Source organism: Colius striatus, chromosome 14 (assembly GCF_028858725.1).
Source record: "Colius striatus isolate bColStr4 chromosome 14, bColStr4.1.hap1, whole genome shotgun sequence".
Taxonomy (NCBI): Eukaryota; Metazoa; Chordata; class Aves; order Coliiformes; family Coliidae; genus Colius; species Colius striatus.
The window spans coordinates 19,947,411-20,018,205 of record NC_084772.1 but is presented as its reverse complement, the minus strand read 5'-3'; the positions used below and the strand labels follow the sequence as shown (position 1 = coordinate 20,018,205).

Below are 70,795 nucleotides of genomic sequence, written 5' to 3'. Positions count from 1 at the left end.
CCAGAAAGCCATTTGATTTGCAAGGAACTTGGTGAAAATAGCTTTTCTGTAAAGGCAATTGAGTAATGATCTATCACTCAAGCAGCTGAGAAAGAAGAGCCCTTTACAGCATGTAGGTGAAGAATGGTGCTTTTAATAGCCATGATTTCAGTCCTGTCTTGGACAAAAATTTAAGGCATGTCCAAATACTGCAGCAAATGAATTGTGCAGCCCAGTGAGGGGTTTCAGGTCTTCCATCATCCATACTGTGGATGAGACCATCATCTGCCACAACCTCTTTCAAGCCTCGCTGCCTGCGCTGCATCCAGGAGGAAGGGAAGGGGAGTGAGTGGCCAAATCCTGCACTGATCCACCATACCCACTTAGATAGACTTGGGAACTGGGAGACATTTTTCTCTTCAGATGGAGGACCATCTGGTCCTTATCTAACCATACTCCTCCACCCTTGAGACAGCAACTCAGCCTTGCCTGTGCTGCTGAGGAATCTTGACCCCCTGTTGTCTTCCTCAGAGTCCCACTCTTTGGAAATATCCTGAAGCTGTACTGTGGAATCTTGCTTGGAGAGCAGAAGTTGTTCAAGTATTTCACCTGTTTGAATGCTGGGAAATTTGGTCAAAAATCACATCAGCTGTAATGTCTCTGCTTTGCTGGAAGCACAGAAGTAGTGGGTAGTAGTTACCAAAAGTGACAGTGTACTTTGTCATAGACTATTGTGGAGCATGAGTTTGGCCATAAATGTCAGCTCAACATTTTTACAAGAGCACAGATACTTCCAAGAAAAACCTTTTTTACAACCTGGTAGGAAGCTGGACTTGATGGCAACATGATTGTTCTCCATTCTGATGTCATCTCAATGATTCTCCCCAAAAGTGTGGATCCACACACACAAGAGACATAGCGCTCCTCTGTCTCCCTGATGTGCAGAGTGAGACTCCCCCTTGCATTTACTGACACCACTGCTTTCTTTTCAGATGCAATAGGAGAGAATGAGGAAAAGTCTATTGTGACCTTCTCTGTAAACTGATGGGTGGATTCCTCCTGGGAAAATGGGTGATATGCATTTCACCTTCATCCAGACCAGAAAGATCTCAGACTCACAACTCTCTTTTGTGGCCAAGTGCTGACTCTACTGGGCATAGTACTTGTTTTGTGCTGTTGTGTCTCTTTGGGTTTGTCCTGTACAGTCCTCATGATGTTAGGAGTGGTCTGGGCACAGCCCATGTGGAGGCTTTGGGTGGAAAGTAGGGATTCTGCTTATTCTGATTCTAATTAACAGGACAGTGCTGAGTGCATTTTAATGGAGGCTGCTCTCTCACCCCATGTGGAAACATCTGTACTTTTCTCTAGGATGAAGTGATGGCTGACATTAAGCAGTTTCCAAGTCCCAGGTGCCTAAAGCCCAACTAAGATGGGATTCAAGCCAAATTCAGGTTGCATTCCAGTCTGTGATGAAAGGGATTTTTGAAACATTTTACTTTCCTGCAGAGCAGAAATTCCATTTCCCAATCAGTTCTAAATAATCATGTAAAGATGGACTCTAAATTGAGATTGGTTTAATGTGTCATCTTGGTTTTAATTGCTTGTAATCCTGAGTAAATGTTATCAGACCATCAGAGTCCAAGGCTGAAGCAAGAGCTGGGTAGTGATTCAGATGGGATCCCCTGCTGCCAAAGAGGAAGTCCTGGGACAAGGATGACTCTGTTGCTAAAGACAAGACAGTGAACTCTCTGTTTACAGTGGGCCACTGAAAGAATGGGATAATTGCAATTATCAGAGTGAAGCAGCATTTTAATGACTGCTGCTTTTTAAAAATACATATGTAAATCTCTGAGATGGTGGAGAGGTGCCAATTTGCCCTGGCCAAGCAGTGGACCTATTGTCTCCTTCAAAGAGCTGGCAGCTTGACCCATGGCAGAAGTCAAACGTCAGGGCAGGCTGTGCTCTGCTCAGTTAATGAGTCACAGCACCAGGCATGCATAGACCACACCAGGAATCAGAATAGAGACCCACAGCAAGAGCAAAGAGAGGAATATCTGTTGCTTTCCCTCGTGGTGATATCTGTCAGTGGGAAAGAGGACGTGGAAGTTTTTGTATGATAACCTGTGTTCATCCGTAGGAGTTTGAGCTGGGGGATGCTAGTCTGTGGGTTCTTCTCATCCACTGCAGTGGCTGGTGAATGCTTCTGATCCTACTACTCTCCCCGCTCTCATCCACTTGCCACCCTGTTCTTGCTAATCTACCTGCTTCCCCATTTCAGGCATTTTTCCTTCACCAGAATGCATATGGTCCATCTGCCTTGGGACATCAGTGTTCCCCTATTTCTCAAGTCAGTCCAAGATACTCAACTCTGTGGAAAGCAAAACCTCACTGAGGTGGACTTTGTTATAATCCCTTCCCTCTCAAAGCTACTGATGATGAATTTCTGAAGAAGCCAAAGGAATTAGGAGCCAGCGCTCCCTGGGTTTGATGATTTGGGCCCTTTAAAGACACTTGGATGGATTACCTTTTGTCCAAAATGTAGACAGAGGTATACAAATGATCAACAACATGTTGAGAAATCAAGATGCTTTAAAGGATAAGACCTTTCCATATATGGGTTCTGGCCATATTCAGCCCTGTCCTATGAGTAAGTGAACAGGAGCTGTGCACTTCATGCTGAATTTATTAGTCTCTTTGTTTCAAGGTCTTCAGTAATTACCATCATGTGACTGGGGTTCATGGAGTTAAGAATGTTACACGTCCTGCTATCTGGTGTGGGAGTTCTCATATACACAACCTAAAAATGTGGAGAAACCACAGATTTATGAGATCATGCTTTTTAAGTATGCCCTTGTCCAAAAAAATAGTAGTTTCTAAATCACTCGCACTCTACATTCTTACCCACATATTGAATTTGCTTTTATGAAGTAGGCACTGGTCCATGATATTAATTGCCATATTAGTAAAATATATTTAGAGAGGACTGGAGATTTGCCATGTCACTTTCTAACTCCTTCTCTCTTCTTGACTCGTGGAGGGGAGGAGGGGAACTGCTGCCTGGATGCTTGCCAGGCCAAGAGGATGGCTTGATGCATGTTGGATAGCATGAAAGCTCTCACTGAAATATGTTAAAGACACTTAAAATGGCTGGCTGAGCTCTGGTTTGCTCATTTCATCTATTGTTAAAATCTGCCTCCCTCATTAAAGGTTTTCCCTCTGTTTCTTAGGCACCAAAGCTGATGATGTAGTCTGATGGGTGCCAAAGAGCAAAATCTTCACATAAATTGTCCACAGCTCCTCGGAGTTTTACGTTGTGCAGTAAAAGATACTTGGCTAGGAAAAATAAAGCCCATCCACCTATTAGTCACCACCCCAACTAGAATCCTCTTAACAGGGTTCTTCCTCCACATTTTCTTTCAAAACAAGGCTTCCAAACAGGCAATTTGACAGCAAAGATGAGATAAATGATACAAAAATAGTTTCCATGGAGGCTCCCAGTACCTCTACTCAAAGTACAAATAGTCTGGTACAAAACTTTTGGGAGTGCTGATTGACCACTGCCAGGGGTGCAAAGGGCTCTGTTCTGCTGGTTGCTCCTGGGGCATTCATCTTTAATACAGCATCTACATGCTTGAGACCATTTGTATTCATTAGAATGATTAAGCAACTGAGTGGGACACATGTTTAAAGTTAAGCATGACTTGGTGCTTTTTTGTTGCATTGAGTTTTGTGGGCTATGCTCACGTGGGTGATGTCTACAGCTACTCTCTGTCCTCCCTTGACTTGTGTTATTAATCTGATACCCTTCTCCAGCCCTTGCTGATTCATTCTTTTGCTGTTTCTTCCTTTAGCTTAGTCTGTGGGGAAAAAAACCCCACAACTTTGGCTCACTGACTTTTGCCATCTAGAAGAGGTTTATTCTCGTAAAGGCTTATCCAAAGCATTAAGCATTGAGTTTCTGTATAGAGATAGAGTGGCCTGGATGACATCTGCAGTAATATGCAGCAAAATCAGCAATAATTTCAGTCATGGCAACCTAATGTCACAATGTCTGTGGGTGTAGTGCAATGGTGTAACCTCTGCTGCAGTCGTGCCTCTCCACTCCCCTTGCCATGTTATCTCCATCCCTTCCTTTCTGCTGGCTCTGGGACTTGTCTGACCTGGCTGAACCAGCAGAAACTGCTGTGAGATTTTTGTAGGGCTTAGTTTTCCACTGAATTAGTTCATTTTGGAGTTGGGTGAGCACATAAACTGGTCTTAAGGAAGAGTCACTGGGGGCTGTATACCACCTTATACCACCTTCTCATTACTAAGATTTGGGTATTACATAAACTAAAAAGGTACAGTGGGTCATGCAGTAAATCTTCCTGTTACTGGATGATGTCTTTTGTTTGAGCACATCCAATGGAACTGAGATTTTGCAGCTCTAGTGACTCTGGGCTCACTCAACAGAGCAGAGTGATGAGTGACCCTGAGGTTTTGCAGAGCATCCATGGCAGAGGTGGACACGAGCAGCACTGCCCTGGTAACCAGTTATTACTGCTACAGCAGACTCATCCAACTTCTTTTTTTCTGCTAGAGGAGCTTGCAGAATACTTAAGCTTGAATTAAAAGTGTACAATTGATGATAAATGAGTGTTTTTCAACCAAACACAGGTAAAAGTTGAGTGAGTGCTGAGCAACTGCCTGTTTCCATTTCTTAGTTTGGACTTTTGGTTTTGCAAAACTCCTTCCCAAACTTGCCAGACTTTGGCAAATCTGACGTGAGTTTTCTGTTCAGGTTGAATCACAGTTCTAAAGATCCTGTTTCACCTACCACTGCAAGTTCACTTCCATTTTTAATGCAGCCTTTCAATCCTCAGGAATTGTATCACTCCTCGAGTTCTGTGCCTGAGTGCAGCATGTTAAGTTAAACAGAGCAAGGAATATTGCTGCCCATGCACACATCTTCAGCAGAGAAACTCCCTTTACTCCCTAGAAGAAACCCAGAGCTAATTCCCTCCCGTGTCCCTAGCCAAGACACATTTTCTGCCTATAGGACACCTGTCAAAGAGGAACAGACTTTTTATAAAATAAACAGAAAATCATTTGGTGAGCAAACTCAGGGAAGAGAAAAGAACCAGCCAAGTTCCGGATATCCTGGACAGCAGGTTTCATGCTTCCTTCAGCTGTCTTGAAGAAAAATGTCATCTCTTTCTAGCCAATTCTAGTTTTATTTTCAGCCTAAAGATCAGCCTAGGAATAACTGGATAACATAGATGAAATTTTCTTTCTTGCCTAATGTAATCAAAGGCTTAGTGGACAAGGTAAATGATGGCATGAGTTATAAGGAAATGTTCTAGGGCTGGAGGTATCTAACTGATCTGAATGTCAAGAGCAAGGTGAAAAATGAGCTGAAACGTGCACAACAGATCTGCACAGAGATGTTCCTTCTCTCTGGGATGGATTGGGATTAAAAGGTCACATTCCAGCACCCCTAAAACAGGATAGTGCTCACAGCTTTGGGCTGTGAGAAGTAAAGTTAGGGAAGGACTTTGGGCTCCTCTTCTGGGGACAGGGGGCAACAAGATGAACAGCACTTAGCTTCATGGAGAAGCAAGTGTTGAGACAGAGATGGGCAATTGAGAGATGATTTGTGCTGGGGCTGAGTAAAGCCCTCGATGTCCTCAAGCAGAGCTTTTGTCTCTTTTCTTTATGGCTGGTAGGGTACCAATTAATGAGCTTTGTGAAGAGATACTGTGGTCTTGTTGAACTTGCCTTGCATCACAAACTCAGCTACATGGGTCTAGAAATCTCTCTAATGATTTCTGATACCCAGCATGGACGTTCACACTTCTTCAAAGGCTCCATTTGCGGTCTGTTACGAGGTCCTTGGCCTTTCTGTCTCAAATCCAAACACAAGATGAGATGCAGATGGATGCAGACAGGCAGGATTAATCTGCTGTCTGTTGGGCATACTCTGTCTCCCTATTTAGTTCCTACTTGGCTTTTTCCTTCTCTCTTCACCTTGCTAGACCTCTTTCCCTGCCCTGTGCTCTCCAAATAACACCCTCCCCTAAAACTCCCTCCTAAAAAAAACCCCACCACCCAGATTCACTGTCCCTAATTCAGAATCTCAGCTCAAATCAGGCAAAGAAATTGAAACAAAGACCAGAACAGTTTAGGCAGAACTGAATTGCAGCATGTTTTAATTTACTGCAATTTTCCTGCATGCAGCTTGGGAACCTCTGGGCATTTTGTTTGGTAAAGTGTGAAATTACATTAATGCTGGGAGATGGAGGCCTTTCTATCTTAAGCAGATACTGTGAGACTGTTTATCCACAAGCTAAGAAAATGTTTTTGCAGTTGGCTGATGTTCCATCCCATGAATAATATTTTGCAGGGGAATTTGCTCTCTGATTAGCACAAAATGATCTGTGCATGTCTAGGAACAGCTTTATGGTTATTCTGCTTGAAAGCAGGGCAGGTTTTTTGAAATCCCTCTTGTTCATTGGAATATCTGTGTTTGCCTTGGCATCCAGGCAATGCAGAAAGTAGGAACCCCACAGAGGAGGCTGGATGAACAGAGAAGTTGCTTTACCCTGTGCAGAATGCGAGTGGAACGTGATCTCCGAATCAACTATCTCATTTCTTAGAATAACTGAAAAATATTTAATTACTCATGGCAGGGTGGAGCCAATGCTGCAGTCTGGCTCTTGCATTTGAAACCCAGTGGAGTTCAGCCTTTTTTTTCCCCTCCCTCTCTCTGAAGCTTGTTGCAGTCAAGTTACCTGAGCCTAATCCTGCTTTTATCCTGGGGTAAATCAGCAATCCATCATTCAGTTCAGTGACATTTCCTAGTGTTTTATCAGGATTCAACTTTGGAGGGAGCAAAATCAGATCCTACTTTTCTCACCATTGGTGAAAGGCTTTAGATAGCAATTTTAAGATTGTTTGCTTGTCTTGGACTCTTTAGAAACGGCTCCTGTACATCCAAGAGTCTTCAAGCAACTCAGTGAACATCAGCCAGGTTAAATGCAGGTTTGGGACCATCATAAGATGAAGACTTCCTTGAATTTCCTTGTTTTTTACAAAGGGAAACCTGAGAGTCAACCCAAGCCAACGTTGGATAGTGTCACTTGTATAAAACCTACATAAAGCTGGAGAAGCACATTGGTCAGGCTTCTGTTTCTTGGGGTATTTTATTCATTGCTCTTGAAGGGTAAAATATTTCCAGCTTTTGAAACACAGTAGCTTCTCCCCATCTTTTTTCTGTTTTGAAAGAGATCTTTACTGCAGTTCAGTGAAGCACAAATGCTGCTATGCTATGCTATGCTGAAGCATGGGCTTGTGCTGGGGCTGAGATCATGATATGCTTTGCTAGTGACTTTGTAGCCAGCTCTAGAGACTGAATGAAAACACGTGCTCAGCTTTGGGAAAGCGCAGACTCAGGTTAGAAGTCAGTAAGCACACAGAGCAGGCAACAGCACTGAAGGAAACCTCATGTGTATGTTTTGTGATGTTATCCTTTCATTTTCTTACAGCACTTTCCTGTCTTTCCACTCTTTCAGAAGGAGGAAGCCCTGTCATATGATTTCTCAATCTGATGTCCTTCTAGGATAAAAATGCTGACTTTGCTGTTTCTGCTCAGAGTTAACAACAAACTACACTATTTTCTAGTCTTTTTTAGTTTTCTATATTTCTCATATCTCCCAGTTTACCTTTTAGCTGAGGAAATTGGGCTATTGCAGCCACCAGCCACAGGGATTGAAGAGAGCTGGTAATAGCACAACCAAAGGAGATGTGCACACAAATGTTGTGATCTTCACATTGAGGGAACCTAAAAAATATTAAGACATCTCAGCCTGAAAGACTATTTCGAGCTTTCAGACCATCTTCAGTGTTAATTGCAGTGATGGAGGTCTGGAGCTTATGGTTTAAGAGAATTGAGTCATTTTTTGGAGGGTCATATAGGAACACTGGTAAATCAGCAGATCCAGCACTTACCTACAGCAGCCTAAGTACAAAGCCAATCTAAGCTTTTCAATTATCTGTTTATAAACAGGTTTTCTATAGTCTGCTTAATTTCCCTGTATAAAGTTAAAGGAAGTTGTCTTTGGTAAAATGGAATGACTGAGCCACGGGGAAAAAATGCATTGAAAGGCAGTGACTTGGGGACAAGCTTTATTCCCTCACTTTTTAAGAGACAAACAGTGAAGCCTCCATGCCCTTTTGACCAGATTTCTTTGAATTTTAGCCTGAACAATCCAGAAAGTGGTACACAGAGGGAGATGGTATAACAAATAAAACTCTTCTCACTGTTCTAACATCTGTACTGTGAAGAGCTTCACGACTGAAACAATTAGACATGTTAGGGAGATGCTTACATCCATGGAGCTAATGCACCAATGGAGCATCTCTTTTTACTGACAGAATCAGATTTACCATCTTCTCTCATTCAAGAGGACCAGGACCTCTATATATACATCATTTGGAAAACATACACAGGCTTCATTGTGGAAAGGTATTTTTTCCCCTATGCTTATTGATGTGTTTACGATGCTCCTGCTCCTTACTTCTTCTGTTTTGCAAGCAGCATACAAAGTGTTCCTTGGGAAAAGATTTGCAGAAACTTTGGCAAGAGCAGCCTTAGCTTTGCCCCTGTGCTTCCTGCAGGTCCGTGGGGAACCTGGTCTCCTGAACAATGGGCTCCAGCTATCAGCCCTCAATGGCTTGACCTTTCTGCCTTTGGGCTGCAAATCGCTGTGTGCACACACAACATCAGCTGTACTTTCTCAGCCCCAATTGTTTGAAACTCCCTGAAAACTTCCTATTGAGCAAAAGGATTAAAATGACCACATTGGTTTCTCTCCCCCACCTGCTTGGTATCTACAAAACAACTCAATTAGGACAATCTGTAAGAATTTCTACAATGGTGGTACGTTGTTATTTCCTGCTCACACACCTGATCAGTTTGTACCCCATGCTGACTGAGAAAAAAATATTTTTGAGCTCCTTCAAGCTTGTAATTGGGCTGAAAAGGGAGAGACTTGGGGGTCAGACACAGCCCTGAAACTTAAGATGACAGATAAACAGAAGGGTATGGGTGGGAATGAAAGGAAGGGGATCAGAAGAAGCAGGAAGGGTGCACGAGCACTGGGAGTGCATTGCCTGGGTCTGGCCACCTTAAACTTTGGGACTCCTTTGGGCTGGGGTTACCCTCTGGATGTGCTTTTCTTCCCTGACAGTGAAAGCATCTAGTCAGCTTCACTTAAACAGAAAGCCTGAGCTGTGATATCTGCCTGCTGCACTTTGCCTGGTCCCTATTTTAGCGTTAATCCCCACCAGGGATTTTCAGAGGACATCAGTTCTCCATCCTATGGAGGCACAGAGGTTAACTTGCTCATGGCTGGGGAAAAGGACACTACAGGTTATCACCACAAGACCCACCCCAAACGCTGAGAAATATCCATCTCCCTCCCCAGCAGAGGCACATGTCTGTTAGCTGTTGCTCCACTAGATTAGTTGGTGGCTGATCTTACTTCATGGAGACCAATAGGATAGCAGGAAAATAGAAAAGAGTATAGAAGTGCCTCTGCTCTGTGCAAATCTCCCTTCTTTGAGGCTGGTCCTTTTCTAAGAGCATCCTCAGTGAGCAGTTGTTGCCTTGATATACCTGACCATTCAGTGATGAACCTGGGAAGTGGGTTTTGATTTTGTTCTCCCTCCTGTCGTGGAGGAGTTGCACAGATCCTGATCCCTTCACTTCTCCTGCCTCATGTGTGTGCTTAGCAAACCTTCTAAATTAAGATACCAACAGAGCAACTGGGTGAATGCTTCTTTAAGGAGAGACAGATAGAGGTGTTGGTATATTTGTAGTTTGCAAAGTCTGAGGAAGGCTGTTTGCTCACGACTGGACCTCTTTGGTAGCCTCCTGTGCTTCAGAACATTTTCTGTTTACAGAAAGAAGTGAAAATACACCCCTCCCCTCCAAAATTTCAAGCAGAAGGCTGGAACTGCATGTGAAAAACTGGAAGAAAGCTTTCCCTGGAAATCACAGTTTGTGGTCCTGCACAAAGAGATGCCAACTGCCAGATACAACTAGTCCAGAAGCAGCCAACCTGCAGCTCCTGGTGTTCTCAGGCCAGTTCTCTATCTGCTGTGCAATAAGCCATTAGGAACTCCTGGATCAGGTGTCTCTGGGCCATCTGGGACCCATCTGCATGATCAGCCTGGTCTAATCCTGCCTGAGAGCTCTGGAGAGCTGCTGGCATCCCCCCTGGACTCCCATCTTCTCGGGCTTTCCAAAATGGGAGCTAAATCTTGGTGAAATGAAGTCATGCTTGTGCTCTGCAGTGCTGAGCAGGTTAGTTAATCTCTGTTCCTGCATCCCCAGTTTGCTTCTCATCTCTCCATTTGATTCTGTGGGTCCTGTCCTACCTTGGTAAAACAACCCCCTGCACACGCTTCCAACAGGGATTTTTTTTCTTTGAAGAATACTGGGATTATCAAGGTTTGGATTAGCAAGCAATTTCCTGAGTTTCTCAACATCATAAATGAGGTCAAAAAGGTCTTTTTGAATGGAACCCATTAATCTCCTTGTTGTTAGCAAGGAAACGTTGAAAAGTGCAGGTGTTAACAGTCGCTGTGTTATTTTTGGGAGAATGTGAACTGAAACACTCACAGGAAGCATAGTATTCCCCTGCCAGCATCCTGGAGTATTATTTTAGGCAGCAGAACTAAAGGTTATGTGCAGGATTATGCTTTCATCACACCTTTAGGGCTAGAGCATTTAATGTGTAGGAATTTTGCCCCGAGCGTTTCTTTCCTCTGTCTCTTTTCTTCTGGTTTGAAAATTCAAATAATCACTGTGGTCCCCGTCAAGCAGCAGTGTGATGATGCAGCTCCTGGCTAAAGGAAGGACAGAAGTCAGTCACCATATCACAGAGGGATGCTGTTCTGCTTCAGGGAGATACAGCAAGGCAGAGGCGTTCGTTCCCCTGTGTGCTCTTTGAAAGGCTTCTTCAGCAAAGCCTTTGCACAACTGTACTGCTGGAAGTGAGCCCAGGTAGGAGCTTTTGGAGCTGGATCCAACCTGTTTGCTGACTTCAGGACCAGAATCTGGAATAGGTGAAATGAATGAATGGGAAGGGATCAGGTGTGTGTGGAGGTGAAGTGATAGTGTGAGGGTCACAGAGTGCCTTAGTAAATCTGAATCAAGAAGAGTTTGAGCCAACAGACTGCTGCTGCCTCATGCCACAGACACTTCTCCTAACTGAACTCCCAAGCCCTGTAGCTAAAGCAAGATCCATACCTGTATAACAACAATGCAGGCTTGTATCTCAGGCACACATCTAAATATGGTCACCAGTTGTAAGGTTTCCAAAACATGTAATCATCTCTGTGTGCTACAGACAGAGCTGTAACGTGCTCTGTCAGCAAAGAAATGGGGAGAAGGAATAAAGCAAGGAAAAAAATATTCAAATCAATGTTAAGGGAAATGAGTAGTAAATAAAGCAACTTGGCTGAAGCACAGTTTTCCAAGCACTGATGCTTTAATGTAAGATGGCTGTGGAATTGCTTGTTCTTGCAAAGAATGACCTTATGTGGATGCCTCTGCATAGCTAGACAAAGTTAATAAAGCAACATCATAGGGTAACTGTCAGGCAGTATTGGTGGCTGAGTAAATGTGCTGGCTGGAGAAACTTTCCCCAGTGACATGAGATGGTTATAAAAAGAATCATCTCCACAGAGATTCATAGGGAAGTCATCCAGGATCCCTCAAGAAATTAATGACCCTCAAAGATGAAGGGCTTGGTGTTCTCTTCTGACACTAAAACACTGAGTGAAGGAGCACAGTCACCCCAAACCTTCACATTTATTTGGTTTGGTTTGTCCTTCTTTTTAAAGAGTGGTGACTGCAGTACATCAGCTCTCCAGCCAGTAGAACTGGTAAGGAAGGCCACTATAACCTGAGCTTTTTCCCATCAGTTGATTGAAATCTAAAGTATAACCAAACAAGAATCTCAGTGAATATGTAAGGCATTCCCTTCCCATCTCCACCAACCTGTCTTGCACTACTGCTCTGGCAGGCCAGGCAATTTTCTTCTGAATATCTAGAATTGGAGATGGATTAGTCATCTCCAGGCACTCTTCCAAGCAGCACTTTATCAACTGCAAGTTCTTTTTTAGGGTTTGTGGAGTTCTGACTAACAAAGGAGGTGCAGCTTTTAAATGCTGCAGAAACATTCTTGGCCAAGAAAAGTGTGGACACAAGTCTGCTCCAGTTGTGCATATGGACTCCAAATTGAGTGATGGGATCTCTGAGTGGTTGCTAAACCTGTAAGTACATGGCTAAATGAGTGTTTAGCTTTGTGTTGCCTCAATAATTACCAGATTTGCAATCAGTTACTATAATTACATGACTAATCAGGTGCATAACAGGACTCCCTCAGTTTTAGTGCTGACATCAAAATGTCAGAAAAAGCCAGAGTTTTGGTAATGTCTTTAACAAACAGTAAAGAGGGGACCTAGAAAGCTCCCAAGAATATAATGATGCACTGATCAACATCATCCAAAAGGACCATTTTCCTCAGATAGTAGGCGAGTAACAACATTTCCAACCCTCTCTTTGCTTAGTGTGTTAAGTGTTGCTTCCCAAGGTGATGGGGATTGAAAGGGAGCAGGCTGATAGGCAAGCATTCTAGCCCACCAGCACTGTCATGTTTCTGATAGGGGAACTAGTGATTGCTGGCCACTAAAAGGCAAAAGGGAGGATAACTTCCCAGTAACCAAAGTCATAAATACTCTCTTTCACCTTAAATGGGATTAATAAAGATACTCCCTTCTCTTAAATGCACTCATTTAAAATAATGTACTAACTCCCCAGCACTTCTTTTTTTCCTACCTGACATCTGTTCAAACATCTGCTCAGCAGGACAAGAATGAATCATATTACACTGATTATATTTGCTTAATTCTACCATGTAGTCTTTGATCCACATCAGGTCGACATGCCGAGCCAGATACCGTGAAAACCAAACCTCAATCTGTGTGTTATTGCACTGAACAATTGCAATAAAGGGCCCAGCTCTTCCTCTTGGCTGTATCAACACAGCAAGGAGAAAAGCCATTCCTTGTTCACAGGCTGCTGTTTCCAAATACAGTGTGTGTGTGTGTGTGTGTGTCAAGGGGAAAGATTTTGCATCTTGTTGCTCAAGCTTCTCCTCGTGAAAGATAGTGTGGAAATGATGAAATCTACAGTCTGGATTCTTCTGGATGAGGAAAGTGCTTCCCTGCTCCTGCAATACACAAGATTTTGCTGGACTTATGCACAGAGCCAGTACCCCAAAGGGCATCATTGCCCTAAAGACCACACTGGGCTCCCCAGGAGCTGTTTCTTTAGCAATTGCTCCAAAAAACCTCGTTAAGGCTTTGGAAAGGGAAATCTTCTTTTTTTTTCCTCATGACATCATTCTGAAAGGGATGTTGCAGTAACAGGAGGATCACAAGCAAGTTGATTTTTTTTCCTGTGTGTACCATAACCTTTGGCATTCAGTCTAAGTGAACTCTACACACATTGGTGACAGCTCTCCTCCACTGCTCTGCAGGATTTCCAGCGTGTGCCCTTTCCAAAGTGCTATGTAGAATTATCCCCTAGATACGAGACTCAGAAGACTTCTTTTGATTAAAAAATAAAAGGAGGAGGAGGAAAGAAGAATTCAAAATCACCTAAGCTGAACGATTTTGTTCCACTGTTTTAATTAGGTGGTTGGGAGCACAACAAAATCGAGTTGCCACACATTTGGAAGCATCTCAGGCAGCCGTACAAACTGCTTAGTTAAAACTAAAAGCTTCAGAAATCCCATGGATTATGTGGAGGCCCAACTAAAGCTTTACTGGACAAGACAGAAGAGGAAAAGCTGTTTTTATTTACATTGGTTAAAGTGCTCATTTGAGGCAGGATACACAATGGAGCAAGATGATAGTCCTTCCATAGGTTTTTTTTATTAAATGTGTGTGTATAGATTTTTTTTTTCCCCTAAGATGGCATCAAAACTCTCAAGAGTCTGAGACAGTGAAACAGAGAATTTCAGAACTGGAAAAGAAAGCTGGGGTGACCAAAATGAGCTCTCTCTATCCAGTAGATTGTTTGTTTTCTCCCAAAGTTTCCTGTGATGTGTTGTGACAGACTGGAGAACTTCCCTTGCTGACATTGTTCATGGAAAAGCCATCTCTGCCTTAATTCCATGACAATTCATCAATGAGGTGATTTGTCTGCAGATATACAAGGTTTTTGTGGCTGTCAACAAGGGCTGTTTCCAGCTCCAAAGGTAAAGCAGGACACACAGGTAGGAGGATGTGCAAATGCTTTGGGTTAGGGCATCTTCTTCTGGGTACCAAGTGTGAAGATGAGTGTATAAGCTGGACCTAAAAGCATCTTTTGATGTCAGCTGAGCTTTCTAGGCTTGCTCATAACCACAGGCTTTGTCTTTTAGCCTGTTTTCCTTGCCTGTGTTCTGAGGGATGCTTTCACTCTTTTAAAAAGATCAGCCCCAAACTGGTTAAAAATTAATGTAAAGGATGGAGAAAAGGCAAAGAAAGAGAAATTGTTCTGTAGAAATTATCTGGGCATCCCATTTTCTTTTTCCACCAATAAAAAGGAGGAAAAAAAAAAAGCTCAATAAAAATCCATGCCCAGGGAGAACAAATGACTTCTCCCAAATGTCTTTGGTTAGTCAAAGCCTTGTTGTCTTGGAAAGGGGAAAATGTGTGCCTGAACAGTTTCCAGCTAGTTTTAATTGGGATATCACTCATGTTCCTTAGAGGTTTATGTCAGGGTCACCTACAGTGGGTGGATGAGTAGCCTTTTGTAGCATCAGCACTGAGTCCAAGGTAAATAACAATTCATGTTAATGACACTTTTTGTTTCCAGCCCTGCTGGGAGCCCAGGCTCTCTGAGGAGAGAAGGGGGAGCAGAGGACGGGCTGACGCCTGCTCCAGGCCTTGTACAGTTTCTTCATTTTGACGTGTTTGGGTGTTTTCTTAAGCCAAGTTTCCTTGCTTTTGTCCTGCTCCCCTGCTCCTTTCCTGGTAAAATTCACACACACACACACAAAGAGCTGTTTATAGTGCCTAAGACGCCTGGTAAATAAGCCAAGAGGTCTGTAAGAATTTACTGGAGCCCTGCTGGTACCTGCCAGTCTCCTGTGTTTAGACATGGGTGTCTTTTGAAGGGATTTTTGGTTCCTTTCAGGCTCAGGGGATATTTGGAAGGACCCTAGAAAGTGTTTGGGTGCTGGAGGTTTGGAGCTTGATGCCTTCAGGTTCCTAGAGCCCAGCTAGCTGGTTCCCCTCAGCCTCCCTCTCCCCAGTTTTCTTATTCAAGATTCAGTTGTAAGTCATTTTTCACAACATATTGACTCTCTTGGGCTGGAGCCTTGTAAAATTGGAGCCTGCCTCTGCTCTTTATCATCCTGTGAACATTGACACTCCTGGGCTGAAGCAGTCATGATAGACACAGAATGATCTAGGTTGGAAGGGACTTCTGAAGGTCCAATGATCTGTCATAGCAAGACCAGCTTTAAAATTGCACAAGGTTGCTCAGGTCCATTTAATTTCTCACAGGCAGGCATTGACTTTGGAAAGCCTTCTGCCAGAGCTGGCAGTGAGCAGCTCCTTTCTGGGAGAAAGGCTGAGGACTTTAAGCATCCCAGAAAGCCAGATGGTTTCCTTAATCTTCTGGGAGCAATCTCTCCAGGCTGGGTTGGAGGTAGCTCAGCAGAGAGGCTGGTGGATTGATGCTTTTATCTCTGGTTCCAAAGGCTAACACAACACCTTGCCCTGCTCAGGAGGAGGCAGGAAATAATTAAATATTAATGAAAAGCGAAGATGGATTGGCCAGTTAAACCATCCAAAAGCAAAACAGATGCAAAAGGATGACAGTTCCTTGTTTGTCTCCTGGCCAAGCCTCTTCCTCGGGATTTCAGTTACTAACATCAGCGCCTGGAGATGACAGGAAAGGCTTAAATTGCTGCACACAGAATTGCAGCTCAGATGGAAGGAAATGTGAGTATTCACCTGATGAGAATGGGGTCACAGTGATTTCTCCTCGCTGGGTTCCTCACCAGGAACACACTACAGGGGGACAGATGGGCTCTTGGGCTTCCAGAGAATTCACTTTGAAACCTTTCTCAGCACCTCTGAAAGTAAGAAAAATGTTCCCATTCATTAATGTTCTGGTGCAAGAAGGAGGGAGAGGAGAAGGAAAGTACATGGTCAACTAGAATAAATGCAGCATTGCTGAGATTAAAGGTAGAGAAAAAGCAGGGGGAACCATCATTTCTTTCATGAGGAAAGCAAAGAACTAAACTTTAAAAGGAATAGTTTTGCCAGAGCACAGTGCAGCTTTTTCGGTTTTATTGTTCTAACTGTTGTGAGTTTAAAGTGATCTTTCAAGATTTGTTCTAGTCTGTGGGTTTGGATTCCTAGCTGATAGCTGACCACCTCTGAAACATGAGAAAACCAGACTGGATCAAGCCTCTACCCACATGCCAAGCCAGTCTGTGCAGCTGCCCAAGTGGCTGTAACTTTGACAAGATGGGAGGAATTACATCCCCATCTGTCAGATCTCTTCTCTGCCATGTCTCATCTCTGTCCCTTGAAAAGCTCTTTATTCAGGCTTGAGGAGTAAGTTCCTGCCCAAATAACATTTCTTTTTTAAACTCAATGAGATCAACCAAGTCCTTTTGCTACATTAGTGGATATTCTGCTGGACACGTGTGATGGCTTCAGTTTTTGTCACAGTGGAAAGAAGCAGCTGGCTTTTTCTTGTGTGTGTATGAATAGGTGTGAAGAAGCAACCAGAAAAAGATCCATAGGGTCAGAGATGGGATTTTGGCTGGTGCAGCCTCTGCAGCCTCCTCTGTCCATCACTTCAGCAGGAAAGCCAAGAGATCATCCAATCTCAGACCACGGTTGGCACCAGGCTCAGCCCATCTGCCTGGAAAAGTGCCTGGCAAAACCAGCAGCAAAATTAATTTTCTTAGCTTGCCAGCAAAGAAAACCCATTATTGCATTCTTCATAACCATAATTAAGGCAAGATTAAAAGGGACCATGTGAAGCTGTTGGTGTTGAAATTATATATTAAATGATTAAATGCCTTGCTTCAAATCCCATTTAACCTGCACATGCAGGGAGAGGAAAATTTCTGTGTGCAGAAATCTGATTTATCCTTCATAAGCTGAGCTTGGCATTCATTTTACCATCTGCAAAGGCCTGATTTTATACACAAATATATGTATATGTGGTTTAATATAGTTCTTTAAAACATGCAGAGAAACTTTCCTGTTTTTCTGGGCATTGAAGTTTGCAGGAAATGTATCACCACATGGATTTTTAATATGCTTTTTAAAAACCTTTTCTAGGTCTGCAGTGACTTAGACTCTGATGCTGATCTTTACAAACACATTCCCATCCAGTTTTACTTGTGTTATCCAATGTATGTTATATCACTGGTGGTGGCACGATCTCAGTCACTGAGCAGCTTTGTGCCCTCGTTTTGCTTTCAGGAACCTTATTAATTAATTGTTTAATGAATCAAAGCAGAAATTACCAAGAAAAACAGATTCATCTCTCATGATAAACCCTTATTCTGAGCCCTTATAAGGACCAAGGCACCAAAAAATGGGTTTTCTTTCTAACTTGCAAAGAAAGTCCCAGGGAGATGGTGAACCAACATCTGATCCTGAAATTGTCTTCACTGTATGAGCCACCAGCCAGATGCAATTTTGTCAGCAGCAGTTTTTCCACTAGGTTGTGTCCTACAGGGAAAGTTATACTGACAATAACAGTATACCTTGTGTCTGCATAAATCACCAAACCAAGTCAAAGCCCTGTGTCCATGCATCGCCTGCAGTGACTGGCATCCACCATTCAGAAAGGCAGTGGTTTCTTCATTTAGGATTGGGTGATGTTTAGCTACAGATGTAACAATTGAGGACAGCTTAGTGGGAAAAGGAATGGAGCAAGATCCAACTGGAAAGAAGACAGGTAGAGACAAGACAAACTTGTTTGAGTGTGGGTTCACAGGCTTGTTGGATGGGGTTGGAGAAGATGATAAAATCATAGAATCCCAGAATGGTAGGAGTTGGAGAGGACCTCTAGAGCTCATCCAGTCCAAGCCTGGCTAAAGCAGGTTCCCCTCGCTCAGGGGGCACAGTGAACATGTCCAAGGGAGTTTGGAAACCTCTCAAGGAGGAGCCTCCACATCTTCCTTGGGCAGCCTGGGCCAGGGCTCCCTCACCTCAGCACCAAAGCAGTTTTTCCTCCTGTTCCAGTGGAACTCTTTGTGTCCAGCTGATGTCCATCAGCCCTTGTCCTATCACTGGCCACTATGGAAAAAAGTGTCACCCTGTCCTCCTGATATTCACCCTTTAGGTACTTAAGGTGAGGCAATGGTGAAGATGAGGCTCCTCTCCAAGAGATAGAGCTCAATTTTATACTTACACACATACACGTTGTGCAGTGTGGAAAAATGGATTAGTGGCATCCACATACTTCTCATGGCCCTAATTCCAACCTCTGAAATCAGTGAGAACATTTCCACTGCCCTCAGGAAGACTGGGGGAGGACCCTATGGCCGTGCTGTTGTCAGGGAGATGTTCAGTCCCTGCCTTGACCCGGCATGCAAGCCTCACGCTGGCTGTGTTAATGGGAAGGCAAATGCCCAGGGGGGTCCTTAATGCATCTGTCACCACTGTCTCCTGGCTGTTCCTGCAAGGAGCAGGAAGGGATGCTGCTTTCCAATGGCTTCCCGTGCTCCAGAGGTTGTGTTGCTTAAGGGTGGGATTATCAGAACACTTTATTTGAACTTAATTCTGCTCCAGGTCACGCTGGCAGGAGGTTGCAGGGGTAGCACTAGTGAGTGGGAGAATTAGCCCTGGCTGCATGCTGCAATTTGCTTTCTGCTTAAAAAATCAGCACACTTTTTGTTTTAGTAAGTTGGAACATTGCAAAAAAACATAAAAGCTCAGAAATCAAAGGTTTCCTGTTATAAATAATCTTGGATCCCTTAGGCATTGAAGGGGAAAATATAGCCAAGATTAGATTAAAAGATTTTGGGGGCTTTTTGTGGGGTTTTTCTTTAATTTAAAAAAAAAAATAGATCTAAAAATAACCTGTGGGTGGGAGGTCGAGGTAAATGTTCCTTTGCAGTTGTGTCACAATATGTGTGTGAGTATATAGTGTCAGTTTGTCTTTCTGGCACCAATGATGTTAGCAATATGTATGTCTCCACTTCCAGGGACGCTGAAGCTCATGCAAACAGGGCTCTTTCTTTTTCCAGAGCAAAAAACTTCACACTGCTAAAGATTCAGTAAAAAGCTGCAGCTTTTGGTTTCTTTAAATATCAGTTGCAAAATGTGAGGAACTTTAAATCTGTGGAAATAGAGCTATGTGACCTGATCTAGGTGAACCTGCTCCTGCAGGGGGGTTGGACTAGATGATTTCTAAAGGTCCCTTCCAACCCCCACCATTCTATGATTTAAGTTTCCAGACTCTGAAAAATAAGGAACAATTGTTCCTTATACTCTTTGGCTGCTACTCATAATTAAATGTTTGACAAATCTCCTTCCTCTAGTGTTGCTTTCTCCATTCACAAACTATAACTCAGGCTTTTCTCCAAAAATTTAAGCTGAGTGGCAGTGAATTTCATCTATCATTGTTTTCATTTATTCATACAACAGGATCTTTTTTAGTCCTCTATTAAAGATATTTTCTTCTGGATAGATATTTGATATCAGGAAAATCTGTTGCCTTGCTAATCTGTTGTCTTTAATAAATACTTATGAAAATATCTGCTAGTGTAACCACTATCTCCCTCCCTCCCCTTTCTAGATTCTGCAAGGATGAAGGCATGTGTAACCTGATTTGGGAAACGTGTAGTTACAGCCTGGGAAGGATGAGAGAATGGTGTTGGTTTATGCTTTCTGCCTGGGAAGGATGAGAGAATGGTGTTGGTTTATCCCTTCTGCTCTGGACTGTGGGGTGATGCTTCTGCAGATGGCACAGAAGGAAGAGTTTTGGTAATTAATGAGCTAAACATGTCCACTGCCCCAAGGTTGTGTTATAGCAGCAGCTGTGATGGCGTAATGATGTTGGGTTAATCTCTAATTAATACTAGGAGAGCAAGTGAAATACTTGGAACCTGTCTAAAAATACGTTTTGATGTGGAAACATGTAATCTGTGCAAGAAGAAAGAGGTAATGTTTCCATTTATGAAAAGCCTTTTACAGGGCAGCAGTAAAAACCTGCACAAGTGCCATTAAACCTGACTTTGTTGGAGCACTGGGGCTTTATCGGCTGTGAAGGTCACGGTGTGTGCTGACACTGCACAGGTGGCTCGTGGCAAAGCAGACTCCATGACCTGCTCCCTCTGTGGCATTCTGTTGCACCTCATAGGGTCTGCTGATAGATGATGAGTGTCCATCATGAGGTGAGTAGATAAGTCTCAAGCCTATTGCTCTTCTACAAAGAATAGATGAGAAAACAGCTGCTGAAGCTTCTTAGACTAACGAGAAACTCAGCGATCCCATGGGAGGATGCAAAAGATGCAGGTCCTGGGTGGTCTTGGGCAATTCACTCTGGTTTCTACATGTACCTGTTCTCTGCTCTGGAATAAAATCCTCTTGGGCAAGACCTTGCAGTCCTGCTGTGCTCATCTATGGATTCCTCTAAAGCTTCCAGCTTGTGTGGCTGTACAAACAACATGGTACTGCCGTCTCTCTTGGGAGAGCCATGAGGGTTCACTGGAACATAGATGAAGCTGATAATTAGAAAGGATGATTATGTATATTTCTGCTATGGATAGTTTTGAAGAGCTTTCTCTTTTCCATCTGGATGGCTTGTAGAGATTCTTGATTCACAGTCAAACGCCCTCATGACAGACCTCATGCCAAATACTGATTGCTCTCTGACATCCAAGAGTTATGTATGGGCAGGAGCAAGACACAGAGACTCAGGAGGAGGAAAAGAGGAGGAAAAACTGGATTTAGGCCAAAATTTTCTAAACTGCCAGGATTTTTTCACTGTCACTGTATCCTCAAGTTCTCATGTCCTTCACCCCAGCATCTACATAGGTTTGCAATTTGAAGACACATGTTGCTGAGACCATAGAGGAGTGATTGTGATTGCCTGTGATTTCCATTGGCAGGGATTTTCATTCACTTGTGTTAATGGAAATGAGTTCAGTGATATAGATATCAGAAGAAACAAGTGTCCTTAGACTTTTTCTGGACAACCTCCAAAATGTTTTGGTAGGATTATGTTTCTGTTTTATTTCCAGGTTTTATTGTATTGTAGATAACATAAAGTTAAATAAACTAGTGTCGCTCCTTTGGTCTAAACTTATTTATATCTACCGTTTCCATGAAAATCAAGGAGAAACACACACTTAGGGCCAGAGTCTTGTTCCATATCAAGTTTGCCTGAAGTTAATTGAATTACAGGGAATATCTAAGAATACAGCAAAAGTAACTTCTGGAAAGAGTAACCTGAACGTGTCTTGAGATAAATTTTCAGTGGGTACAAAAAGCAGTACATGTGCATCAGGAGACTATTTACCCTTCAGACTTCACTCTTTTCCTTCTTTCTTTAAGTTCATATATACACAAGGAATGCAGCTTGAAGTAATTTTAGCAAGTTCTTCTCTGGTGAAAATTACCAAACATTAAGGGCATGTGCCAGTTTGTTGGAAGGAATTGTCTTTTGAGAGGAAATCCAAAGAAAGAAATTCTGCTTGGTAAAATGACCTGGTGCAAACATTTTCAGATCTTGCCCGTTAGACTCATAGCCAGCTACGTTCCAATCTGGTTCATTATGACACAGCTGCAATAGCAAGCTATTAATAAAAGGATTGATGGTTAGAATAATAGAAATTCTCAGGAAACCATGTGAATACTGGAACACACAATGTGAAAAAGCAGTCCTAGTATTGTAAAAGGTCTTGCACGCTACATACACATCCATATGCACACATATGGTTTCATAATATATCCTAGATTGCAAAGAACAAATGGAATTTAGGAATGATTTGGTTTACAGTTCCCTTAAGTAACATTATCTTGTTAAAGACATTAACCTCAGGCCTTTACTGTTATATATTTGCTTTTATTGTTTTCATCCTGGGGAGCAACCTGTAGGAGAGACACTCAACAGGAAAAGAAGGTTCAGAGGGCATCAAAACATTGATTTTCAAGATGGCTGAACAGCTGTCTTGGGAGCACTGTGCAATTATGAAAAACAGACATCTCTGTTTAGCCTTCCTTATTATTAAAAATCTTCACCTACCTTTCCAGCACTAATAACTGGGGTAAGATTCAGCTTCGCATCATCGGTTTTGCTCGATGGGCTTCGGCACCCCCACAGAGCAGAGTTTAGCCACATTAAACACATCCTCCTGTAGGCTTTACACAACCAAGGGCTGGCAGAGGGACTGCAAACGAGCCAAACAGACTCTCCCAAGAAAAGATTTTCCCCAATGCAACTGGAGTGATCTACGTGGCATTTTCTCTTTCTGTTTACACCTGGGGCTTTTACACAGTGTTTGTTTGCTGTGGGTTTATGGGTTAAGCACGCGCAAATCTTAGAATAAACTTCAGGAATAACGTTTCCATTTAAGTTGCTCGACAAGTCCACTTTAAAACCCCTCTGGAAGCCTCTGCATATGCTCTCCAGAACTGCTCCTATTCCCTAAAACAGGTGTTCTTCCTTGGTTTCTCTTTTTCCTTCCTGAAGGCCAAAGCAGCTTTTTAAATGTCTTTGGCAAACCTTACCCTGGCTAACAGTGTTATCTGGGGACAAATTATATTGCATGATGAGTTATGTCGTTTCCAGAGCATTTGCCACAGTTTCTCACCTGTGCTTTAAATGAGCTGGGGATGGACTGATGCTGTATGGTCCCGATTGCATCGTCCCCACATAGGCTCAGCTGTGCAAATGCTCTGAGTGGAGAGGTCCTCAGCTGCCTCTGGGTTGACTCAATGTGCTCACACATGCTAACTCCTCAGTTGCCTTCCTTGAGCATGCTGCCCAACCCACAGCACCATACTCACAAGTGGAAGCAGTCTGCATCTCATGGGATGGAAAGGGCTGAGCTGTCCATGGACCTCTTCTCCCAGAGGCAAAGCAAGTAAAATAGAGGTGATGACAAAATAGGCAATACCATGAGAATGGGATATTCTAGGGAAAACCCATCTGCTCCCATGGGAAGGGAAAAGAAAAACTAATCCACAATGTAAAATATATACTCTTTTTGAGTTCCATTACTGAAAGACAACTCAAAGTTCCATTCATTTCTTTCCCAAATAAAATAGCTTCCTCTGGAAAGTCCTTGGTGCACAGATACCCCAGATGCAATGACTTTGAGTTCTTGCCTCAAGGTTTCCAGTCTGGGTCAGCTTTTTCACGGAGTCCATGCTTTTTTTCCATTTGCAGTTGTCCTCTCTTAGTTGAGGCAAAGACCCCGTGAAGTGACATCCATTCAGGAGGCCACAGTTCACAGGGACAAGCAGGCTCTTCAAATCTCAACCAGCTCTCATTTCAGGTTGCTTGCAAACTCAAGCACCAGCCTCTTTAATCAGTTACAGATGAAGGGTTATTTCTTTCCCACGACCACAAGAGATAGAGACTGATTAAGGAAGAAACAAAAGTACATATGCCTGAAACTGTGGGTTCTGGAACAGAAAACAGCAGCTGAGAAGATGTTCTGTCAAATGGTGTTGCTGTTAGTGCCTCCGCTGGTGTGAGTGTTTGGAGCTGGGTCTTCTCTGCTGCTCCCCAAGGATGTAATTTGGATGCAGCGCCATAGGTCTCCATTCATGGAGTTTCCTCGAGGCCAGCAGCTGTCCAAGGGCTTTTTCTTTTGTCTTTTCAATAGCCTAAGGTTTGGGAGTTTAGAGCTATTCTTTACTGTCGTATCAATTTGCTGCAGAAGGAAAACGAACAAATCCTGTAGCAACCAATTGAGGAAAAAAATCACTATTTATTCTACATTGGTTATGAATAAAGACATGTTTTCTAAGGCACAGATGAATAATTGTAGAGTCAGATGCCAGCACTGTATTTACAAGATACTTTCACAGTATTCAAGAGCCTTTTAAAAACATTGAGTTGTGGTTTTGTCGATGAATGGTATTATTCCTCCCTTTTAAAAAAGGAAACTTTCACATTAAGATGGAATACAAAGATCCAGGAATGGTGGATTTCAATGTGTGAAGTCATCAGAATCCCTTTTTCCCTCACTTATCCAGCACGCTCTGATCATTTTTTTCCGACGTGCTTAGAATGAAACTCTAGGATTGCGTTGTTGGAGGCGGACTGGTGGAAAATTGGTTATTTAAATTCCAGGAAATGTCTGATTTTTCAACTACAACTGGTTTCTAATTAGGGAAGAATCCAGCTGTCAGCCAGCAGAGGAATTATGAAATGTTGAAATCACTGGGGGCGATGGAGAACAATTAACATTCTCAGCCGTAGCGTCGTTGTTGTGCTCTCCAAACGCTGGGCTGCTTACCTTGCAAACACTTGTGGTCTGGTTGACTGGGGGATCCTATGGGAGTTGTACATGACAAGAGAACAGTTTATTACTTAAACTCTTCTGGGGTCAGCAAAAAGTCATGGAGGCCCGGAGTTGCTTCTCATTGAAGTCAATAATCAAAGGTTTAGAGCCAAGTGAGTCAGGTGGTGTGTTTCAGCACAGCTCCGTTGGCTTCGCTGGCTTCACTGGGATGTGCAGCCACTGAGGACCTGACACACTGGCCTTGGTGGGACTGGGATTATTGAAAAGTGGTTCAAGATTTCTCATCAGCCTAGGCAAAGCTGCATGTTGTGGTCCAAAGGCTCAGGAACCAAAGCCAAGCTGGGCTCTTGCTGCTGTTGTGCTGGGAGGAGGAATTGGAGGAGGAAGGTGAAGGCAGAGAGACAGAGCCATGAGGTAACAGACAGGGTCATAGTTGGGTTGGCACAAACAAAACAGCTGTAGCTGCTCAACTAGAGCTGGCCCAGACTCATGAGTCTACAGAGTTTCTGGTGGGACCACCTGGGTAAGGACAAATCATCTCTCCTTAATGCTTGAAATTAGGTTACAGTGACTGGTTCCTTGCTTAGATCCTGGAAACTAGTGAAAAACATGGGAGTGTGGAGCTCCATCTAAATGCAGCCAACCTACCCATCAGGAATTTGTAAGGGGCAGTTTGGGGAGATGTTATTTTATTCCAGGCTGTGAACATTATTTTCTTTGCCTGTACCTTCAGTTCAGATTTCTAACAGCCTAGTAATCAAACTGGATGCATTGATGCATTTGGATCACTATTAATTTAAAGCTGCCTTTGTCTTAGTTCATTTGGTGTCATGTGTAGCACTTCAGTGCTGCTGTGTTGTGCCCACATGTCTTGAATGAGAAGGCAGCCTTGTGACATGCAAGATACATGCATCTCTCATCAGCTTGGAGAGGTACTGGCAGGAAGACAAAGCAGCTTGGAAGAAGTTTCGATGTTATCTGAAAAGGCAAAAAAAACCCCCGAGAATGTGTTATAGTTGGAAACAATCAGCAGAGATAATGTTGGACTCCAGGAGGTGGAAAAGAGGCAGCCAAAAGGTGACCTTGAGGGAGTGTGTGTGTATACATAGAGAAAGCACTGAGTGTTGGAAGCGATGGTCGCTGCACAGGACAGCGATGACTCCTTGGACAAGCTGGGAAAGGAGGGAAAGTCACGCCAGTTCTGCTCTGCTGCTCTCATTGCCCAAGTTGGATGTTAATTACAAGAAAGCTCAAGCCAACAAGTTGGATCTGAGCACCCTTGTCCAGATCCAAGTTTCATCTGCTTGATTTTGCTCTTGTTTATGCGGGAATGACTTGGCTTAGGGTCAGCACTTCTTGCAATGTTGCAAAATCAATGAAGTGGGATCAGAATTGGATCTGATCAGGTCTATGGCAAGTCAATCCTACAGCATCACTTTAGAAACTCAAAGCTGAACTTCCTACTGGTCCTGAGATGTTGGATCATAGGACACTCAGTCATTCTCTTGTCCCTTGAGAATCTCCCACAGGACAGAACCTACAAAAGTTGTGCTGGGTTCCCCTTGTCTCACGACTCTGTTGTTTATCCAAGTGAAATCCCCAAGACAAGATGACATTGCTTTTCCACTGTTGTGCAGGGAACAGCATGAAGACCTACAAGGCAAGAGGCAAGCTTTTGGTCCTCTGTTTTAACCATTTTAGAAAACACATGGTGAGCTGAGAACTTGGGCTCTAAACCTGGATGTGAGCCTTGGCTCAGATCTACTGATACCAGTCCTATCTCTCTTTTGGGGAGAAGATAGATATTTAAGAGTGCTCATCTGTGTGTTTTTGTAAGGAATATGTATGGTCTTGGATAAGAAGATGAGTCACTATTATGAGATAGTTCCTGGCTGTTACTGGAACACTGTAAAGCAGCTCTATTAAGACTATATTAAGGAACAAGTTGAATAATGATTTAAAGATGAGAAAAACACATTTCTCTTCAAAGAGAAAATGTTACAAGTTCTGTGACTTACTGACTCCTTTCCAACACAAAAAGTTTCATGGGAAAGGACTGATAACCACCATCCTTCCTAAAAAAAACTAACCCAAGGAGCAGAGCAGAAAGTGTGTCCCATGTGGGGTGCCAGGAAACGAAACTACTGTAATTTTCTTATTAGATACTGCTGTCTTGGTAAATAAGATAGGCAGGAGTTAATTAAGAAGAGACATTTGTGGCCAAGGCTTGATACCTCAGGGTAACAAGTGTCTTGGTGAAACACAGTATTTCATCCCTGTGCATAGACTCTGTAGGCTGTGATGAATAGCAGTGGAGATGGGCAAGACGAATGGCAGGCAACCTCATGCAAAGTTTGTGAGATGGAGTAGGGCCTGGAAAGGCTGAAAAAGGTGGATTTTGGAAGAAGTCATTGTTTCCAAGGATCTACCTCCTTGTTATGGAAAAGGCACAGACGTGAGGCAAGTGAAGAGGTTCACTCTATGATGCACAGAGGATGTGTAAAACCAAGCAGGAGGATCATGCAAAAAGGATTGCTGTGACTTCAGGACAAGTCCAATATAGATGTTGTAGCTGGAAAGAGATGAGACTCTAAAAGCTTACAGATTTACAGTTGAAGTTACAAGGGACCATCTCACAACACTGAGGACACTTTGCCTCATTATTCCCATTGACTCAGACTTGTGTTAGCTGGAAAACAGGACTCAGGGTGACTGTACCGTAGTTTGCAAAAGGACTGGAGGATCTGGCACAACACAGCAGTCCCTGTGCCAATGGGCACCCCTCCAGGAGCACATCTTCTTAAGCATGGAGAGGATTCTTCACAGAGAAAACCCACAGCCACCTAGTATGCATTTTCTACCCTGTAATTCCTCTAATTTTGGACCCAGATGGGTTATGAGTGTTAATTGATTTGGCAGTGTGCATGAAATAGGTATGAAGCAAATTCTTGGGTATTTTTGATGCTGAATGAGTGCAAGAGGCTGCTTTGGGTTGACAGTGAACTGGGTACCAAGTGACCACAGATATTTGCCAGTCTGAAGAACAACTTGATTTTAAAGTACATTTATTATCAGTCATCTGTATCCATCTGTTTGTCAAATTAGGACCAAAAACAGCCCTCTTAACAAACTCTTAAAAATCCAACCACCTTCCTCCTCCTTCCACCAGAGCAATCCTCCATCTAGCCACTGGATTTCTGGAATGTGTCCAGGTGGGTTTGGAAACCTCTTGAGAAGGAGCCTCCACACCCTCCCTGGGCAGCCTGGGCCAGGACTCTCTCACCTCAGCACCAAAGGAGCTTCTCCTTGTGTTTAAGGGGAACTTTTTGTGTTCCAGCTTTTGTCCATTACCCCTTGTCCTGTCACCCCAGAAAAAAATGTCACCTCATCCTCTTGAAATCCAGCTTTCAAATACTTGTAAGTAAAACTTGTGACAGGTTATTCTACAACTTCCCAGTTTGAGGTTTCTTCTTGGAAGTGAGATACTGGAGAATGGAAAAAATGGCTCAAATCCACTTGAGAAATTACCTGGGAACATGCAGACCTAAGCTCCTCGGTTTCAAGAGGTGCAAAGCTCTCCCTTGCTCCTTCACTCACCTCCTCAGCAAAACCCACAGGCGTTTGCTAATGCTTTTCCTTATCACAGCCTTTCTCCCATCAGCAGATCTCCGCTGTGCACTTCAACTTGAACTTGACCACGAGTCAACAGGAGGCCTTGATAGAGAGACAGATAGTGTTTTGCGTGTCTTCTCAAGCCGGTTCCCTTCAACAGGTGTTTGCTGTGTCTGAGGTTTACTTTGTTTATATAATCCTTGTTCCATTTGGAAGGATGAAAAATATCACTCCATTTTATTGTAAACAGACTTGGGTTCTCTTTAAACACTGAAAGGAAAGGTTACAAGATTAGTCATAGGCTTCTCCCCCTCGCTCTGCCCCACCACCACCTTGCTTTGCCCCCCTCCCCAGAAATGCATCGGGCACAGCCATCCTCCCCTCACGCTGATGTCGAGGTGCATGGCAAAGCCTCCCCAGGCTCCAGCTCTGTGTGCTGCACCCTGCTCTGGACCAGGGCTGCTTTGCTACGTGGGGGGTCTTTGCGTGCTGCCTGAGTGCTGGCTATCAGTTTTCAAACACAAGCCTGGATGAGCGTCCAGGTTTTATCTTCCATTTGCTGCCAACAATTCTCAACTTGATTTTCCTTTCCTTTCCTTTCCTTCTTTGCCTTTTTGTTGTTTCTTGACAAGCATCCATGAGTGAAAGCTCCATCATGGAAAGACAATCTTTTGTAATGACAGAAGCAGAGACAGGGATCTGTGTCAAAGGGTTGAGATGCTGCCTTGCTGAGAAAGCAGAGCAAGGGCTGGCCTGAGCTTGGTGCGTGTAGAAGGTGCATTTGGAGAAGAGATAGGAGTGATGGAGCCCGTTAAGATGGGTGGCACACGTAGAAAAAACAGGCTAGCAGCCAGAACTGTGTGATTTTATTGGAGTAACTCTAATCCTGGTGATGATAGAGCTCCCTATACCTTTCTGCAAGAGGCTGCCATATGGCACAGCCATACCCCAACATCAGCTGGTCCAAGGGCTCAGCTTTCCCCTGAGCTCTGCAGAAAGCCCAAGTGATGTGTATAAATGAGCTCTGTGCAAAGTCTGTGCTGATGTCCTCAAACTCGAAAGGGGCATGAGCATCTTGACAGGGCCTCCTAACATAAGGCATGTGTGCGTGAGCCATGCTATGAATCATCGGGGCCTGGAACGGAGCTTTATTTAGGATGCAGAGTCAGAGAAAATTCCACCCTTGCCCTGGGAGTAGGGGAAAGCAGGTGTTTTTTTCCATAAACTGTCCTTAGCCCTAAAGTTAACGGCCATAAATTAAGCAGTGGAGGGGAACAGCAGATGTTCCTCCAGCAGCCCACATGCGTGTGTCTGAAGGTAGAAGCTAAATATAGGGGTCTTTTTCTTTTAAAATCAAAATCCAAAGCAATGTCCATACCTTTTTCCTTTCTGGCTGACAGGTCACATGATTTTGAGCAATGCACCTTTTTAGCTTCCTCCCTGGACTGACTGGTCCTGTGGTGCTGCATGGGTGCCGTGGCTGGGTGGGCTGCAGGCATCCCACTGCCCCTGCTCCCCTCTGGTGCTGGACTCTGCTGCCATATTGCTCCCTAGCACATTGCAAGGGATTTGTTGCAGCCTTTTGGTTGAAAGAAACCTCCTCATATTCTTGATGAGGTCTTTTTCCTCCTTTTTTCCCTAAAATCACCAAATTTTCCTTCTCCCAAGCCCTCTTAGCAAGATCTCAACCAGCTTGAGAGTTGGGCAGAGATGTAACTCATCAGGTTCAACAAGGGAAAGTGCAGAGTCCTACACCTGAGTAAGAGCAACCCCATCACCAGGACAGGCTGGGGGTGATCTGCTGGAGAGCAGCTCCAGGAGAAGGACCTGGGAGTCCTGGTTGATAACAAACTAAACATGAGCCAGCATCGTGTCCTCATGGCAAAGGCAGCCAATGGCATCCTGGGGGGCATCAAGAAGAGTGTGGGCAGCAGGTCAAGGGAAGTTCTCCTCTCCCTCTGCTCTGCCCTGATGAGGCTTCATCTGGAGTCCTGTGTCCAGTTCTGGCCTCCCAGCTCAAGAGGGACAGGGAACTACTGGAGAGAGGCCAGTGCAGGGCCTGATGCTGAGGGGATGGAACATGTGTGTGAGGAGGAAAGGCTGCGGGAACTGGGGCCATTCGGCCTGGAGAAGAGAAGCCTGAGCTCAGGGGAACCTCAGCAACACTGACAAGTACCTAAAGGGTGGGTGTCACAAGGATGAAATTTTTTCTGAAGTGTCCAGAATAGGGGTAATGGGCATCAGCTGGAATATAAAAAGTTCCACTTAAACACAAGGAGAAACTCCTCTGGTGCTGAGGTGAGGGAGCCCTGGCCCAGGCTGCCCAGGGAGGGTGTGGGCTCCTTCTCAGGAGGTTCCCAATACCACCTGGACACGTTCTTGTGCCCCCTGAGTGAGGGGAACCTGCTTTAGCAGGAGCTTGGACTGGATGATCTCTACAGGGCCTTTCCAGCCCCCACCACTCTGGGACTCTGGGAGTGTTTCCTCCATGAATCTGTGGTGAGGCTGCACCAGGAGCCCAGCACCCAGACGCATCCCTGCTATCACTGTCCATATGCCCCCAAAGCCCTTGTGGGGAAGGGCTGGTGGTGACAAGGCCACCTAATTCTGCCTGTCCCCACCCCCCACAGTGTGACAGTCCCATCCCATCCATCCCTTCCTGCCCTGAGCACGGGCTGTGGTGTTGGGACAGCCGCCCAGGACAGACCTCCCCAGCAGCTGGCGTGCCTTTGCCCCCTCTCCCTGCAGCCCCAGCTCCTCACAGCCTCTGTAAACACAGGAAATGTGGTGATTTTCCCCCAAAAGTAAAATAATCAGAACCTGGCTGTTTTGCACGAGGAGCTGTGTCAGGAGGGACAGGGCTGGTGGGGATGAGGGAGGCACAGCCCTGCGCTGCTTCTGCTGAACATTCCCAGGATGGGAGGACACAAAAACCCTGGGGATGCATCTGAAGGCAGGTTGAAGAGGCATTGCTGAGGGGCCAGAATCTAAGTCCTGTCTGGATGGGTGCCAGGCTGCCCAGGGAGCTGGGAGAGTGCCCAGCCCTGGAGGGATCCCAAAGCCGTGGAGCTGAGGTGCTGAGGGCCAGGGGTTAGTACTGGGCTGGGCAGGGTGAGGGGAGGGCTGGGATTCCAACTGAAACAAGGAATAAATGGGGAAACAGAGGCATACTGGAGACACATACAGGAAAAGCAAAATAGCCCCATTTCCCAGTATTCCCCCAACCGCAGCTCTTTGCTAAGCCAGCCGAGTCTTGCAGCCATGAATGCAAGAACCAGGCATCCAGACACTGGGGCAATGGGCTCAATGTGTCCTTCTCTGATGCTGCCCTCTGCCCACACACAAATGTCTCACTGCATGTGAAACAGGTTTAGATTTTTCCAGCTGAGATGCCTTTGTGTCCTGCAAGGGCAAAGGTGGATGCTGCCAGCTCAGAGACAGCACCATTTGGCCTGGGGTTCACGCTCTGTGGTCACCTCGCCCTGGAAGAAGCTGTTCAAAGGAGGTTGCTTCAAACTATGCAATAGGAAGCACCCCAAAACACACTCAGCTTTGTAATTCTGCCTGAATCATTTTAGTTTCTTTATAAATCAGGCCAGGGAGACAGGATCCCTGGGGTCCACTCCTGGAGCTGGGGAGGGGGCATATTCAGCTGCTCCTTCGGATCTCATTCCCAGGGGCTTTGCTGCATTGATCTGCCTCTTTTCTGTGTACTGCAACTCAGGAGGCAGGAGGAAAGGAAGGTGGGAAAAGAAAGAAGAAGAAGAAGGGGGGGAAAAAGGGAAAAAATAAAAGACAGGGAAAAAAGAAAAGCAAAGCCCTGGGGCTAAATTGAAGCCATTAGTAGCCTCCAACTGATGACAGCGCAATAAATTACTAATTAACCTTCAGGGCAAGTTCAACACCTTGGGGATAAGTGTGAAAACACGAAGTAATAAGCCCTGACAAAGTCAGGGAGCAGCAGGTCCCACGGGCCGGGCATGGCATGAGGCACTGCCTTCACTTCAGGGGGGATCTCTGCGGGCAGAGAGCAGCAGAGCGGGGGCTCTGGGGCTGGGATGTTGCCTGGCCTCAGGCTCGAGACCTTCCAAAAAAAAATAACCACATTTCTGCCTTGTTTTTTTGCTAAACTACATCTTACTCAGATGTCTGGTTTAGTGCAGCCACGCTTTAAAAAAATATGCCACCCGCCTGTGGGAAATGTCTTCAATTACTGAGGACAAGGGGGGTCTGGGGGCTTCTGTTGCTGTTGTAACTGCACCAAAAGACAGACTTTTCCAGGGCAGGCGAGTGCCTTGAGCCCCTTAGCCAGCCCTAGGGGAGGTTACTCCTGGATCTGAGTGCAGCCCAGGCCTGGAGGGCTCTGCCACTGGTACTGGGGATGGGGCACTCAGTGCCAAGTCCCCCTTGGCTGAGCTCTGCCTGTGGTTTGAGCACAGAAATCCTCATAGTGAGGAAAGCTGTGCAATGCCAACCTGATTAGGTCAACCCACCTCATTAGGAGAGACAATCATGCACTGCAAAGGGTTTTTTACATGTATATATCTCTCACTGTGTTGCAGAACCATAATTATCCCAACCTGAGCCCAGCCTCTGCAGGTTTTCTGTGGTTGTTGTTTAGGTTTTATGCTCCAGGAAGGAGGGGGAAATGCAATCCTGACCACCCATGAAGCACACGCAGCTCTTGAAACGTGAACGTGTCGAGGATGGGGAGCTGGGATTGCTGGGGACTGTGATGGGGCTGCGGCAAGGGATGATCCCTGCCTCTACCCTGGCTGAAGAAGAAGAAGCGAAGCTGACCTGAGGCAGCAAAGGGTAGCAGGGCTCTTCCCACATCAGAAAAATATCTATGCAAACTGTCAGCTCTTGCCTGCCCTAAGGAGAAGCCCAAAGCCACACAACCAAGAGCACCAAGACAACCCCTCTCTCTTTCTCATTTCCCTCCTGGTGCTGGGGCAAGTATTTGCAAGGTTCATTCTTTGGCATCTTACTGCTGATCAAGCAGGGGGCTTTGCCAACAGTATTGCATCAAGGTCTTTTCAGTTGTAATGGTGTATGACATTTCTGAGACCAGATATGGCTCAACTAATCATATTTTAATAGCCTTTACCTTTTGGGAACGGACTGGCTCGGAGAGGACACACTAATATTTTAATTTCTGAGCTCTGATGAGCATAATTTTGAGCAGGTATTCTGTTTCTGCATGTTATAAATCGTGCTCCCAGATGTTCAATGCCAAGGGGCTATAAAGAGCAACTGCACAAATATAATATTTAATACCAAATGTCAGTTTGGGTGTTCTACTCAATTTCCTGGAAAGATCTTTAAACTCCTCTTATTTAGCTTGAATACCCAATCAGTTCCATACTACAGCCTGAGCTATGTAATTCCACATAACTAAGTTCTCTAATTTCTGAGATGCAAATGTGGAGCAGATGTAAAAGGGGAATGGAGGGAAGGGGGGGGGGATGTTCCTGTGTTTTCAGCAGTGTTGGTTGTCAGTGCCCGTTGGGTGGGAGAGGGGAAGGGCTGTCAGGCTGTGCCAAAAGTGCAGACCCTGCATGCATTGGACCTTGACTGAAGGCTGGTGGGAAGGAGGATGGTTGACCAGGTGGCCCTAGCCCTGAAAAATCACCCTGCTGGAGTGGTCAGTTCATAGTGGGGATAAATGGTGGTCCTGTCCTGCCAGCAAAGTCCCCTCCCACTAACTGAGCTTGAGTTACCACTCAGGCTGGGATTTCAGTGCCCACACAGGAGAACTGGGATTTCAGGGGGATGAGGACAACAGTGAGCTTATGGCTTTCTTGGAAGTGGAATGGGACAGGCATGGTGATGTGATCCTCTGGGACTTCTCCAAGATACACAGACTCACTTTTTGCTGGTTACCCTGTTGTCCCACACCTTCCTTTTCTGTTGGTCTGTGGCCATCCATTGTCCCATCACCCAGGAGTAACTTTGGTCAGCTGAAACATCTGCAGCCACTGCCTGTACAGCTCCTAGCACTGCTAGTGTCATGGAATGATGTGTGATGGGAATCAGTAACAGCAAAAGAAGGAGCCTTTCCTTCCTTGGAGCCCTGGCTCCTGCCAGCCCTCGGCTGTCTCCTGCACAGACATCACAGCTCTGGTCCAGAGGGTTCCTAGGTCAAACACAGTATGCCAAAGAGCCAGTCCATGCAGGTTCAAATCAGGGCTAGAGGAGTCCCAAGGGAATGGGAGCTGGCTGGCCACCCAATCTAAGGGCTAGCTGGTCTGGTAGAGGGCAAGGAGGAGGCACAACCCCCTGTAGCAGCAGCTGTGAGTGCTCTCAGGGCTCGAGGCTTAGCAGCTACCACTCAGCACCATCCATCACCACAGGGTTTCTCAGTGTGGTGAAGTTATTTTTTCTGTTTTAAAAAGAAATACAATAAAGATGCAATTCTGGCTGCAGCTTCTACAGCAGAACTGACCAAACACCATATATAGCATCAACTACGGACAGCCACAGACTTCCTTCCATCTTTTTAAGCCATCCCCCTTCCTACGGCACCATCCAAATTGCATTAATCATGGGCTTCTTCAGAGTAAACGGGATTAATCTCCCCTCTCACCGTTTCCCTGATGTTTTACAGCAAATCTTGGATGCATGTGGGATCCTGTGCACCTCTCAGGCACGGTGCTGAGACGATGCAAAGGAAATGGTAGCTATTTCTATCAGGCCAAGCCTCACGGTGTTTCCTGCTCCTCCGGGCAGATCAGTCCCAGGTGGTCAGAGCCCTGTGCACACTTAGGTCAAAATGTTCACTTTCTCTGTGCTTACTTGCCAAAAATAAAAACCTTCCTACTTCTTTGGCTTAAAGACCTCAGCAGCTTCAAAGGCTGCTTCTGTGTCCTGGGTTTTGGGTACTTGTTCTGACAAGGCTCTAAAAGAGCTTCTGAAATTGAACTGGGTGAATAGTTCCAGTTACCTGTCAGCATCTTGGACTGCCTGGGAGTTTCTTCCTTTCCTTGTTCCCAAATGCATTTGCCAAAGGATTCCTTGGAGATGTGCTTAGTGTTAGGCAGACACATGTAATGTAACGTGTGCATTCACTACCCATTACAAAAATACCCTGAACCCTCTGTGTGCTGACCATGGTCTTTACCTCATACAGGGGATGTCAGTCCTTCATGCTTGTCATAGTATCATTACAAACAAAACTCTTTTCAATCCCTTTTTCTCTTCTTGCTCTTTATTTTGCTGGGAAAACCACTCATATATTCTGCCACATGAAAGCAGACTCGCTTTCGTTTGTGGCCACGCTGATTACAAAGCCTTGGAGATCTTTAATTAAATGGCCTGGGTTTTGTGCATTTCTTTCAAAGAGAAACCATCAAAATAGCATTTGTGACTCATTACAGTTCTAACAGTGATGCTGTCATCTTTGCCTTCTTCTGTTACTGGTGTTGATCCAAACCACTGTGTGCTGTGCATACCTTTACCAGCTCAGGATGTGCATCCCTCCTGCACAGGGGAGAGGATGCTACCCAGCAGCACTGAGGCATGGCTGGCCTTGGCTTGTCATTCTGCTGAAAGCCACAAAGTCAAGACATTTTACACATACTCAAAGCCAAAGCCCACTAGTGACAGGAATTTGTGCGGAATCTCCTGAGGACATACCTGTAGCGTTGGGATGTCCTGAAAGCTGTCGTGTGTTGCAGTCAGCAGTCTTGTACTGTACTCTCTTGCTCAAAATCATTCTCCAGAGCGTTTATCTCTTGCCCTTTTTCCATGTTTTTAAAGAGCACCAGAGCTCTGGAGAGGTAATTCAGTGCCTGCAGCATCACTCTGCCAACAGGTGTAAGTAATCATTTGTATCAACCACAAAGGCTCTGTTCTGCTGGAGATAGTTGCACATGGTCACAAACATTAACTGTGCTGAGTTTTTTGTTCTCCACTTTTTGACCCTCTCTGTTACTTCACCACATGTATCCTTTTTCTTGACAAGAGACAGGGTTCATTCACTCCTGCAGGGACACTGCAGCCCACCAGGTAACTAATGCCACAACAGCCCTCAGCAAAGGACAACTTCAGAGTTGAAAGCTTCCTGGGGAGATTTATCCCACCAAAACTAGTCACACTTCATGTCATGGGGCTGCTCCACAGCCTCCTGGGGCAGAGACCTCCTCTTAAAGACACAAGCTACCTTGGAGGAAGATCAGAAATGAGAGTAAGTCCTTTAGAGGCATTGCAGTGGGAATGAGAAAAGGGACACTTCCCACTTGTGGTAGTCTGGGACACTTTGTGGGTTATATGTTAAGGGTAGATATGCCCTGAGTTATTCTCCTTGAGGTGGAGTCAGAATATTCTCCTGCTGTTATTCCTAAGGAAGAAGGGATGCACCTGAAACCCTTTCACTTTTGCAGGAATTTCAGGACAGGTCTGGCTGCAAACTGGATGGGATCATAAAGGTTTTAGGAGAGGATCAGGGATGGAATCCCTGACTCCCCAGCAGATCCCAGAGATCCCAGATGTTGAAGAAGGGCTTCATGACTATTCAGGTTTATTTTATCAAAGCTACAGGATACCCTAAAACCACCTTGTTCATTTGCCCGTGGTCCTTGCAGGACTCCGTGTCAATGGTGGCCTCAAAAGCCACCATTGACACCATCAGGTCTGAGTTGGTGTGGAGGACTGAGATCCCTCTTCCTACTGCTTCTTCCACTTGAGGCTGGGGAGGAAGCAGTCCTGGCCCCAATACTGTTCCTCTGATGATGACTGTCACTGGCACATGTTTCCCTGCGCTTGGTTTCCGATGCTGCAGGACATCCCTGTTGCCCGGCGAGTGCCATGTGGGTATAATCAGTCTCAGGCAATTTATTTTTACTACCCTGTGTAAACACTGTGCTGAAATTATCACCATGATTTAGGAGGTGACAGATTTTTCTGTTAGTCATTTCTTTCTTCTTTTTGGTCTGTGTGTTTTGTTCTTTCTCTACACCTTCCACTCCACCTCTGGAATGACACTGCATGAGCAACTCTCACACGGGTTTCCCCAGCGATGGGACATGCTGTTGAAGCCTGATCCCTGTCTCTCCAGGCTTTTCTAGATGCTTTCTTAGACACTGCAAGAAGGAGAGGGTAAAATTCTCTTTCTCTTCTGCCCAAAGACCATGTTGTGCCGTGAAATCAGAAGCATCATTTTAAATGATCTGCTCAGAGAGACATAATCACCCAAATACAGATGAAATCACTTAAAAATTTTTGAAGCTGGCAACCTCATATATTTTAATTACAGACTACAGTGATATTCTGCTGAAAGCAATTATGTTGTAGCTCTTCCCACACACACAGGCAGTCCCAGTTGTGCTCCACAAAGACTAGTTAAGGCATCATGTATGCATATCTTGTTTTAAAAGTCCTTTTTTTTCTCCCCTGGTACTTTGAAATAAGGCAAGAAATCCAGCATTCTGGACATGGCCTTGTTGTATACACATGGGTGTGTTTAGGTAGACAAATGTAGGTACATTGATTGCAGCAGCAGAAACACGTATCTGCCACGACAACAACTTTTTCCCCCTCAAGCTTTTTGAATGGCCTCTTGTGTTTTTGCTATGAAAACGGCTGTCCCTGCTTCGTCAGGGCTTTTTAAACCTGCCATGGCCAGAAAAGATACTTCTGTTTAAAATCAGAGAAACAACCCACTAAAAAGCTTCAAATGAAAGAGATCTATTTCACCAGGTTGGACCGGCCAACAAGCCTGGCTTGCTGAAATGTGGTCCAGACACTCAGATACAGTTCATGCTACTGATACCCCTTGCTCTCCCTTCAAAATTAGCCCAGATGAATGGGGCCTTTTGTAGTGAGGAAAGAAACAGGCAGAAATCACAATAATCTCTTTCTAGCCAGGCCTCTGTAGCGTGGGGTGAGTTGAGGGCTCTGCCTGCTGCTGGAGAAGGAGGAAAACAGCAATTTCTCAGCGGTTTCCTCGGCATGTTGGAAACTGAAGGAGATCTTCCCGCACGCAGCTCGGTGCCACCTTGGGCTGGTCGCTCCTGCTGACTCTGTTCCAGCCATTCAAATACCATGAGGTTGTGTACTGCAAATCACATCCTTCACAGCTCAGCACAGTGGCCTCAGCAGGTCTGTCCCAGCCCAAAGCCGTGGTACCCCTTGGGTGGTGCACCTTCTGGCTTTGGAACACGGTGGCTTTTCCATGCATGCTTCCTGGGCCAAAGCCTTTGCTTTTGATGAGAAGTTATACTTCTTTCCTGTTATTCTAAAACTAAGTACTTTGCACATTTGGGAAGTATTATTAAGAAATAGTCTGAGTGACGGTCCGTGGTTGGAATGAATGTCTTCCAGTTCTCAAAGTGTCTAATTACACGTTCTTCAGTGCTAACTGTACAGATTGTTTCAAATGTGCAAAGACCTCTTGTTTAAAAAGGAATAAAGACTGAAAACCCTCAGCTCATCCCTCTGGAGTGAAGGTCTGGGACTAGACAAATAACCCAAATGTCTTCTGACTCAGCAAAGCTCATAGTTCTGTACATCTTCTGCCAAATACCCTTGAAAGAATAAAAACCAGTGGGCCAGATGCTGCCTGGTGTAAATCCAGATCATCCCTTTTATACAGTTCCAGTATTCCCCATCTTAAAGCTAAGTCTGTCTCTAAGTTAGGCCTATGTCAATTGAAGACAGGATTAGACAAGTGTAGGCAACCCTGTTTTAAGAGGAATTGTGCCCCACTTCACTTGCAATCCCTGTGGTGGGGATGCTGTGACCATCAGCCTGTTCCTGCTCTAGGGTGATGCAACGTGAAGTGGGCACTGGGAAGGGCATCAGGCTAATATGTTTCACACCAGAGATGTGGCATGGAAGGAGAACATGCATGGAATCCCTGCCACGTTGGCAGAAAAGAGTGATGTGGTAAGTTATTGTAATTTAGTTGAAGAGGAGAAACTGTTTGGAGGCATATTTCTATGTCATTGCCATAACCAGTTTAGAAAAACAAACACACCCTGCAGCTGATCATTCTGATTACACTTTAAAATGCATTGGGTGCGTGACAGGGCAGAGAGGAGAGGGGCAGAGCTGCTGGTGGGGCTGTGAGAAAAGCCAGCAATGCACATCATCCCTCAGTGTCTGAGGGACAAGCTCCAGGAAGGCACCAACAGATTGGTTGTGCTCCCAACTGCTGCTGACCATCACATCAGCCTCAATTCAAGCCCATCACAAGGGGATTTTTGTCAGTCCTTGACTCTGGCCAAGCTCAAAATAAGAGTTTCATGGTTATCAGATCTTTTTCCCATTGTCAGACCATGGAGGGGAAAAATAATGTGGAAAAGTGGGAGGAGTGGCTCAGGTGAGCACCCAGCTCATGGCAACACATTGGGCTTTGTTTTGCAAGGGTGGTGTCAGGCAACAGCCTGGGCTGATGCTGCTGCTTTAGTGGCTGTGTTCATTGACTTCTCTGAGGGATGGACAGGTCTAACTTGAATGGTGACCTACAGGACTAGACGTGGTATCCTTCGAGACTGGGCGAGCTCAAACTGTGATTTATTTTTCTTTCCTGGGGTTTGTGACTGAATCAGACAGGAGAGAGGAAGTGAAGGTTTGTTCTTACTGAAGATTTATTTCGTTACATCTGCAACAAGTCAAGAAGAGAACAGGGTAGAAAGGCTTTTGGTTTTGGGCCTGGAACAAAGCTCAGTAGTTGAGATAAACAAATGGGGGGAAAGGAATTATCAAAGAAAGAGCTGGCCACAGACTTTGTTATGAGCTTTACTTTAACAAGCTGAGAATCTTTGGTAACTTAAACCAAACTGAAAGTGGACCAAATCTGCAGGGTAAAAGGAAAAGCAGATAACTGAGATACCAGAAAATGTCCTGTCTGTCTGCTTGGCTATCCTGTCTCTCCTATGTTGCTCTTATACATGGAGACAACGTCAAAAACGTCCCAAACTTTGGATTAGAGGAGTCAGCAGAGTTCTCAGGTGTGTGAGTTGATTTTGACAGCCATGAACAAGCTCTGTTGACTCATTCATCAAATGAAATAGTGATGCTCTCTTAGTTTTTGCAACAAGCACCGAGATGCCCAAAAACAAGGCAAAATATAGTACTGATATTTGACCTTCCAGGTGTGATGTGTGGATAGACAAAGAGCCAGAAGCTCCATCTACACACAAGACTTTTCTCTGAGTTAACTGCAAAATTTTCAAGTGTTTTCTTGCAAGTGATTTTCAAAAGCTGTTGCAGAACAACAATGGCACCTTGTCCAAGTTTCCACTTTGGTAAGCAGGTGTTAATAACTCCTACCCATTGCTCAGGCCAGTGTAGGAGCTGGATTACTTCATGTAGGTCAGCAGAGATGGTGAAAAACAACAAAAGATGTGAGAAATACAGCATTTGTCAAAAAAAAAGCCCAGAATTTATTTTTCTGTGGAGATCAACAAAACAAAACAAAAGTGGAGAAATGAGACTTTCCTTTGCACAGTGTGAAATGAACAACAGCTAAAAACACTCAAAAGAATAAACTGCATGTTCACTAAATTTAAAGGAATGACTGAAAATGAATGCCAGTTTGCTTTTCTAGTGTTTGCAAATCCTGAGTCACCAAAATCCCTTATAACACCTCCTAAAAAGCTCAGAGGAGCATGTCAGTCACAGTTACCCTCCACATACCCTTAGGACCACAGTGTTCCCATTAGGAGGTCCATGTCTCAGGCTCTGGGTAGGAGAGATAATCCCTCTAGAAGGCAGATCACCCCACCACTGGTCTGACGACATTTACCAGTTACCTGCTCTGAGTGCTCCTTATCTCACTGATACCCTATCAGCTGTGTCCAGGGCAAGGCTGGTGAGATAGCCAAGTGGCACAATTAGTAGTAATTAGGCTAATGAGAAACCTGCAGTGGTTCCTGGGATGAAGTAGGTCCACGTCTTCTGGTCCATCCAGAGAAGCTGGTGGGGTTGGATGGCCATTTGCCTGGTAGCACCTTGCTAGGGTCTGCTGCTCCTGAGGAGGCTGATGGGCTTGGCAGTGTTTAGGTCAATGTTTGGAGTCAATGATCTTAAAGGTCTTTTCCAAACATAATGAATCAATGATTCTATGAAATTTCAGTCTGATGGGAAATTTGGAGAACTGGAAAATGTGTCCCTCTAGCACAGTGATGAAACTGTACCAGACAGTAAGCCACAGAGCCCTCAAGATGACCCTCTCATCAGCACATCCTCTAGAAGAAGAAGAGGAGGAAGCCACAGTAACGGTGAGGTTTGGGTTATTCTGTACATGCACAGACTGATTTGCACGGTGGCCCATTTCGGTTGCCAGGGGTTGGGGAGGGTTGCCCGAATTACTTCCTCCAAAAGCTGGCTTTGCCTACATTTCCTAGGCACTCACCCTTGTCCTATCTCCAACCCAGAGCTCAGTCCTGCAGCGTGGCCAGGGATGCTTTCCCTTCTCCGCACGCAGGCGGCTCATGCGTGGTTAAATCCTCTGTGCATGACATCTCCGAATGAATGGCTTGGCCGTGACAGTCCTCGGTGTTGCTGGCCAGAAACCTGTAAAGCAGAAGGGAAATGGTTTTGGTGGCAGAACTACAAATACTCACTAAAGCACAGCTTGTTTCGGTGCTTTTTTTTAATGTGGTTCTGTGCTGCCTTTTCGTCCCCTAATTCACAGCAGAAGTGAAGCAGAGTGTAGTAGAGATTGAGCATGAATCCTTTTGCCTTTGCTTAATGGGAACAATTACAGAAGTTTCTTCTTTTTCTTTTGCCAAGCTGTGATATGAAATCATTTGCTGGGTTCCTGTTTCCATGGAAACAATTAATTTCATACCCTTTTTATATTGCACATCAATGAAGTGATTAACCAAAGGAAGGCCAACACTTCATAAATGTATTGTCTCACGCAATAATCAAGTAGCTACCAAGTACCACAGCTAAATGCACTTAGAGTGCAATGAAACAGGCTCCATAAAGCACTTACAAGTGTGTGAATATGTATTGATCTGATATGGCACATCCTTTATGAGCCAAAATACCAAAAATACCAAATGTGGGCGTTTAGGTGTTGCAGCATTTACTGGCTTTTGAGTAAAGCCTCATTTTCTTAAAGGATCTGGTCACCTTGAGCCATCTCCAGGAAAGGGTTTAAGAACCTGTTGTGTGATGCAGATGGACTTCAGCTGCCAAGAGTTGACCGTCAGCTGCTGGTCCATCTTGCAGGCAAAGGCAAACCAAGGGCAAATGATTTGCAGGACCTCCTAGCCCTGTGGTTAGTGTAGTCATAGGGATGTGCCTGGTCCTGGGCTTTTCTCCAAGGACTCTCTACATATTTTCTCCTTAAAACAAAATATACAAAGGGTCCATCCGGCACAGAGTGGAATTCAGGACTCTGCCTGCTCCCTCCCTAGCACATCTGGGAGCCTTTCCCTCACAGAGCTGAGCAGCTGCATGGTGAGAGAGGGAGGGAGGGAAGGAGGAAGGGAGACTCCCATGCTCTGCCACGGAGGAAAGCAAGGGCTGAAACAGGAACTGAATTCAGGGATGTTGCAGTGAGTGGCTCAGGTCCGAGGCCCTTCGGTGGGACAGGACTGCAGAGAGGTGCAGCCTCCTGGGTGATGGGCAGAGGTGACTCCCCAGACTTCAGGCTTAGTAGTACGGTTCTGAAAATAAGCCACTTGCTTAAAAGGCTCAGGAGGAGTTGCTTATATTAATGAGCAGTTAGGGAAGAATTCACCATGACACCCTCATATTGGACCTTGAATCCTTGTTTCACTGGACAACAGACTGGAGTATTTGCTGATACCAACCCTTAGACAAAGGAAATAATGTTTTCCCCTTGATTCAAGAAAGGTTTATACAGAAATGATTGTGCAAAATAAATTAATAAGCTGATTTCAGTTTAGCAACTGAAGAAAATCAGATTTTTGCTTGGAGAGCTCCCTTTTCCCCCTTCTCTTTATTGAAATATGTGCTGGGAAAATGGTGTGATGCACACAGAAACAGTCTCTCCCTCTTCCTGATGGTCACATCACGTTCAATGACCCCTTCCACAGCTATTTCTTGGATGAAGCCACTTTGTTGGACTTTCCAGGCAAGTGCAACAGAAATTTCACAAACTTGCACATGAAATCGGTTTTTTGACCTGATCCCAAAGGACAACATTTCTACAGGGCAATGGTTCATTGATGGGTACAAAACAGACCCTAGCTGTCCAGAGCAACAGTATTTTCTGTACCCCTGTCTGCTGACAAGCTAGCAGGTGGTGAATCACAGCATGACACGAGAGTGAATGTTCTGTGACAGATGGAAGCAATACACAGAGCTGTATCTCCATCCATTTGTGATGGACACCTATCTACTTCCACCTGACAGAGATGTTTCTCCCCTTCTCCTAAGTGCCTCCCCTGTCTTATAGCTTTTCTGCTTATTTATACTTCCCTTTGGCTATGCCACAGCATCTCAGCTGCAGCTCATGCCAAAAGCATCCTTGTTGCCCTCTGAAGGAACCAGGGATAAAATGATGGCTAGCAGGGCTGGCTGATTTACCCAATCCATCCTTGCTCCACTTGGACCAAGTTTTATGACCAAGGGTGTAGAACATGCACCTCTCACCCACTCTCACCCAGAAGACTTTGCAGCTGGAACTGTGTCTGTACCTGATGCACATTTACTTGCAAACAATGCAGATGGTCAGCAAATCTGGAGAGGAGAGCAGCCTCAAGTCTGCAATTAATGGCCAGTGTAAACATCCCCCTGAAATCTCTTTGTAGAGCTAGCCTCAAGTGTCTCTCTGCTATCCCCCACTCCCTTTTTACCACCCAACCTCCTGACCTTGCAGAAATATGTCTCAGGAGGGTCAGAGCTTGAGCCTGGAGCAGATGCTGATGACTGGGATCAGGGGTGGGTGGCCCAAGGGCTGGACAGTGCAACATTCCTGTACAGGGTCTCTGGATGAGATAAGGCAGCCCCACACTGTGATTTACTCCAAGGAAGCAGAGTCCTGTTTATTCCCTGGCAGACGAAGCAGGAAAAGTCCTGTAGAATAAAATCCTTTCAGTCAGTAATGGTGTGCTTTAGAAAAACATCTAATTGTCTATAGCTGAAGGCACCAAGTCGATCTGGAGCACAAGCCCTTGCTCACAGCCTCCAGGCTCAACTGTGCTGGAACATACCAGGGACTAAGTTCATTTATTTGTGCTTTGGTTAACCCTGGGCCAAACCCTGCTGGGTTTGCAACCTTCTCCTGGTTGAACATCAGTAGCAAAGTACCAAAAGCAGCAGCACTTCCAAGTGAGGAGAGACCACGTGAAATACTTAAATTTCAGGGCTAGGGGAGGGTCAAGGCTTCAAAAATGGATTGATGTCCTCTGCCAAGGTGAACATACATCTATCTAGACAGTAACTCCAAGGGCAGCTGATTTGGGCCAGCTGGGAAGAGAGCAGTCAATGTTAAAATATTCTCCATCCCCTAACACTCTCTCTGGAAGCTTCACTGGTGGCTCTTCTCTCCTAAAACCACTCTAAAGAATAGACTTGCAGTGGGTCAGCAGCAGGTTCTCTCTCGTGCTGGAGATATTTAAGCCTGAAATTGACCCCACACAGTGTGGGTGCTTCTAGCTTCAGAAAAGAAGCAAACTGAGGTTTTAGGATTGAAGTTCTGGTCTGGAATGCCTCATAGTCAATCTTTTTACCTTTTTGGTTTTTAATCTCAATATCTCTAGTGTTTGAAAAGTCATAACTCAGCCACAAAACAGGTGGCTGCAGAAGAGAGTATGAGTTCCCATACCAGTATGCAAACCCCTTGGCCAGTCTCCATGGAGGGAAACCTATGCATCTTCCAGCGTCCCTCCATCCACACTGCAGTGAAAATATAATCCCATGGCTCACAGCTAAGAAAAGATGATGATATCAATGCATAAGAGTGGTTGGCACGAGCATCAAAAAGGCTTTGGACTGTGCACAGCATGCCCACAAGTTCAGCAGTACATGCATCTGCACACAGCCACTCCCGTAGTAAAAGCAGTGCTCTGCCTCTAGTCTCCCTACATCTACATCTGGTCCAGATGCCTCCAGCCCATGAGTTCCCAACAAGCCACTTTACCAGACATGACTTGCTCTTCCATGCATCCCTCTGGTTGGAGCCAGCCAATGGCTCAAGGTCCTTGCCTATAAAATGGCTTTTCAGCACTGGTGGGTAATTGTTGAGAAATGCATTCAAAGGATGAGATGTCCAGATTAGTCTCAGTTATGACTCTACATCTAAGTTCACACTGAGAATTGACATCAAACCCAGGACTGAATTCTTTTGATGTATGAAAAAACCTCCATCTAGTACAACAGATGACTCTGGAATTTGAACACACACACGTCTTTTTTTTCCCCCCATATATTTGATTACACAATTTCTTCTCCCTAGGAGAACACCAAGTTTTCTTCTTAGGGTTTGTTTTAAACAAACCAAAAGAGGTAACACTAATAATCCATCCCACAGCCTGTGACAGTTCCTTTCCTTGCCTCAGCTTTAACCCTCTCCAAGGAAGCTCATTGGAACGAATCAGGTAACAAATAGAAAACACACAGTTTACTCAAGAACGTGCAACTAAGAACTCTTCCCTTGGCAAAACAATAGGGCCATTGTATTCCTCATCTGAGCAGCCAGCAAACTCTACTAGTCTGAGGCTGTAATGAATTAAAGGCTTTTCTGCAGCAGATAGGATTGTTACCAAGGAAAGCACGTTGTCTGGGCGGCTGCAGCACGCCAAGCGCACGCAGTTGTGTTCCCAGCATAGTCACAACTTGCAAAATAGTGGAGGAGAAGGTGATTACCCGACTTGAGTGACTCAACCCTATGGTAATTTCTCCCATTTCGTAGGATATTGTTTCTCAATAACGTGGTAGGAAGAATACTCAGAGTCAAAACGGCTGCTGCTTTGACAGCAGAGCTTGAGAGCCTGGTTGGATGGACACAGAGGCACTGACAACTCCTCTGCTACCCAAACTGTCACTATTGGTGCTTGTTAAACTCTGTCCTCACAATGTTTCAAGGCTCAGCTGAACAAAACTGTGTCTGACACAATCTGTCACAGGTGATGGACTGGCTTTGAGCAGGAGGTTGGGCTGGCAGTAGCAGTAAGGTAGAGGATGAGGTATCAAGGCACTGGAGTTGACCTTCCTGCCATTGAATCTCCTTGTGCAAGGTACTAAACCTTTCCTTGGCTTTGTTTCCAGCTCTAGCTAGTCTGCCTGGGCTATACTGAATGTACACTCTTCTTTCTGGTTAGTCAGCCTGGGCTATACTGGATGTACACTCCTCTTGTGGCTGGAAGCATAGAGGCTGCCTGGCAATAGGTATGGGGCACTTTCCACCACTGGGAAGCTGTAGCTATTTGAGCAGAAATGGTTAAAACTGGTCTGTTAGCACATCTGATATGCCTGTAACAGCAATTAGAGCTTACTGTGAGACAGAAGAGATCAAATCCCGGCGGTGGAAATTCGGAAGTGAAATGCCAAGAACAATAACTAGAACAATGTCATGAATTTCCTCCACCACACTGCTGAAGGAGTGTGATGGGGAATATTTTGATGGGCCTAAACAGCTCAGAGCATTGGTTTCACTTCGGAAATTCCAACTGAACATGCTCGATGCTTGTGGTTTGTTTTTAAATGTTAGCAATGGTTTGAATTGCTATCAGGGGCTTGTGTTATTGGAGCAGATCCTGGGCTCCCACCTTGTTGTTCCACGAGCTCCAAACCAGTAAGTTGCTTAACAGAGCTGGGGAAAGGGAGCTGAGACCTGGGAAACAGGCTTTCTCCTGCATCTCCTTTCCCAGAGAGCACACATACCATGTGTCACGTTGAAACTGGATGCACCTGCTAGAGGAGCTGTGTGGGGGCAGACGTTATACACCAGTTATAAATCCTTAGGCTATCAACAGCCTTTAGTAAACATTTGGACAATCCTTCCTACCTCTCAGTCATCCAAATATTTGCATCATGCAGGGCTGCTAGCCGTTTCCTGACACGCTGCATAGCTAAGAATATCCTGGGACCTCAGGTCGGTTCCAGCATGCTGTGATGGATAATCTTCTTGGGTGAAATAAATGGCTTGGGGAGAAAGAAAGAGAAAAGGGGGAAAAAAAAACCCCTATCTGTCTCCTGATAATAAATCTGGGTCAGGATGGAGTGAAACAGCTTGGAGTTGTGAATGGTATTATTAGAGAGCTTTTAGGATGTGATCTGAAGCAGCCAAGGGTTAATGATGAACAGCCCTGAGCTCAATTAGTGGATATACTTCCCTTGGTGACTCGGACCACTTTGGACCAGGCTCTTGGAGAAATGGTTGAAGATGCTCCTGAAAGCTCTTCCTTCCTGCTCTGCTGAGCACAGGGCTGGAAGTAGATCGAGCCAAATTCGGATGTAAAATAGGAACCTGCTGCACTGAAGATGGGTTTGGCAGCTCTTCCTCCAGACCAGAGCATCTCCCAGGTGAATTGCAGGAGGAGCTCACTGCAACACACAGGGCTTGTGATGTCTGTGCAATTCATTTAATGCTGCAGTGCTGCCAAAGAGAAAGAAGACTTTTTATTTCCTCTTCATGCAGGAAAGCAGCTTGGATTCTGCTTTAGTGGTTAACTGGGCTTAGCAGTTAATTGAGTTTAGCAGTTAATAGTCTTAAACACAAAACCCATGTTATGTGATTAAGATTAACGTGATAAATAACAACCTTAGGAAGATTAAACTTTGCAACACAGTAATTTCAGTCTTCTACTGAATATGTGGCTGGTACTTTCTGGCTAAATATACACTCTAATAAGCCAGTGGATTTTCTGATAGCGTAGGAAACAAAATAATCACCTCTCAGTTTAGCTGCAGGATAAAGCTGCTGGGGTGTGATGTGGCTTTTCCACTGCAGCTTCAGTTCAGACCTTTTGTTTTAATCTCCTCTCTGCTCTCAATAAACCCACCAAACCCACGACAAAGAAAAGCGACACGGCTCAGTGATGTGTGGTTGTTGAGGCAGAGGGTGATGAAAATGTTTTCTAACTGTGATGTGAGGCTAACTCCATGCAGAGGGCTCATCACACCCTCCCCCCAGGTAACTCCCTTCTGCCACCCCACAGTTTCTCCAGCATCTCTTCTCCCCTCCACCTGGGTCATTATTTCCTTTTGGGATGCCCAAAACTTCAACTCCTCTTTGGACAGACTAAACAACAGCTTCAAAGTCGCCTCTCTTCCCTCCAGCCCTCACAGAGGTGGGGAAAGAGCTGGTCCCAGATGGACAGGAGAAAGCCAGTGTCACTGGGGAGGGCAAGCGGGGCTCCCGGGGGGTGCCGGGGAGCAGGGATGTGGCGGAAGCATAAAGCACCTGTTGGGAGGCTATTTAGGGATTAGCCAAGTGCTGACAGACAAATTGGCAAGATTAATAAGAGCAATCAAGGCTGTGTGGGCTCGAGTTGTGAGCTGACATTAATGTGACATCACTTTCATCTGCTTTTGCCTCACACTGCATAGAAGGTCTGCGGCGTCATTAGTGCTTCTAGAGAGCAGCGCGGTCGGATGTGGGGGTCAGAGGAGTGGGAGGGGGGGCTCTGGGAGTGTGCATACGTGTGTGTGCACACGTGTGTGTGTGTGTGACAGCGTAAGGGACAGCCCTTTGTGTTCATCCTTTGGCTGGTCACCACGCAAAGGCTGCCCACAGTGACCAGCACAAGGACTGTCCCTGCTATGGGACAAGTACCAGCAAGAGACTGTGAGTTTGGGGGGTCCCAGGACACCCTGCTCTGCTGCCACCCATCCCTTGCACCTCTGTAGGGCCTACCTGGCCCTAATAGCATCACAGTTACTAGGTTATCTTGGTGACACTTTTTCCAAAGCCACCTACTCTACTGGATTTGGGATTATTTTTTCCCCTCTTGCAGCATCACTCGGAGTCACTTGAGAAAAAAAAGAACAATGTCTCCCCACACAAAACTAAAGAAAGAAGAGGAGGGGGGGAGAGGAATCATGGAATAAAGGTTCATTCTAGGTGCAAGGAGAAAACAAAGAAACTCCTCTGTGGTCACATTAAGACCCATGCTGGCCATCTCCTCTTCAGTGCAGAGATTGCTTGACACTCTAAAGATATTTTAAGAGAGAAAAAGCTGTTTTCAGAGTGTCCCTCTGCCTCCCAGATGTGGGAAGAAATCCCTTCTGCAGCTCTAGAACAGCACAGACATTGAATGGGGAAAACTTGGGGTAGTATTTTCTCATTTTCCTTCTTTTCCCTCGTTTTCTTGAATCCTTTCCCTGCTCAAGATTCCCTTGCCCCAAATTTTGTCCACAACCCCTTCCAACAACGACTTGTTGACACTCCTGTTTTCTTTGTGCTTTAGTCAATGAGGAATCATAACAGTAGTAAAACACCCGAATGTCCAAATCCTGCAGGTCTGCCTGGCTCTGCCGCAGAGGCTCCTCCGCCGAGAGCTTTTGCCCACAAAAGGAAAGTGTTGAAAAGGAACGAGATGCCAAACGCTGCGCTCACATTTGCTCACAGAGCTCCTGGGGGGGGTGGAGAAACCAGCTCTGTGGGACCTGAAGTTGATCCCTCCACGCTGGGAAATTATCAGGTGTGGGGGGAGAAAAAAAAGTCTGTTAAGAATCTCATACTTTGTTTTAATTAGCAGCAATCCAAGCGTGCAAATGCAAACGGGGATAGGAAAGAGTCGAAGAGGCAGGAATTGGAGAGGGTTTTGTTACAAAAAACCAAGAATGAGCCTGATCCCAAAGTGAGATTCTGAAATCAAAGTAAGAATGAGGATTGCTGCTCCTCCATAAAAAAAATCCCACCAAAACTCAATCCAAACCAAACACAACCAAACAAAAAAATCCTTTATATTCTTATTTTAATGTAAATTGATTCATTGATTCCTGCTTAGTTCGTATTTAAAAGGACTGGAATTATAGATATCATTTTTTTACCGTCCTAAACGGGCAAATTACCGGCGTTTTGGTGCGGGTTTCAGATTCTGCCTCACTCCACCCGCCAAGAACAAACCCCTGAGCTCGACCCGTCCCCACTGCAGCCGAGGTTTTGTAGGACAGGCACCTGGAACCCCTCTGCGGGGTCGGGGGGGACTCGAGGGGCGTGAGTTGAGCCCCCCATTCTCCTGCCCACCTCCGAGACCCCAGGACTCATTTTCGTTGTGTCCTCCTGGGTAATTCTTGGAGATGCTTTTCACTACAAGTCTCCTCTGTCTCTGCTCAGCAAGCCGGGAAACGTAGCTCCGAAAATGGGGGGAAGGGGCGGCACGGAGCTCCCCAAAAATCCCAAAGGTCTTTCTGCTGAAAGTAATACATTTAAGGGCTGTGTTTTTTTAAATACTCCTATTTGTTCCCCAAACCAGATTAGGTTTAAAATATACAGCTTAGACCGATCCGGCAGCAACATCCCGGGCATCCAGTGGTCTGTTTGTAATCTCAGCCTTTTTCATTAACATAAACACTACTTCAACCAAAATATACACGGCCACCTACTAAGCCATGAACTCAATGAAGAGCCGGTCTCGGCGCAGGGATTAAACCGGGTTTAACGGGCGCGGAGCAGCCGCGAACGGCGGGGCAGGAGCTGCGTGGAAAAGCCACGCGGGAATCGGTGTTAAACGAGTGTTGTCGTTCGTGTCCCTGCGCAGGTGTGGGGGGAAGTGTTGAGGGGGGGTACAGGCAGAACCCTTTCCACACCGCATATTCCCTGCTCCGGTAAACGATAAAACATCGACCCAAGTGCCCCTGACCCAAACTAAACCCGCGGTTACCGGCACCGGGAGCGGGGCCGCCTGCCGCCCGGGGAGTCGGTACCGGGCAGCAGGTACCGGGGCACCCGCAGCCCCGACGGGCCGGGCCGGGCTGTTTTGCCCGTGGGGGTGTTTCCTTCCCTGCTCACCCTGTTTTCCAGGGAAAAAAAAAATACGTTGTCTTATTATTATTAATTTTGCAGGAAATTAATATCCCTTTTGGTATTTGCTTATGCTTTTGTTTGGTGGGGTGGGGTTTTTTTGCTTTCACGTTTTCTCCCTCTCAATCTCTCCCTTTCTGCCTTTCCCTCTTTTCTCTCTTTCTTTTTTCTTTATTTTTTTTCATTTTCCTCTTATTTTTCTCCTTTTTTTTCCTTTTTCTCTCTTATTTCTATTTTCTCTTTATTTGTTTTGCTCTTTGTCTTGTTCTTTCTGGCCCTTTCTTTCTCTGTTCCTTTCTTTTTCTTTTTCTTTTTCTTTTTCTTTTTCTTTTTCTTTTTCTTTTTCTTTTTCTTTTTCTTTTTCTTTTTCTTTTTCTTTTTCTTTTTTTTTTCTTTTTTTTCTTTTTCTTTCTCTTTTCTTTTTCTTTCTTTTCTTTTTATTTTTCTTTATATTTTCTTTCTCTTTTTCTTTCTTTCTATTTCTTTCTTTCTGTCTTTTTGTCTTACTTTCTTCCCAGTTTCTCTTCTTTCTCTCTATTTTTTGCTTTTTCCCCTTTATTTCTTCCTTATTTATTGTTTCACCATTTTTGCCTCTCACTTTCCCTGTTACTCCATTTATTTCTCCATGTCTCTCTTTCGCTCTCTTGCCCTTCATTTTTTGTCTTAATTTCTCTCTCTCTCCCTCCTTTGTTTCTCTTCTTTTCAGATTTTTCTTTCTAGATCTCGTTCTTTATATATTTTTCTTTCTCTCCTTTTCCCCCTTGTGTTTCTATCTTTCTGTACAGAGCTCTGCTTGTCATTCCGTCTATTCCGTCTGTTCTTTCTTCATCCTCACTCCCTCGTTCCCTTTTCTTCTCCCCGCTCCGGGACAGTCTCTCTGCACCCATTTATCTATTTCAGTATTTTCAAGTACCCCTGTTCACCACTTCTTGGGTTCTGGGGAAAACCAACCCCAGGACTCCACTCCAACTCGGCTTTAACGATGCAAAGAAAATGCCCTTTGCTGATACTGCAGCGTAAATGTCACCCCATGCCTACATTGGCTTTAATCACAGCCGCGAGCATTCGGATACCCGCGTGGGTCAGACCCACTCCCCTGGCAAGGCCAGGACTCTGACAGCAGATTTCGATACGCTTTAAGGGCTCAGCATCGCGTCCCGACGGCCCCGTCGCACGCGTGGGGAAGGACACGGGCAACCCGGGACTGCCTCTGCCCCGGGCACCGTCAGCTCCACAGCCCCGGTCCCGGCTGCGCTGCGGGGGGAAAGTCCATGAGTCCACGATGCCTTGAGTGGAGTGTAAAATTCGATCGTTTCCAAAAGATAAACGAATAATTGTGGAAGAAAAGTGATTTTTCCTGCAATCTCAGCCCTCGTGCAGCCGCTTTCCTCACAGGACGCCCGCAAAATCTTCTGGGGAAAGGGGTTTGCTCCCAGCGCCCTGGGGGGTGGCCAGGATTCCCCTCCACCCCACCCGTTTTGAGGGGATTAGAAGCTAAATGATTTCGGATCATTTGAAGAGGTGGGATTTAGGGGAGTTTCGGAGCGCGTGTCTGAGAGCGCTGTGCAAAAAAAAAGCAATTAAAATAAGTAATTAAAAATAAACCAGCGGTCCTGGAAACAGGAAAAGCAAACCCATCCCTAGGATGGTTAGTCGAATCTTTAGTGAGTTCTGAGTCCAATTTTAATGGTTTAGGGGTGGATTTTTGGATAGATTTCTTCCCTTTTCCTCGCCGACTTTCGCCCACTCCCGCGTTTCCCCAAGAAACCCAGATGGGGGAAGATGGATGAGCCCGTCCCCGTTATCCGCCTGGTTCTCACAAAAAATACCCCTCAAACCCCAAAACAACCGCTTTGCTGCAGGAATCGATGAACTTCGAGGCATAATAAACAGCGCTTCCCACCTTGGGTCGGGTGTTTCACGCACCCGCTGAGCATCTCAACCGAGCAAGCTGTTCTTTGCACATTATTTAAAGCCCCTACCCCCGAAAAATCGCTTTTAATATTTATCTAGGGACCGACTGGCCAAAAGGGACCGTTTTACAAAACGCCTTTCTGATTTTTCTAAGGATGAAACAATTTTTTAGTGTATTTTAAGTCTCTGTGTTGGTAATTGCGAAGCAAAGAGAATCATGGAGCTGTCGCATCCCGTCGTGTGGCTCCAGAGCCTGCCGGTGCTCTACAGGGTCCGACAATTAAGCGATCCAGCATTAGTTGTGAGTTTAATCATTAATAATAATAACGACTGGAAACAGTTTCTGTCGCGAGAGCTCCCGAGGAAAGCCACCGCCAGGTCTCTGCAAAGAAGGGAGCAGGGAAAGGGGAACTGAGGCTGTTTACAGATGTGATTTTTCATGTTATATGTGGACATGAGTCCTTACATCCACCTCTTTGAGTTGGGGAAGGGGGGAATGGAGTTTAGATGAAGGGTTAATTACAGAACCAAGGTTAAAAAAAAATCAGGAGGTTGCCCTGGGACACGGGCGGTGGTTGTGCGGTTGGGGCAGAGGGATCCTCCGAGGCGGGCAGGCAAAGCCTGCTGCAGCCTCTCTGACCCGGGCCTTGGCCTTGGCCGGTGCAACAGCCCCCCCACCTCCTCCTGCGTGTGCCGTCCCTTTGCCTGGGAGCTGCAAGACCGCTGTGCAGCCCAGCCTGTAGCAAAGCACTCAGAGAAATGGCCCACGAGTGGGTTTATTTCCCACAGGAGGGATGCTCCGAGTCTCCCTCCAGTAAAGGACGGCAGGTTGGTATATACCGACAGGTCGCTGTCATGGCCCGAAGTTGATTCTAACCTTCCCCGTTCATCCCGGAGGAGCTTTGCCCTCAGCATCCTTCACCGGTAACCGCTGTTTTTGCCGCAGCCCTCCCCACGGGTGATCGCTGCCTCCTGCGTGGATGGCTCTGCCGCCTCAGCCCCCTCTCCTCGCAGGGCAGGTGACATGCCACAAAGAGTGGTGGCTGTGGGAGACCCCAGGGACACCTGCCCTCCCTCTTTCCCCGGGGCCTGGGTAATGCTCCTGCCTCGGTGATCCCTGGCAGGACCGTGCAACACAAGGTCCTTTCTCCCTCTGAGGACCCCACCCGCAACCACAGCACCGGGAACCGACCCGAGGCTCTCTGCACGGTCGCGGAGACTGTGCGGCTCTCCCCAGTCCGCTCCATCCCCGCGGTTCCCTCTTAGGGAAAGGGGTACCCCCAGCATACGGGCGGGAGAACACGTCCAGGCACTGCCAGCTCCCGGGGTTGAACACCGACGGGCATCACGGGTCCTGTCCAAAACCCGTCGCGAGTTTTTTTCCACATCTCTATATTTAAGCGCAGAGAACGAAGCTTGGCTGTTATTTTCCCCGACAAAATATCGTACCCGTGGTTTTTGGTACCCGTGGAAGAAAATAATCCTCTCTAATTCGGGCTATTCCGTTTTCATTTCTCTCCCCTCCCCGTGCAGAGGGAATTTGTGTGGTGCCCCGACACGGGGAACTGGTGGCCTTTGCCTGCCCTACACTAAAAATTGCCCCCTCCGCTAGCACCAGAACGATTTCGACGGAGTTTTGGTTTAAAGATGAAAAGAAAACAACGAGGGGCGGGGGGAAAAGGTTCAATAAGGCTGGAAGTAAGGCTGAGCCCCAGGAGAGCCCCTCACCGTCCCTGTTCGGCGGGGATTGCTCTGCTTGGCCCGGCTTTACGCTCAGGGAGACGTCGGGGACTGGACGTGCTTCGCGATCCCAAAAAACTCAGCGGATCGAAAGGGTTTTTTTTCGGCAACACTGTCCCCATTTTATAGCTAACTCGCGGGAGTTTGGGGCTACAAAAGCTGGAAGTGGCTACTCATTTTATTTGCGTGCCACATAACTCTGCCAAGGAGCTGGGAGGAGGTGGCATCGCTTCCCGAGGGTCCTGTTTCATGTGGGGTCTTGCCCAGCATCGGGCCCCGTCACTAGAGTAGCTGCCCAGAGGAGATAACTTGTCCGAGAAAGCTGAGCAATACCAGTCTGGATTTACACCTGGATTTACACTTAGGGCTGCTTTTAAGGGCAAATTTGTTCTCGGAGGGATGGCCGAGAGCATCCCTGGCCGGGCCGGCTCCCAGCTCTGCCCCGCCTCAGCCCCGTTGTTTCTCTCGGTACCCGAGTCCTCGGCTTTGAATCCCAGCCAGTCAAAAAGAATCCCTCGGGGAAAGTATTCTGGCTATCCATCCCTGCGCAGGGATATATAAATACCCGGAGATATTTGGAAGATCTCTGTGGGAAGCGATTGTGTCTGAGTGGTAGAGCTCGGAGCTCATTATCGCTGGGAGCGATTTGTATCGCAGGGACCGCGTCCTGCCAGAAAACTCGGACAAAATCCTGCGCTGAAGAAGGCTGTAAATTCCTGTGCTGCAATATTTCATCGAAGGACGTCATGGAAAATGTGGGCTTGGGTTGTAGGGACAGACTGGAGACGGGCAGAGGGGGGGAAATGGAGACAAAGTGGGGGCGAAGTGTAACATTTTCCCTTTTTTTTTTTTTAACGTTTTTTTTTCTCTTTCTGACCAAAGTCTGAACTTCTGCCTCAGGGACTGCGCCTGACAGCCAGCCCGCACCTCCCCGCACTCTCCTTAGGTGCTTCGGCAGCTCCTTTTCCCACCCGCTCCCCATTTCAGCTTATTCTTTCCCCCTAAAAAAACCTCTTCTAGGTCTCGCTGGGCCCGGGCTCTGCCCGCACGGAGCCATCCGGAGCTGAGCCCGGTGCCACCGGGAAAGGGTTCACCCGCAACCGGGCACACGCGTGGAGCAGTGTTGCCACGTGTCGGTCATACAAAAATGATATGTGCGTGTGTGAGGAGTCCGTGTGTCCTCACAAATACCAACTCTCCCTCATTCCCAGCTCCCCCCTTCTCCTCCGCAGCCTTGAGCCCCTCGCTTCAATGCACCCCCTCGGCCTTAAATAAACATTTAGGGATCAATTCGCTGCGGATTTCGGGCCAGTGGCCACGGGGATGGCCGCGACTGGGAAAAACAAAACAAGATTAAAAAAAAAGAGGGGTAAAAAAAATCCCCAACCGAAGGAAATGGGCTGGTGCTGGGGAAAAGGCGGGGAGGGGGAGCGTGTTTCTGCGGGTGGTGTTAATGCAAAGCAGGGGCAGTGGGAAGGGGGAGACGAGGTGGTCACTCCCCTCGCCTTGGGTGGTCTGGGCTCGCAGGAGCACCCCAGCCCCCTCCGAGCAGCACCCAGCCCCCCTATAACAATACCACCGATATCCATCGCCGTGCTCGGGTTACACCCGGCCCGCTCGCGAAGTTGACTTCACTTAAGCAATTAGCTAGTAAAAATACCTTCGGCGCAGGAAAAGGAAGAAAGCTCGGATTTGTCTATTTTTACACAAAACACGGCCGAGGTTCGGGGAGGGGGCGGGAAGGGGAACGGGTTTGGGAAGAAGCCTGTTGGGGAGCGCAGCGGGGCCGGTCGCAGGGAGGTATATGGGGGGGCCGAGCCGGTAAAACGGGCTCCCGACGGGGCCGGGATGAGCAGGGCTAATTGCTCCTGATGATCTTTTCTTTATTATCTTTTTTTTCTTCCTTCCCTAACCTCTGCCATGCCAGAGGCTGGGGCCGGACTCGATTAAACCGCTCAAATCACCAGCAAACAACAGCAAAAGTGAGTCCCCTTTATTGGCGGGGGCCAGTCAGAACTTCAACCCGGAAACTTTCCCTTCCTTTCCCCTCCAAAAATCCACCCCAGGCCCACCGTGAACCTGAAAGTGTTTCCTGGACCTGCGCGGAGGTTTTATAAGCAATAAAGTGTCACTACCAACCCTTCTCTCCATCCTTCTATGACCGGGTCCGTCGTGCCCTGCACACTCTCTCGTACATCAGACACGACCCGGACCGGTTTTTCCTCCCCCAAACTCTGTTTTCCCCTATTCACGGGGTCCATTTAAAACCCTCCACGGTTGCTGCTGTTTCCACCTCGAGGCCTATAAAAGCCGGGGTTTTATTTACTATTACCATTTTAACGTTTGCTGGCTATAATAAATACATCGGAACCCAAATTTTCACACTCCGAAAAGACACGGCGAGAGCGACAAGGGCTCCGGTGCAGGGATTGGCGTTGTTTGAGGGGGAATGGTTGGATTTTTTTAGGGTTTTGGGGTGTTTTTTTGCTCGGAGATATTTTATTTCCGAGTGGAAACGCTGCCGGTGCAGACGAATTTGAACGTGGGTTTTACACGAGCTCTTTGTGTTGTGTTTCAAGCTTTATCCCCAGGTGTTTTGGGGCACGTGGGGGAGATTCAGTGGCAAAGCAAAGAAAAAACACCCTTTTCGCGGGAGGGGGACGGGGGGGAACATTCGATGCGGAGCGAAGCTCAAGCTCAACGATGCGCTCCCCAAGTAAGAAATAAAGAGAAGTAGAGCGAGAAATGGAGAGTTTGTTCTGCACCAGCCTCCTCGAGGCTGTAAGTACCCGAGGAAGGCCATCGCTTCCCGGAAAAGAAAAGCGATTTGGGGGTGGGTTTTTTCCCTTCGGCGCACTCTGCTCCACGTCCAGCAGCCCCGGATGGACTGTAGTAGCGGACACAGCCCCCGCGGGCAGCCGGAGCAGCCCGTCCTCCTCAAATGAAAAGCTCCAGAAAGAAAGTTGTCCCCCCTCCTTCTCCCACCCCCTGCCCAGCTACTTGCCCCCGGCTTCGGGTTTGCCAAAGGCTGTCCCCTGCCTGTCTCCGACCCCAACGCTCCCTCCTTGTCCCGGTAACGGGAGGGCCGGTGCTTTCTGCAGGAGGATTTGTTTTGCGGGGAGGGGGTAGATGATAGGAAGGGGACGGAGAAAGGGGAGGGAGGGGAAAAAAAAAAGCCCCAGCTGTGACATCCCTCTTGGTTGTATCACAGACGTGACAGGCGCCCCGGAGGCTGCTCACAACTGCCCGCGAATAATGCGGAGAGAGTTCGGGAACGCGATCGGTATCTTTCTTTTAAAAGGTATTAAATTATCATTAAAAACTTTAAAAGCGAATCTGGAAGAAGAGGGGCTTGGGGGGAGTGTCCCCTCTCTCTCTGCAGACGGTCGGACCCGCAGCATTGCGGTGAGGCCTGTAACGGGGCGGGGGGGAGAGAGGTTTTTCTCTTTTGATTTTTTTCCCTTCCTTTCCCTCTTCCTTTCCCCAATCTTGCAATCGAGCAGGCTGCAGCAGCCAGCACATCTGCTCTGCTCCCAGCCAGAAGCCCTGAAAGCTCCTGCAGCCCTGCAACACCCCCCCTCCCACCCCACCCCCGCCTTCATCTCCCGGAGCGCGGGTTTCCACGCAAGAAGGTGACAAAGGTTTCAAGTGACTTACCTTGAATGACAGCTTTCCTGATGGGACGTTGCTTAAAAGAGTAGTGGGTTGGTTTGGGGTTTGGGTTTTTTTTTTTTTTGAGGGGAGAGAGAAGGAGTCTCTGTCCCCCTGCCTCCCTATTCTCCTTCCCCCCACCCCCAATGGCATCCCCCGGAGCTGAGCATCAGCCTCCTGGCATTCAATTCCAAACGTTCAGTATGGATTTGTATAACTCCCCACCACCACAGAAAAAAACTAAACAAAACCCAACCAACCAACCCACTTTCAGCCCTAAAGCAGCCTCGGAGCCGGTGAGTGGTCCGACGGCTCGTTCCCATCCCCGGACCGGCGGCAGAGACAGAAAAGGGCATTTCGAGAGGCAGCAGAAGTTTTCGCCGATTTCTTTTTATTAAAGCACCCCCGAGCCCGTGTTTACATTGCACAGTATAAACATCCTGCCCGGGCCCGCCGAGCTTAAAAGAGCGCACGAAGAGGGGGTTTAAAGTGGGTGAAAGCTCCGCGCTGCGCGGAGGCCGCAGTCGGGACGCGTCTCCGCTCCCCTGCGCGCCCGCGGAAGCTGACGCGCCCCGACCCCTTTCTACAGCCCGCGTGGGGCCCTTCCCGCCCTCCCCCCCGTGATTTTCAGCAGAAGTGGTGGGGATTGAGGGGACACAATGGGGCAGAGACGGCAGAGGGGAGGGTGGCGGCAGCCCACGCAGCGCCGCGGTCACGCGTGACACAACCCCACATCTATATGAGGCGGGCAGGGACGCGTCTCGCAGTCCCCGGGTCGAGCAAAGCAGCGTGGAAAGGGCTCTTTAAAAGCTGCCCGCCAGCTGGGAGCGGGGAGCGAAGGGGGGCCGGGACAGGAGGGCGGGCGGGGGGGGGGAGGCCGCCCGGGAGGGCGTGGGGGAGCGGGTCGGGGCGGGGATCTCCCCGTCGCTCTTACGTCTGTCAAGGAGCGGCAGACGCCGCTGCAAGAGATAAAGTAAAAGGCGAGCGGAGGGGCCGGGGGCAGACTCGACAGGCATCGCGATGGGAAGCAGCTCCCCGCAGCACCCGCAGAGCCAACCCAGCTAGAGCCGGGCCGGGAGGGGAGCCGGGGGACGGCGGCAGCCCCGGGAGCCCGGGCCGCCGAGGGGCAGCGGGGCAGGCGGAGGCAGCGGCGGCCGCCGGCTTCTCTCGCAGCAGCAGCAGCAGCCGAGCTCAGATCGCTTCCACCCGCCCCCCCTCCCGCCTCCCTGCGAACCCCCGCCCCGACCCTCCGCCTCCCGCTCGCCTTCTGCAGCCGAGCTCGGATTTAGGGATATAGTGGGAGGAGGAGGGAAAGGCGGGCGGGGGGGGGGGGGTCGTCGGTTCCATTTGTTTATCCACGGAGGGGTGAAGAAACCCCGCCGGGGGGCCAGGAGGAGGCCGGGGCTGGGAGTGTGTGGAGGGGTGAGTGGCGGCGAGCCCCCAGCAGCGTGGCCTTTTGGGGGGGCGCGTGGGGGAGGGTGGCGGAGGAGGGCCGGGGCTGGCCGCCGCGGACCTGGCCGTAGATGACTGCAGAAGCGCAGCAGGCTCTGTCCTCTCAGCCCCCTCCTCCTCCGGTGCAGAGCAGCTACGGCCCCATGTCCTCCGTGGCCGAGAAGCAGCCGCAGAGCTCGGCCATGGACGCCGCCTCCGCGGCGCCCGGAGGGGCGACCGGCAGCGCTCCGGGCAGCGGCGGCGCGGCGGGCAGCGGCGGTCCCAAGGCGAAAAAGACCAACGCGGGGATCCGGAGGCCGGAGAAACCACCTTATTCTTACATCGCCCTCATCGTCATGGCCATCCAGAGCTCGCCCTCCAAACGCCTGACCCTCAGCGAGATCTACCAATTCTTACAGAGCCGCTTTCCTTTCTTCCGCGGCTCCTACCAGGGCTGGAAAAACTCGGTGCGCCACAACCTCTCGCTCAACGAGTGCTTCATCAAGCTGCCCAAGGGGCTGGGACGGCCGGGCAAGGGCCACTACTGGACCATCGACCCGGCCAGCGAGTTCATGTTCGAGGAGGGCTCGTTTCGCCGCCGACCGCGCGGTTTCAGGAGGAAATGCCAGGCGCTGAAGCCCATGTACAGCATGATGAACGGGCTCAGCTTCAACCACCTCCCCGAGAGCTACGGCTTCCAGGGCTCGGCCGGCGGGCTCTCCTGCCCCCCCAACAGCCTCTCCCTCGAAGGGGGCTTGGGGATGATGAACGGGCATTTGTCCAGCAACGTGGAAGGGATGGGCCTGCCGGGACACTCCGTGCCCCACCTGCCCGCCAACGGTGGGCATTCCTACATGGGCGGCTGTACCGGCTCCTCGGCAGGGGACTACCCGCACCACGAGAGCTCCGTGCCCGCCTCCCCGCTGCTCTCCGGAGGCGGCGTGATGGAGCCCCACTCGGTTTACTCCAGCTCGGCCTCGGCGTGGGCTCCCTCCGCCTCGGCGGCCTTGAACACCGGCGCGTCCTACATCAAACAGCAGCCCCTCTCTCCCTGCAACCCTACGGCCAACCCGCTCTCCTCCAGCCTTTCCACGCACTCCCTCGACCAGTCCTACCTGCACCAGAACAGCCACAACACCGCCGAGCTGCAAGGTAAGGCGCGGACACGCGTGGGAGAGACGCGAGACGGTCACCGCGGGGGTCGGACGGGGGCTGCCGGACAGGTGGCCTCCTCACTTCGTGAACGGTTTTAACGCACTCCCCAAAGAGGAGACCCCCGGTCCCCCCGGCTCCTCGCCTCTCTTCCCGGGGGCACCCATCGGGGCTCGCCGCCGCTGCGGGGCTGGCAGCCGCCGGGACAGGGCTCCGCTCCCCCAGGCTCTGCTCTGCGGCCAGGGCAGCCCCGGGCCTGGGGCTGGTGAGCTCTGACAGGCGGGGAGCTGCGGAAAGGGGAGGCCAGGGATGGGTCCGAGGGGGCTTCCACCACCATCGGGACCCGGCGGTGTGCAGAGGGAGAAAAGCGGAGGGGGAGGGTTCCCCACTGGAGTGTCCGCCATCCATCCGCTCCCATCCCTGGTATCAGCTCCTCTCGGGGTTGTATTTTCCAGGCCCATCGCTTCCCTCCACCCTCTGCTCCTCTGCCCGTGCGGAAGTCGGTGGCCCGGGCCCCCCGCACCGCCCCCTGCCCCGCAGCCCCGACCCCGGGATGGAGCTGCCGGGGGTAGATTGGCCCTGGCTCCTGGAGCGGGGGGAGATGGTGTTTTGGCCGGGAGGAGGCCTTGGGAGGGACGAGGCCGGCCCTGGGCTTCCTCCTGTGGCCCAAATTCACCTCGGGGCGTGGAGTCCTGGAACCCGTGGCCGGGTGAAAGGGCAGGTTTTAGGGGTCCTTGCGCATCACCCCCGGGCCTTGTGGGGAGCGGGAGATGCCTGGCAGGAACGGGTGTGAAACGGAGCGGGAGCGGGTCAAAAACATGAAGAGAAATGGGGAAAGAGCATCAGTCGGGTCGGTGCGGAGCGGCCGAGCCCGGGGACAGGACCGGGCCGGGCTGGGACCGGCGAGCAGCCTCCCAGCAGCGAGTCGGTCCCGGTTGCGAGTGAGCGCACCCAGATCCGCTGGCAAACGGAGCGAAAATCCGTCCCCAGGAGCCACCGGGCCCCGCCTGAGGCCTTAACCGAAATGCTCCGGATTAACACCCAAATTAACGGCGCCGGAGCGGCGGGGAGCGCGGTGCTCGGACGGGCGCTGCCCCCCACCAGCACGTCCCAGATTTACCGGCCGATTTGATGTCCCAAGTTGGAGGCAGAAGCGAAAGGACCAGCCCCTCTCCCGGCGGCCTTTCGCCTTCGACTTCTCCTCCCGGCCTCGGCCGCCGGCCCCGGTGCACGAACGTGCGGCCCCGCTCCGCACCGCGCTCCGCACCCCGAGCGGGTGGAGGCTTTGAATAAAGCAGTGGGCACCTTCCAGAAAGCAAAACGGGGAAAAAAACACCCCAAAACCCTTTTCCAAACAACCCGAATGCCGTCTCCTGGAAGTGGTCCTGGGCCGCGGCATCCCGGGGCTGCGGGAGTTCTTCCACCGCACCTGTCCGCGCCTGCGGAGCCCCGGGATTGCCCGTGTGAACGCAAAAATGTACCCAGTTCCGCGCCGAGACCCGGGGGCTGCTCAGGGTTTGGGTTTTAGTTCGTGCGGGGGTTTTATTTGCAGCCAGACGGCGGGTTTCGCCCGTTCCTCTACTAAACCTAATTCCGCTGGTGACCATCTCTCCCCGTCCCGCAGGCATCCCGCGGTATCACTCCCAGTCTCCGAGCATGTGCGACAGAAAGGAATTCGTCTTCTCTTTCAACGCCATGGCCTCCTCCTCCATGCATTCAGCGGGCAGCGGCTCCTATTACCACCAACAAGTGACATACCAGGACATCAAGCCGTGCGTTATGTGATACGGGGTGGAAAAAAACACCTCCTGGGGCAGGCGAGGCCTGAGCCGGGCCCCAAATCACCCCCCAGGACCCTCTCGATGGAAAAGGGGGCTCTGCAGACTGGAGGTATAAGCAGGGGAGCGGGGCTGCGGCCCCGGGGCTGAGCCTGCCCCGCAGCTGAGCATCGGCCGGACCCGGCCTCCAGCCCGGGTCTTCATCACACACCGTCTCTGCCTTCTTCTTCTGCTTCATCGTTTGGGGCTGGGTTGAGAAGAAAGCCAAAGCAGACCCTCCCCATCCCTCTCCAAAAACCCCGACTGCCAGTTTGGGTTCGGCAAATGAGGTTTTGACGCTTCTTTTTGTTCGTGGCTATTATTTTTTTCACCAAACCCGTGGCTACTTCCAGTTTTTAATGGGCAGCGAGCGATGCCAGCGGCCCGGCTGGCGGGCGCGGGGACGGAGCGGGTTTGGAGGGGGGCTGCAAAAGACCCTGACCCCCGAACCGGCGCATCCCGCGGCCCCTCCGCGCTGCACCGCGGGGACAAGCGGCCGCGCCGCCGGCTCCTCCCGCCCCAGCCCCATCGATCCCGTCTCACTCGAGCCCGAAAATTACCTTATTTTTCCTTTTTTCCCCCCCTGCAAACACCCAGCGGGAAGAAAAAAAATCTCTTAGAGGGACTTTTTTTTTACCTATTAATATTCTTCCTTTTTTTTTTGCGTGCATAAAGACTGCAGGATCAGGCCCTGCGCAGAGAGAATAAGGCACTTTGAAAAGAGGCAGCCGTGCTCATTCTGTTATTTATTCTACATATATTTTTGTTGGTCGTTGTTGCTAATAATGGAGACCCGAGCAGTCTCAGTTGATCAGTATTAAATCGGTGAATCTCTGTTGGCAATATTTGCCATATAGATTTTTGGGTTTTTTTTTTTAGTTAACCTTTGTAAATTGTAAACCAATCATGGTCTCTGTGTAAAGACAAACCTCCATATGTTTTTATAGAAATATATATATAATGAAGGATTATTCCCCTCCCTTTTCCCCCTCCTCTCTATTTTTTCCCCACCCTGACTTTGTACAGTTCGGTGACACCTATTTTAATTCTTTCTGCACTGTATAGAATTGTAATTATGTGGGTTCGTTTATTTTTTCCCCCTCCCTGCCCTTTTCTGTACGTTTTTGTCCCTGAAGGAAAACAAACAAACAAAAAAATCGACCCGAAATAAAACGTGTATGGTATTTGTACATGGGCTTCACGATTGTATGAGCAGCAAATAAACGGTGTAACACGCGTTAATTCTCTATCTGAGGAGTCTGTGGCCTCGCTCGGGCTGCGGGGAGAGCTCCGCAGTGCGCGGAAAAGCCGCGGATCTCCCGTCCCGCACCGCCCCGACGGCCGCAAACCTCCGGGCGTTCGCCGCAGTGATTCCCCATCTCGGTGCAGACCCGAAAGGGGCTTTTTTGGGGGGTGCTGTGTCCCGCGCTGGTCACCCCCTTCGCTGCGCGGAAATCTTTCAAATGTAGAGAATCAAACGCGGAAAAGCGGAGGCGATTTTTGTTTTTATCTTTGTTATGATGATGATTTGATTCCCCCCCCACCCCGCCCCGCAAGGAGGAAGCGAAAGGCGGTGTTTGCCTCGGAAAGAAGGCGTGTGGCTACAGGGATGGAGCCGGCGGCTCTTCTTCTCTCCTCCTCCTCCTCCTCCAACTTGGGAGGGACACAGGCAGCCCGAACCGCGCATCCCCGCGGAGCCTCCGCTGGTACCAGCGGCGGTGAGGGAAGCGTGGAAAGTCCCGGCGGGGTGAAATAGGAATAATATTAACGTTCTAATAACTATAAATGTAATTAATAACATCAATAATTGAAATATGAATCAGATCTATAACCACAGCGTAGCTCAACTCCTGCACCCATCCCGTCCTATGCTGAGCAGCCATAAATCCGCAGTGACGGGAGTGGAGGCAGTGGAGAAACAAATCCAGCTCATCACAAAACAACAGGTCTTTTCCTGCAGAGTTTTGGTTAATTTGATCTAATGAAGCATCCTGCCATATCCTGGAAATTTGGCTTTAATCCGTGGCCCAATATGTCTGTAGCAACGCTCCCGCTACCAACACACACGCACGGTCAAAAGTAGATGCACGCGAATTAATCTCATTACTCGGCTGTGTGTTTCTGTCTTTATATAGGGAAATTAGGTTACTGCACACTAATTAGCCCAGCTGTGTGTAGTCAGCTTAATTAAAAGCAAAGTTAGCTGGTAACAACAACAACAAATCTAATTATGCTTTTAATTAAGGCAGGTAGGAAAGGCTTTGTTGGAGTTGGTGGAGGCCTGTCTCAGAGTGGTGGGTTTTGCTGTTTTGGGGGTGGTTGGGGGGGGGTTTGGTGGTTTTTGTGGTTGGGGTTTTTTTGGTGAGAGTATGTCTGTTTAAGCTATCAACAGCATGCAGTATTGATTGAAGTTTCCCTGGTTTTGTGCCTTCATGGGCTGATCCTTCCCTGCATCACCAAGCCATGGCCCGTCGCTGATGGCGGTGAGAAGTCCATTTGCCACACAGGCTGAAAACTGAGGGTTTTTTGCCTCCCAAAGCAAATATCTGTGCTAGGTGTGGCTGAGATAAAGGTCCAGGGTGAGGAGTTCAGCCTCTGACAAGTGTTTCTTCCTTGAAATCTCACTGTCACTTCTAAAGTTCATTTTCATCCTTCAGACGAATTTTAGACTCGCTTGTTTGCTGCAGCAATGATGCCTCCCCAGCTCAGCCTCTGCAGGCACCTTGCAAGCCTCAGGTCTTGCTTGAAGGGGTTTGATATCTGGTCCCTAAGAAAGGCTGACATGATTCATTTTTCTCCCTCCCATCGGTTTCCAAACCTGGAAAAACAGAACCACCACATACCGTGGACGCCACATATTCCTCAAGCCAGTGAGCGCAGTCTAAACAGACAGCTCTCCATCTCAGACACCTACACCAGGGAGGAGAGGATGAAACCCCACAGGCTCCTGCCCCCAGTCCTTCTTCTGCACAAGACAAACTTGATTTTCCCCTGAATATATTGTCCCAGGGGATGGCAAGAAAACTATCTGCTGTCACAAGCGACCCCTTTGTACAAGCTCTGCTCATATGTTTGAAGGGTCTGTTGGGCTCTGGTCGGAGCAGAGGACAAATGAGCTTGCTTAGAGATGCTGTGGGAGCCCTATAAGAGGAGATGAGACGTGGGCTTGCTCAGAAACATGGTATTTGCTCACATAAGAGCCCAGACCTGACCATGGTCAGCTGCTATGGCTCAGTTCAGTGTCAGTGGTCTGCTCTCACTGCCTACTTCCCAATCCATGGGTGAAATAGCACCAGTTTTATTTGGAGTCTATTTTGGGGTGTTTCTACTGTAGCAAAGAGTTTCCCAATGCAGATGTCCAGTGCAGGCCCATAAGTGTTCTCCAGGACTGAAATTTTGGAGCATGATGAGAGACAAGGTTTGGTGGCTTCAGCTGGATTTGACACAACACACCCCTGGCTTAGAAACAAGGGGTGTCTCTGGGTTTGCTGCATCCAGGGCCGTGCTGTGCCATAGTGAGGATCTGGATGGCGAGATGTAGTGTGGCAGCCTTGACCCTTCTCTCTGGGGGGCTTCCTCCCATCCTTGCAGGGCTACCACAGAGCTCACCTGCCTCAGCTTCTGTCCAAAGGGCTGCTCACAGTGGGGTGGGAGTGATGGCTCAGTGTGGGGTCACAGGGTGAGGCAGCACGGAGTGTGCAGGGATCCCAAGGCAGGGACATGCACCGTGGAGCCGCTGGACAGGCAGCTGGGGGGATCTGCTCCGGGGGATTTGGGAGGGGTGAGGTTTTGAAGGTCGGGGTTCAGGGATGTTGGGGTTTTGGGGGGGGTCTGGGTTTGGGGGGTCAGGGTTTGGGGGTCAGAGTTTGGCAGGAGTCAGGGTTTGGGGGGATCCATGCAGGGGCTTTGGGGGGGTTGGAGTTTGGGGAGTCGGGGTTTGGGGGTCAGAGTTTGGGGGTCAAGGTTTGGGGGGATCTGTGCGGGGGCTTTGGAGGGGTCGGGATTTGGGGGGTTGGGCTTTGGGGGTCAGAGTTTGGGAGGGTCAGTTTGGGAGGATCCATGTGGGGGCTTTGTGGGAGGTCAGAGTTTGGGGGGATACGTGCGGGGGCTTTTAGGGGGGTCGCGGTTGGGGGGTTTGGGGAAGGTCAGGGTTTGGGAGGGGTCAGGGTTTGGGAGAATCCACGTGGGGGCTTTGGGGGAGGTCGGCGTTGGAGGGTCGGGGTTTGGGGGGATCCATGCTGGGGCTTTGGAGGGGGTCAGGGTTGGGGGGGTCAGGGTTTGGAGAGATCCATACCAGGGCTTTGGGGGGAGTCAGGGTTGGGGGCTCAGGGTTTGGGGGGATCTGTGCCGGGGCTTTGGGGGCGGGTTAGGGTTTTGGGGGATCCGTGTGGGGGCTTTAGGGGGGTTCGGGGTTGGAGGGTCGGGGTTTGGGGGGATCCGTGAGGGGGCTTTAGGGGGGTTCAGGGTTGGAGGGTTGGGGTTTGGGGGGATCCGTGCGGGGGCTTTAGGGGGGGTCGGGGTTGGAGGGTCGGGGTTTGGGGGGATCCGTGCGGGGGCTTTAGGGGGGGTCGGGGTTGGAGGGTCGGGGTTTGGGGGGATCCGTGCGGGGGCTTTAGGGGGGGTCGGGGTTGGAGGGTCGGGGTTTGCGGGGGGGCGGCGACGCCGTTCCCTTGGCGGCAGCGCCACCTGGCGGCGGCAGCCCGGCACGTCCCGCGCCCCGGCCCCGCTCCCGGCCCAGCCCCGATTTACCCCGAATTAGGCTTAAAACCCGTCCGGTTCGGGAGGTTTCTGACCTGTTCTCCACAGGGTGAGTGTTAAAGGTTTTGTTTCTTTTATTTATTTATTCCTTTCCTCTTCTGGCATCCGGAGCTCCGAAGGTGAAGCCGCTTTTCGGGTTTAGCATCATGATATTGGTGATGGAACCTGCCAGCAACACTCTTGCACAGGACAGCTCTGGACCAGGTGTGTTCCACATCCAGATAGGACAGACGGGGATATTTGGGCACAGGATAACATGAAGTAGCTTGGGAATGCAAAAACCCAGCACACAATGCTCTCAGATGGGGTTGGTTACTCAGACTTGCAGAAAACTGGGTGTACTGGAGGCTGAACTGGTGGGAACAGGGACTTTGAATGTTAAATGAGTAATTGGGAGGCCAGGTTCTGAGTTTGGTATCAGCTTCATAGCAGATAAAGGCTCAGATCTATCAGAATTATTAGGTGCCTGATTTTTCCCTGAAAACCAGGTAGTTTAGGACCTGTATACCTTGGGGGATCTGACTCACAGCTCTTTTCACTTGAAAAGGGGACTTTGATTTCTGTGTCTCTGAAGCACTTTTGGAAGGCCACACCTGAACATTTGTTCCCTTCCCATGCATGTTTACAAGCACCACTGCTGCCTGACACCAGCCTTTGTGGGAAAAGACAGTGCTGGGATGCTTCTGTGGGCTTCACATTTGCTCATCTTTGCCACTCGACTCATCCTAAGGGACAAAATACCTGCTGCAGGTGAGTGTGGGCCTGGCTAAAGGAGACTCCCTGATGAGCAGGAGTTGCCTCAAGTGCAAGCAGAGGCTCTGTAATCCTGAGCTGATGTTTTTCATTGAAACAATTATCAGATGGGCTCAACAAGTGAGGAAAGGCATGCAGCTCAGCTGGTTTTTAAAGTGACTTTTACTGTCAGTATTCCTCTTACCCAGTAAGAAACTTAAATCAGAATGTTATTAAGGAAAGACAACAGAAGGAACTAAACCTTGCTGAGCTCCTGGGTTGGAGATCTGTCTGTTTGCACAGGCAATTCCCATTATCACAGGTTGCTCTGATCCATCAAACACCTGATAAGTGTTTTAACCCCAATCTTAAGCTAAACACTGGCAAGGAAGGAACAGAGCCTCCAGAAAAAAAAATCAGAGGTAGATTCCTGTATAGAAAATGTGAACCTCCTCCTCTCAAACACTTCTTGCAGGTCCTCTGAGTAACCTCAAGAAGCAGCCTGCAGGATGCTGGTACAAGCACCAGAGAGTAAATGACAATCCTAGAGATCAAACCATCTCTGCTTATCATAGAGAGGGGTGCAGCGACACTGGCAGTGTTGTGTTACTTGAGCAGCTCGTACCCTGGTGTAAATACATGAGCCTGAACATAGGCTGTTCTTTATTTAAAGCAGCAGGAGTAGAAAAACCCAGAATAGTACTGAAAGTGCAGTTCTGTGGCTCAGCTCAGCTTCAGGCTAATTACTGAAAAAATAAGCAGGCACACCTGGGAAAACAAGATGATAGGGGCTGGAAAGGTTTGCAGGGACTCATAGTACTGAGAGCTCACTTGGAGCACAACTTGCTCCAGCAATTGTTTCTCTCTTGTGGTAAAGAAGCTGCTGCAGACCAAATGCTCCAGTAATTGCCTCCTTCAGAGATGGAAAGGCCACAGTCTGGAGTGGGAGCAGTGCAGGTGCCTGGAAACACCCTGAAAACTCGATCTCCCTCTGGAAAATGTAAGTATTGCTCTTGTCTGAACCATTATTCACTCAAAAATACTAAGGAGTGGCAGCAATGGATACAGAACACCTAGAGATGTAGAATTCAGTTCATGAATGTTTCCCTTCTTTCCCTGGCTGTTTTTTTTCCTCCTATCCTGGATGTTTACCTTATTCCCTAAAGAAAATGATCCTGCTTTAGCTCTGCATGTTCCTGCATGGGATGGGTGGACTGTAATATCCTTCTGTGACCTGCCAGACCTCTGGAGGAGGCATGTTTTGGGAATAGTGCCCCTGTTTCTACTTCATGTCTTGTCCCACAGAGTGAGAGAGCTTTGGCTGGAAGGCTGTATGGGAAGAGGAGGCAGAGTGAGCACAGTGCTGTACCTCTCCCTTGGGAAACAACAAGATGCCCGTCTGGGACATCAGGTACCTGTTACATAGACAAGTCCAAAGGCTACAAAGCTGTGGGGTTATTTTGGGGTGGGTTTTTGGATGAGTTTCTAGTCTGTTCTCTCCAGTTGTTTTCCAAAGTGGTGGGAATTACCAGTTGGAGCTCGTCTATCAGGAGCCATCTCCTGTAAAACGTGGATGTCACCGGGGCCGTTGTAAAGATTGACTAGATAGGTTTGTATCCTGAACTCATTTCTCCCAGTGACTTCAGTGGGATGCCCAGCCCAGAACAATGACAGGATACACGACCCTAAACATTTCTGCAGTGCTTTTGAAAGATGAAAAGCAGTGACTTTTCTACCTATGTCAGTGTAGGGGCAGGGAAACGCTTCATGATGTTTATAGCAGACACCACGGACGTTACACATGAAAACATGGGAAATGGGGCATTTTTCTTGGAGGGAGATAATCTTTAATAGTTGGCAATGAGGAAATAAAAGCATTAGTACACAACAGCCTGCCTCAAAGAGGGGGCATGTTTGCCTGAGGAACATGGCCACAGCCACAGATGTTTCCTCCAGAGCCAGAACTGCAGCTTGGGGCTGTTCCTCCCAAGGAACCGGAACGAGAGAAATCCCAGCACACACTTTTCCTCCCCCTCCTCACCCCTTGCTGCAGTTGTGGAGAAAAACACAGACCCACTGCTAGATTTTTTTTTTTTGTCAGTGGAAATATTCCCCTAAACCCCATTTGTTTCTCCCTTTGGAGCAGAAGATGATGAACTAAATAAATAACAAGACACGAGTTGAAGACAGCATTTAACCATCCCTTTACTGAGATAGTTTCCTGGTCTCCACATCAAGCTTTTAAAGGCTGCTTTCTGGGAGGAAACCAGGGGCTGATGGACGTGGAGGTGCTGGCTGTGGTACCCAGGAGAGACCCTTTACTCACTTCCCACCCTGATGAAGAGATTCTGGTGGGGTTGTTTTTTTCCCTTGTTCCTTTTTCTCTCCATGGAAACAAATGAATCTCTGACTCTTGTCACTCAGAGGAGACTACACAGCAACATGGCTTATTTACTGGCTGTTGTCTTTGGTGGATTGAAGCTGTGTGGCCTTGTCCACGTTCCAGGAAATGCATGGACACAGGGGCTGGAGAGTTTGCAGTGCGGAGTGGCAGT

At 47.9% G+C, this 70,795-nt stretch overlaps 1 protein-coding gene and 1 long non-coding RNA gene across 2 annotated transcripts; one reads left to right on the top strand and one right to left on the bottom strand.

The window, feature by feature from the left end:
• Nucleotides 1–40,513: 40,513 nt before the first annotated feature.
• LOC133626756 (uncharacterized) lies at nt 40,514–58,707 on the bottom strand. The gene is made up of 3 exons (XR_009819754.1): nt 58,357–58,707; nt 43,947–44,150; nt 40,514–41,669 (listed from the first exon to the last, which is right to left on the bottom strand). It is a non-coding gene; the product is annotated as an uncharacterized LOC133626756 (long non-coding RNA).
• Nucleotides 58,708–59,252: 545 nt separating this feature from the next.
• Nucleotides 59,253–63,987, top strand: FOXF1 (forkhead box F1). Its single transcript, XM_062007603.1, has 2 exons — nt 59,253–60,933; nt 62,558–63,987. The coding sequence occupies exons 1-2, from the start codon at nt 59,874–59,876 to the stop codon at nt 62,716–62,718; spliced, it is 1,221 nt and encodes a 406-aa protein (XP_061863587.1). The 5' UTR covers nt 59,253–59,873; the 3' UTR covers nt 62,719–63,987.
• Nucleotides 63,988–70,795: the final 6,808 nt, after the last annotated feature.

What these genes read in the sequence shown, in the direction of transcription:
- FOXF1 (XM_062007603.1), top strand. Translation starts at nt 59,874, where the DNA reads ATGACTGCAGAAGCGCAGCAGGCTCTGTCCTCTCAGCCCCCTCCTCCT. An exon ending in CAACACCGCCGAGCTGCAAG is followed by an intron (nt 60,934 to 62,557) that starts GTAAGGCGCGGA and finishes CCCGTCCCGCAG; the next exon opens with GCATCCCGCGGTATCACTCC.